Genomic DNA, 72089 nt, shown 5'->3' on the forward strand with positions numbered 1-72089 from the left:
AACGGGGATCAGAAGACGGCTAGGGAGTGTTATCTCTCAGACGTCAAGCCTACTGTGGCCACAACCGGCCAAGGTGAGGAACTCATCGACCTTGATGACTTCAAGGAGACCGCGCCTGCTGTCAAAGCAGCCGGCAAAAAGAGAAAGGCGGACCACCTAGTGGTCTCCAAAAAAGAGAAGCAATAGCAATCACTGATCGGGGAGCGTTCAGATGATCTCCGTCCCCAGCCGGCTGGTGAAAATATTGACATTAATCTAGATGACATCCGTCCGGAACGAATCGTAAAAGTGGAGATAGTCGCTTTTGCCAAGTTGGATGCTGATTTGCACCAACTGCTGAAGGAATTCAAAGAAATTTTTGCCTTTGAAGTGGAAGAGATGCTAGGCGTTAGCCCGGATCTTGCTGTCCACAAACTTTCCGTGGATCCAAAAAAGAAGCCGGTTAGGCAAAAGAAAAGGAACCACGACGAGGAAAGATCTCAGGCAGCAGCTGCTGAGGTTAAGAAGCTACTAGATGCCGGGTTCATTCGGCAATGCTACTACCCGGATTGGGGAGATTCCTTAGTCGGTCAGGCGACAAGTGCCTCTACTTCTTTCAGGCAATCAAGAAGAAGACCAGATTTGAATGGGGGGAAAATGCTGAGGCGACATTCTAGAAATTGAAAGAGCACATCCATTCATTGCCATGGCTAGTCAGCCCTCTTGCAGGAGAGGTTCTCTATATGTATTTGGCCGTCTCAGATCATGCCCTAAGTGTCGTTCTCCTAGCTGAGAGAGACGACATTCAGCTCCTGGTCTATTTCATTAGCCACGTTCTTCGAAATGTTGTGCTACGGTACCCCTCGGTTGAAAATTTTGGCCTCGCCTTGTTCATGGCAGTCAAGAAGTTGAAACTTTACTTCTTATCTCATCCGGTGGTGGTCTACACAGACCAACCCCTCAAGCGGTCAATGACAACCTTGGAGTCATCCGGCAGAATGCTCAAGTGGGCTATTGAAATACAAAGTATAGAATTCACCTTCGAGCCAAGAAAGGCAGTAAAGTGTCAGGCGTTCGCCGACTTCATTGTGGAAATGACAAGGCCGGCTCAGCCGGACAATGTTGATCAGGTCTGGAAGGTTTATGTAGACGGGAGCTCTACTATGAACAATTGTGGTGCAGGCGTAATTTGTAAGTCTCCGAAAGGGGACCAATATTAATATGCACTACGGTTCAAGTTCCAAGCCTCAAATAATGAGGCGGAGTATGAGGCCCTGCTAGCCGGTATCCGCATGTGTAAGGCGGCAGGAGCAAGGAAAGTTGACGCCTGCTCAGATTCTCAGTTGATCGTTAGCCAATACCATGGTGACTACGAGACCACCCATCCGGCTATGATCAAGTATCTACAAGCGGTCAAAGATGAGGCCGGGACACTTGACGAATTTCATCTAAGTCAGGTGCCCCGGTTAGAAAATAATCAGGCGGATGCACTATTTAAGTTGGCATCATCTGCCACTTGTGATGCGCCTAGGTCAGTCTTTTGGGAAGTCATGGAAAAAGTAAGTATTGAACATGATCCCATTGGAGTCCTTGACCGAAGCTCTACCTGGATGGATGTCATCCGGGCTTATCAGGTAGACGACACTTTGTTGGACGCCCCTTCAGAAGCGACTGCGTTGAAAAAGCGAGCCTCAAGTTTTGAGATATACAAGGGGGAACTCTTCAGGAAGGGTTACCTCCAGCCGCTGCTAAAGTGTGTTACCCCTGAAAAGGGGAAAGAAGTTCTAGAGGATCTGCACTCGGGCTTTTATGCATCACATATAGACAGCAAAACGCTAGAAAAAAGGGCCAGGTGGCAAGGCTACTGTTGGCCCACTCTTAAGGCAGACGCCATGGAAATAGTGAAGAAGTGTAACAAGTGTCAAAGATTTGGCCGGATCATACATCGACCGACCACTGACTTGACGGCTATCTACAACCCGGTTCCATTTGCAAAATGGGGCATGGACATTCTAGGTCCATATACGCCTGCCACAGGTGGGCGGAGGTACATCTTGGTGGCTGTAGATTACTTCACCAAATGGGTTGAGGCAGAGGCGGTCAAGGGCATTAAGACAAACGATGTCATCTCCTTCATCTGGAGAAACATCATCACCCGGTTTGGGGTACCCATGTCTATGGTCTTTGACAATGGCCCTCAGTTCGAAACGCCTACCCTCAAGAGCTGGTTCGGAGATCAAGGGATTTCACATTATTTTGCATCAGTCAGCCGCCCCTAAGCAAACGGCTAAGTTGAAGCCTTCAACAAGCTCATCTCAGACGACATTAAGAAGAAAATTGAAAGGGTTGGCAGTCTATGGGCGGATGAGTTGCCTCATGTCCTATGGGCCATCAGAACAACTAAAAAAGGGGCAACCGGTGAAATCCCGTCTCTCATGACTTACGGTACTGAAGTCGTCCTACCAATTGAACTTTATGAGCCAACACTTCGAATCATGCTCTATGATGAAGAGGCAAAATGGGAGGCCATGCGTCTAGCATTGGATTCACTCCCGGAGCGCAAGGACAACGCCGCCTTGCGTCATGAGATATACCGTTTGAGAATGACGAGGGCCTACAACAAAAGAGTACACAAACGGCCTCTCAAAGTGGGGACTTTATGTTACGGAAAATGGAGGCGACCGGTAGGGAAAATGAGCAAGGAAAGCTAACCCCTAATTGGGAGGGCCCCTACCGGATTTTTGAAGAAGTTAGAGGCGGCACCTACTGCCTGAAAACTCCAGACGGCTGGCAGCTAGCCAGACCATGGAATGTAGATAACTTGAAAAAGTATTACTTCTAAGGACTTGTAATTTTTGTAAATAGAGTATATTAATTAAAGAATGCTTTATTTCCATTATCTTATGTACAAAGTCCCATCTGTGCAATGCACAATCGGTCAACCGTCTGCTCTAAATTGAGTAGACGTAGGCTAAGTATCAAGCTTAGCTATTCATAAGGCCAATGGCCTGATATATTTTAAACCGCCTGCTCCAACATGAGCAGGCAACCGGCGACGCCCATTCGGGTGAATTTGTCAAAGAGAACATCTCTCATTTGGGTGTTACATTGTTCTATAAATCATAACTCAAGCGGCTTTAACTGACTGGCTAGGTTAAAGATAACTCACAGTCGTTTGAATGATTAATTGAAACCAAGAAACAACCGGTCATTGATTCAAAGCAACACATACGGTAATTTAAATCTTGGTCGAATGTAGCCGGTCTTTGCTCAAAAGCATTACAGCCGGTTACAAACTCGAATTACACAAGGACAAAACCTTAGCATGTAATCCATAGCGTGGTTATGATACATACGTCTGGCCAATGGCCGCCTGAATACCAATAAACGGCAATGGCGGATACCCCAAGAGTAATCTGCAGCCGGTCACAAGAATAATCTAGGTTGGCCCTAGCCAATACCGCTTGCTAATCCAACTTAGAATAATTCTATTTTAAATGTGGTCAAGGACCGCCTATCTATTCGTCTGGATGCTTGTATGGACGGCTGCCTGCTTAGAGTTGGATAATTTTAAGCAAACAACCATCCAAGGGCAGATAGAGCCAATGCATCCGGCATACCGCATGTATCAAATCAAATTGCAAAAAGAAGAAGATTTGAATGAGCAAAAATTGCAAAAATTAAAGCAAATAATTTCAAAGGCAAAACCGAATCAGTCAGCAAATATATTAAAAATAAAAGATTTTCAACCGGACCTATGTCCTGGGAAGGAGATACATCTTAAAATACACAGCTCGCAAGCCGGAAGTAGAAATAAAGAAAGGAACAAATAAAGTTGTTGCTGCTGCTGTTGCTGTTGCTGTGACGGCTGGTCCTGGCCGGAAGGAGGAGCCTCTTGAGTTTGCTAGGCTTAGGCTTCGCCAACCCTGCCCGACATTTGATCGGGAATGCCGGCCCACTCTTCAAAGGGCGCCGATTTCTCGATTCCAAGAACTTGGGCATCAAACACCTCAGTGGCGTATTTGTACCGTAGGTAAAAGAAGGCATAGTCGGTGTCTGGATGGATCATAGACCAAGCCATCTTCATGCGCTCTTCACAGTCGCGCTCGTTCTTGGTAACCAGTCGGTCCTGCTTAGTCGCCAGCTTTTCTTTATGGTCCGCCTGGGTCTGGGCTAACTCATTCTTCAGCCGGTTGACCTCTGCCCGCAGCTCCGTGTTCTCCTTGTCAGCATCTCCCAAGGCTTTGACGTCAGCCTGGAGGTTTTTGACTTGGAGTTCAAAGTCGGTTGCTTTCTTGTTAGCTGTATCAGCAGCAGCCGTGAGCTCCTTGATTAGCTTCTCCTGTTTCATCTCCTGACTTTTAGTTTAGATTTCATACATAAGGGAGTTATATTGGGTAACATCAATGAGTTCGGCTGCCCGTCTCTGGGCATCCCTTACCTCCTGTTGCTTTTTCCGCAAGGGGACTTTCATCCCATCTACCCTCAACATCACCTGCAAAGCCATCCGGAAAGGGAGTTAGTTTCCAATTAAGCTACAACTGGCAATGAATAAAATGGCACCAAAACACCCCAACCGGTGAATTACCTCAGCCAGCAGTGAGTTGATGCGGTCTATGTTGACCTGGTTTATACCCGGTACCGCCTCCTTCTCGGACCGGGTAAAGGTCCTTGGTATTCTCTTGGTGTAGTTTTGGAGATCCGGCCAACAAGAAGAGGCATCTGCATCAATAGATTTATCGGTTAAGTACTGAACATATGCAGCGCCTATATTCTACCGGCTGCCTAAAAAATCCCCTGACTGGGTAGCTTGGGACTTGACTCGCACAGGTCCAAGCGTCCAGGGGGGATCAAAGGTGAGAGCAGGTACCTTGATTTTCAGGCTGAGGGGTCACACCACCCCAAGCCGCATTGGAGCCGGATGCTACAGCAAGCATTCGGCTTGATGGAACTTTGGGCTCCCTGGTTCTGACCTCAACCGACCCTGAGCTCAAGCCTAGATCCTTCAGGCTTTTGCCTGCTCAGGTAGGCCTCTCAAGAGCAGGTGGACTTCCGGTAGAGACAGGGGCAGCCAGAACCCTCTGGCTTTTAGAAGCAGGATGGAAAGGCTCCCCTCCCGGCCTCTTCAGCATTTTTGATGTACACGTTTTAAACATTGATTTATCCCGACTTTACATCATATTCTTGCTTGGTTTTAGGCTCTTTAGAGCTGTTTCTCGCTAACAATCTCTTCTCTAGTGTGTTCGATGTGTTTTTGTAAGTTTTACAGGAATTTGGAGTCTCTTGGATGATTCGGACACGTTTCTATTGTATATGGAGATGTTAGTGAAGCAAGGATGGAGAGCCAAGCTAAGAACGAGTTATAAAGCATTTAACCCTGTTGTGCCCGGTTGGGCCATGCTTGCCCGGTTGCACCGGGCATAGAAGGGTTGCTGTGAGCTGCTAATTACGAAGAATTAAAGCAAGCTAAGCCATTTATCCCACGTTCCCAATTGGGCTATGTGTGCCCGGTTGGACCGGGCGCGTGGTGGTTGAAGCAGCTACGAAGATACGAAGCAGAGCAGGCAGCATTTGAAGAGTGTGCCTCGCGCCCGATCGGGCAGCCATTGCCCAGTTGGATCGGGCTCCAAGGAGAAGGTCACGACGGAAGCAGTGTAGCATTGAAGTTCCACCTGCCCGATCGGGCGGTGCTCGCCCGGTCAGACCGGGCAGGGTTATGCGCAAGTCGCTTTTCTTATTTTTGAGATTTTATTTCATTAAGGGTATAAATACCCCTTGTAATCATCATTAGAAAACAATTAGTTAATTCCTTAAGCTTTATTTCTCTCTCTAGAACCCTAGTTACTTTCTTTCAAGCATTTTAATTACTTCATTAGATTCGATTATTGTTCATCAACAATTTGAGTTATTTCAATTAAAGCATCATTGGTATTCATCTATTTCTCTTCCCTTTCAATTATTATTGTTTTTAATTATGTTTTCTCTATTGATTATTGTTTTAAGGTTTTCTAATATGTGTGAGTAGTTTTTATATTCCAAGATCTAGGGTAGCCCAATTGTGATTGATTCATGAATTAATTCTTTAAATTCTCTAGTGAAAATTGCAATTATTTATGCTAATTTGATTGTGATTATGCCCATACTAGATTAGAGATAATTAGTATTGTTATTATTCTATATTTTTAATCACAACGAGAGTTGGGTTTTAACGGATTTGAGTAAATCAATTTAGGGTTTGAGATTCATCACGAGAGTAGTTGAATTGATAATTGGGAAGCGAAGTACAGTGTTTAATGTCTCTAATTTGCATGATTCCATGAGAATAGGCTTGATTGTGGTTAGAGAAGCCATTGATATTCAAGAGAGGTCCTTGGTATTGATTAGGATTTGCTTTTTCCTCATGTTAATTGGATTTGTATGCTAGGGGTAGATAGATAATTGCATTGATCGTAATTGTGGTGATACTTGATCTTGGATGTTTTAGTTTATTGATTCATTATATTCTTTAGATTAGTTTAGTTCTTCATACATTAGTTTCTAGTACCATTCACCATTGATTTGATAGTTGCTTAGTGATTATTTGAGTCAAATTAATTCGGTGAACCTTAGTCTCTTGGGATTCGATCCTTACTTGCCTGTCTACATAGTAGTGGTCTCGTTAGGTTTATTTTTGTTAGGTACGCAACACGCCTATCAATTTGCCTAATGGAACGAGGAACATTCTTGCTCCCCGTCTGCAAAAGAAAACAACACAATCGATTACTATCAAAGATTAACTACAAACCATGCAAACGGTAAAAGAGCTCAGCCGGCGCTTACCCCATCATCTTTGGCCGCTAGTTGGGCCCTCTTTTTCTCTAATCGATCCTTCTGGATCTCAGCAACAGACTTAGCCGGTGTCTTTTCAAGAGGCACCATTTCTAATCCTTTCTCTACAAGGAAGAAAAATCAAAGGGTTAATATCCATTCAAGTATGATACAGAAGACATAAAGCGCCGGTTAACAATCAACATACGTCTGCTCCAAAATGTGTTAAGGCCAGAGGGAGAAAGGAACGCCTTGTCCTTAAGCCAGTCTGGATGAGGGACCTAGTGTTTGGGGACAATGACTTTTGCCCCATCATCCAGAGGTAAAAAAGTCTTTTTGAAGAGACCCGGCTCCATTATTTGATCCCAATCCTTCTCCGGTACTTTGGGAAGGGCACACTTCTTTCCAAAGAGAGCCAGGTGGGTGTTATAGCGACGCAGCCGATGGTTTAGTTGTAGCGAGGGGGAAGAAACCATATAAAACTTGCTCTTCCACCTACTCCACTTAGACGGCTTATCAAGCGTCATCATATATTCCGGATGGGTGGTCAATGTATACCACGCATTCCAGCCACCAAGGGCACGACTGAGGTAGTGCATATGTGCAAACGCCTCCCAGCTAGACGTTATGTCCTGCATCTCGTAGGCAGCGATGTATCCTAGTATATTCACCCAAGAGTTGGGTGTTAGCTGCCAAACGCCAAGGTCGTAACCCCTTAGAATGGCTTTTATTGTGTTGTGGAGGGGGAACCGGAGGCCAGCTTTGAATGCCACCTCATAGAGCCAAAGTAGTCATTGGCGTGGTCAAGGTCGTCATCCCAAACGACGGATGCCTCTACAGGCGGCACAACAATCTCCCATCCCTTACCAACCGGGCGCTTTTCCAAATATGTCGGAAGGGTGGCATTCAAAGTGACCACATCCTGGGCGATCATATGCGCCTATGTTGGATTGTTGATAGAGGGCCACTTATATGCCTCCTCATCCTCTTGAGGGGCATCCGGTTCCATGGTTGACTTAGTAGAGTCTGATTGTTGGACGGTCTCTTCGCCGTCTATACTCTCGGATTCCTCAAAGATCTCACCTCCGGGCGTGCTAGGTACGCCCGGCTGGTCATAAGGTACATCCTCATCTAGACCTTCGGCTGAGCCGTCTGACTGGTATTCGGGGTCTACAGCCGCCCGTCTCGTCCGAACCATTCTGTCCTGCACATGAACAAAGATGGTCGGACTCGCAGAAGAGTAAGGGTGGTCCAAACACCCCCAGACGGCATCCCCAGTCCTAGACTCAGCCGTGTCCGGTGACCGGCTGACAACTGTCCTAGGCCGTGCCGTGTGTGTGTTGGGTGAGTCCATTATTCTTTAACAAGCTATACAACCGGAAAAAGCGCAAAAAAGTTGCAAGGGGAAGAGACGATACCTTGAAGTTGTAAAATCTGAAGACGATTGACTCCTTGAAGTCAGCAACCGGAAATTTGATTTGTTGCTTGGTAATACCCCAGTCGGTAGCCCTGATGTACCCTCTTCAAAGAGCAACTGAATTGTTGAAGCAACCCAACCATTTCTCTAACATGTGGCTTGAAGATACCCCAGACAGTAGTGACCGGCTGTGGGTGTATTGAAAGCTAGGGAAAAAAGTACTCAGGCGGTTTTGAACAAAGTGGCTTGAAGATGCCTGAGAGCAAAGGGAAGAAACTTGACTATGGTCAGGTGGTATTTGAGAGTTTTGAGCAAAGAACACTCAGACTGAAGCCGGATGAGTGAAGAAAGAAGATGGTTGTGAGTGCAACAGCAGCCGGTATCAGAGCGTTCTCTCAAAATTCTCTGAAAAACTAAAAATTTGCAAAGTGCGAAAATGAGAGGAAGGGGGTCTCTACTTATAGAGAACCCTAGAAGGCGAACCGTCACTTCCCATTCAAAATCGAAATTCGAATTCAAAAAAAAAAAAAGAGGGAAGGAGACGAACCGTCACCTTCCCAGAATGTGACACCTGTCACAGGTGCCACATGGCAAGCCACGTCACACCTGTGAGGGGAAAATATTTGGGGTAAAAATACCCTGTCCACGTGGCCCAATGGTATGCTGACACGTGTCAGCCTGAGAGAGGCCCAAAGGGATCCAATCCTCTACTGACACGTGGCACCTTAACCCTAAAAGGGGAACTGATCCCCTTCCACTATAAATAGAGGAAAATCCTCATTTATTAGACATTGATAAATACAAACACAAAAACCGGGCAATATTAATTGCAGAATTCTCTCTGAATCAGAGAGAAAAACCTTTACATTCCGCACCTTAATACATCCGGAAACGTTCTAACTTGATAGTCGGAGGCGGAACTCCACCCAACTGGAGTTTCCTTGGTTTTGCAGGTATAGATGGTCGACGCGCATTATTGGAATTGTAACTCTCCCGAGGGACTCCAAAAACCCCGAAATAGTAGAAGATGAGTCTGTAAGCCAGCAAACGAGAAGCGAGAAAAGCATAATGCCAAACATCACTCGCGGAATAAACACCAAGCCCTATAAAAGCAAAAGGTAAGGTGGCAAGACGCCACTGCCAATCGCCAATTATTGTTATTATTGTGACATTTAATATTTAATTTCAGTTTAGTTCAACAAATTTATTTCGGTTCAGTTCAGCGCAGTGAATTTTAGTTAGCAAATTTCAGTCCAAAAGAACAGGGCCTAAGAGAACTCCAGCCTTAAAATGCCTCTAGCGAGATTGAACCTCTAACCTTTTTGAAGGTGTTGAAGAAAATATTGTTTTTTGCCAACAAGTTAAATACTCTATCTTATTCTAGAGTATTAGGGGGCTGCCTCTCAAGTTACCGGTTTCAAAAGACTAATTACCTTGCTAACGTAACAAAAACAAATAATAAGGAAGTTTTTTATAAGGAAATTAAACTATTTAGATTGCTTAAAGAAATCAGTAGATAAACATATGAAAAAAAATGCAAATGAACTCATTAATTAAAGGATAAAGTCAGGTCTACAATTAGACAAATTGAAGGAGAGGTTACCTTCATGTTCATATAATTGGAAAAAAAAAAAACGGACGAATATAGCTTCCTTCTTTCTCTGGGTTGATTGACTTATTATTGGACTTTGTTTGACTTCGTAGCCCATTGAATTAAGCATTACTGAACCTAGAATCTATTGTAGGTTAAGTTTGTACCCTTAAAGTCAATAAAAAAAGGGTATAACAATCCCTTATTTGCTCATTTTTTACCACTTTCCCTAAATTTTTGTTCCTTCTATATACCACTTCTATTTTCTTTCAAATGCTACACTTCTCATTACACGTTTAATAGTGCATTATTTTAATTATTAATATACTTCTTCCGTTTCTTTTTAGTTGCAACACTTTTCTATTTTGGAAATTGTTAATTAGTTGCAACACTTTCTATTTTTGACATTTCTTTCTCTTTATCTCTCTCCTACCCACATGGGCCCCTCTTATTTTTCTCTATATCTCTCTCATCTTCAAAAATTGCCTATAAGACCGTGAAAATAAAAGTGTTGTAACTAAAAAGAACGGAGGAAATATATTCTAATACTAATATGTAAAAATATAATTGATATTAATAAAATATAAATCGAGATGAATTTAACATAACTACCAGACTAAATTTTTCTTTAATAATAAAATCATCAAAACTAGTCAAACTAATTAAAATATAACATTGGTTCACCGGTTCTTTGATAACAAGACGACATTCCGGATTCTTTCAGCAGAACGCCCTCTAAAGCTGATGGATGACTTTATGTACTGAGAGTTTACTCAGGATGGCTAGTTTTCAACCAAGTCTGCCTACGCTATGTTAACCCGTCAAGTAGCGGCTTCGAGTATCAATGGGCAAGTTTTTGATTCATGGTGGAAGTTTTTCTAGGGTTTACCACTTCTTCCGAAGCTGAAGGTTTTTTGTTAGAAGATGATTTGCAATGCTTTGCCACTTTCGGATTGTCTCTATCAGCGTGGTTTACCTATTAATCCAACATTTGTGTTCTGTCATAAGGAACTAGAAACGCCGTCTCATCTTTTCGGGACTGTGCTTTCGTTAGTACCTTCTTGGTTTCTCGACCCTTAGGCTCGGTTGGTAGTACTTTGGGTTTTCCGCCGTTTGAGGTTTGGTTTATGGAGTTGATTTTGGGTTTTAGAAGGTCTAAGAATTGGAAAGGTTTAACTTCTTTGGTTTGCATTCTTTGGGCTATTTGGTTGGCTCGAAATCAAATCACTTTCACTCAGGCTCTTCACTCTCCAGCTTCGATTTTCCACATTTCGGAGGATTGGGTGATGCGTTGCGAGAAAGCTGGGGTATTTGTTGACCGACATTTTGTTCCGCATCAACCTCAATTTTCTTACTTGGTTCCTGTCTCTAGGTGCTTGTGTGGCACTACTAATTCTGAAGATAACACTGCATGGATAGGCTGGATTTTCCGGGGCATTAAGTCCTCAAAGGTTTTAAGGGGTGGTTCAAGAGCTTGTCGGTCTTCGTCTTCTCTTCAAGCGGAACATCAGGCGTGTTTATTGGCTCTTCAGGCTGTAAGTCGTCGGGGGTACCTCCGTCTTCTTATTTACACAGACATCACTACTCTTGTTTGCCTTTTCTGCCGCACTAGCTCGGATGATATCTCGTGCGCTACGCTTTTGCGGGATATTCGTACTGCTCTTTTACCTTTTTCAGCTTGTCATATCAGGAAGGTTCCTCGGAATTGGGTCTCCAACTCATTGGTTGGTTGCGGAAGCTCGTCGTCGTAGATTTCTGTTTTGGTCTTTCTAGTTTTCTTTTTATTGATGCTTTTGTTTTTGTAGGTCCTCTTGTCAAAAAATAAAATATAAAATAATGTAAAATTTAAAATATTGCATTTTAAAAACGGATAAAGTATTTAACTCTGTAGGCACGACCCGTGCCCATTACTAACACTATACAGTAAAAATCTAAAATGACCCGTGTCATATATCCACAAACACCATAAGACCATAGAGTAGGCCCAACAAAAAAAATCAGGTAGGTCCTCGAAGAAGCCTAATAGCCGTTTTAGTCATCGTCGTCGTCGCTAGAAACCTTGAGAAAAAGAGTGAAAATCTAGCATCGATCATGGCAATGAGATCCGCAGCAACCGGTGCTTCTCGCTCATCACTTCATCGCATCATGGACGGAGCTGCTCGTAGGTCTTCCCTTTTCGCTCGCTTCTCCAGCGATGGCCGCGTTCTCAGCGAAGAGGAGCGTGCTAAAGAGACCGTCTACATCCAGGTCTCTACTTTTTTTTTTTTTGTCTATTTTATTGTTTACTGTTTTCTTGTTTGGATTTTTTCACTATTTTGAGGGTTTGTGTTTGATTTTTGTTTTGACCTGTTTATTTGTAGAAAATGGAGAGGGAGAGGTTGGAGAAACTGAAAAAGAAGCAAGAGAAAGAGAAGGCTGAGAAAGAAAAGGAGGGTGCTGAGAAGGTATTTACCTGATATCGTTGTTCTATTCAATTTAGTTGTCGTGTTGAACCAGTAATGTGACGACTTAAGTTAGACCGACCAAGTATATAGTTTAGTTTTGGTATTGATTGATATTGATTTACTCCAATTTTTGAACGAAGTTTATGTTTTGTAATTTCGATCATGATATTCGTAAATTTACCCCCACCTTAAGTTTATTTCTATCATCATGATATACTTCTCTGCATAAGTCCCAATAAATAAATTTGCTAATATTTGTTGTTGGTGGATTATGTACTCTCACTCGGTATTTCGGTAAGAACTATGAAGTGTGTCAAACATAAATACTTTACTCAAGTTTTGTCGAGGCATTATTTGAGAAACTTTGAATGGTATGGGTCTATAATGGAATGTCTAAGTGTCATACTTGTATTGTTTCTGGAGTATTCAATAGGAGTATTTGAATTGAAATAAAGAGTCGGAGTTATATAGGTGGGGCCGTAGGGGTACATCTTTAAGTTTATGATTGTGTCATTTGTGGTGGACATGGCTTGTGAAGTTAAATCTTTGTTGCTTTCTGCATCTGTCTTACATGTTTTTATATGCGTAGTCTGTTAGAAATAATAAACGTAAGGAAGAAACAACTTGACTTGTGAAGTTAAATCTTTGTTGCTTTCTGCATCTTTGTTACATGTTTTTATATGCGTAGTCTGTTAAAAATAGTAAACTTAAGGAAGAAACAATTGTGGTGTTACATAACATATATCTGGTTTCTACTATTTTGGCAACAATATGCCTGTTCAAAAACACAAATGATTTCGCTTTCATTTTTTTATATTGTTTATTTTTGGGGCCTTATTTTTTTCTTTTTGTTGCAATTGTGAGGAGGGGGAGGGATATTGAGGTTAAAAAAAATGTTTTGTTGAAAGTTGAGATTATTATCAAATATATGGATTATAAGATTTGAACAGCTCTCTTTGGCATCGTTAACATTACATGAATGATGAAACCTGAGATTCTGGCCTATTCTAGTATAGCAAAAGCCAAAAAGTGCAAATATTGGCCTATTCTTGTAACTGACCCTATGTGATTGATACAAAAGTGAAGTAGCCATATAAGTTCTGATTTGCTTTTTATCTATGGTAACGGATCTCAAAATTTGAATAATGATCTTTTCCTCAACCAAAGCCTCTGTTCTTCCCCCAAAAGCATTGGGACCAGGATGCTTGTCAAAGAGAATTGGTGCTTATCTGCTATTGGGAAGTTAAAATATGAAGAACCGAGGAAACTTGAGGTTGTTTGGTTCCCAGTGAAAAGTGTGAGCTGTTGGAAATTTGTCTTATTATATCTAGGCTTGGAAGTATGGACGGAAGAGTTCTTCCGAGGAAATTGTATACAAACAAACTACCTATGAAAACTTACAAGGCTCTATAATACTGTAATTGATACTCGTATTAAATTAAAATAGATATTCCCCATCTCATACTCTTTTTCTTAGTGACTTCTTCTATTATAGTCTTGTAGATAGTTAAAAGGTTGCATGCTAGAGAAGGGTATTAAAAGGACAGATAATTTGATTTCCCAAAAAAAAAAGGAAAAATGTAAATGCTGTGCATCCTTGATGAAAGATATGTGCTGATATTGCCACAATAATCTTCTTTAGTTTTCAATGGAGCATCTGTCTTTTATATCCTTTGCTTGTTCAACCACAATGTTTATATTATTGTACTTATTATTCTCATTTTCTTGCAGAAAACTGAGGGAGATTCTCACTAAAACTAAAGCAGATTCGGAGTCTTGCAGTTTCTTTGATCGCTTCCTGGGAAATAAATGTATATTGTACTCAAGTGAATCTGTATGTCCTGTATAGCTTGCCTAGACATTGGGTACAATATCGTTCATGAACTTGTTGTATCAGTTGTTGTCCCTGGTTTGAGATTCTGTTATGTGCAATCTTACTTAGTTGAGAACCTGAGACTGTTATGTACTGTACAATCTTGTTTGATGAGTTCAGGCAAGTTGTCATCTTTGTTTGGTTATGGCACTACAATGCTGTGAGTCCCTGTGATTGGACTGATTGCTGTGAAAAGAATTTGCTCTTAGTAATTAAATTGTCATGTTGATGGTGTAATTAAACTAATAATATGACAACTACATCCGAACAAAGCTAGTTCGAGAACCTGTAGACAGTTTGAGTTTCAGGCTTCTCAGTCTACTATTGTTTTTGGGTAAAGTCCGGCCCATGATCACTTCTAGCTTGATTATATTGCCTGGCTTCCTTCTTTCTTTGGGTTGATTGACTTATTTTGGCTTTGTTTGACTTCGTAGCCCATTAAATTAAGCCTTACTGAACCTAGAATCTATTGTAGGTTAGACTTGTGCCCTTAGAGTCAATAAAAAAAAAGGGTCTAACAATCCCTTATTTGCTCATTGTTTACCACATTTTTTCTGAAAAGTTTAGTCCCTTCTATATACCTTTTCTATTTTTTTTTTAAATACTACACTTCTTATTAAACGATTAATAGTGCATTATTTTAATTATTAATATATTTTATTACTAATTTGTAAAAATTATAACAATTTGATTTTAAAAAAGTACAATTCGAGATAAATTTAACAAGATCCTACTTGACTACATTTTTCCTTAATAATAAAATCATCAAAACTAGTCAAACTAGAATATAAAAATAATGTAAAAGTTAAAGTGTTGTATTAAAAAAAAACAGAAAAGTATTTAGCTATGTAGGCATGAGTCATATGACTCGTGCCCATATTTTTTTTGTGTTTAGAGAGCCATAAGGGCAGGGGTGAGAGTCGATCCCGAAATCTTCTAAAATCGGAATGACCTACAACGACTCGTGTCCATTACTTGCACTATAGGGTAAAAATCTAGAATAACCCGTGTCATATATCCACAAACACCATAAAACCATGGGGTAAGTCCAACAAAAAAAGATTCAGGTAGGTTTTCGAAGCCGTTTTACTTTTTTAGTCGTCGTCGTCGCTCTCGCTCGAAGCCTTAAAAAAAAATAGTCTGAAAATCTACCATCGATCATGGCAATGAGATCCGCAGCAACTGTTGTTTCTCGCTCATCACTTCAACGCATCACTTCTTGTAGCTCTTCTCTTATCGATCGCTTCTCCAGCGATGGCCGCGTTCTTAGCGTAGAGGAGCGTGCCAAAGAGGAACGCCAGGTCTCTCTCCCTTTTTATAATTTTTTTTTTATTTTTTTGTCTATTTTTATTGTTTGTTGTTTTCGTGTAAATTATGATTTTTTTTGGTTTGTATTTTTTCAATATTTTGAGGGTTTTTGTTTGATTTTTGTTTTGACCTGTTTATTTGTAGAAAATGGAGAGGGAGCTGTAACACCCCGTATTTTCGAACCATTATTTTATGTGCATTTTGACCTATTAAACCTAATTTCTAATTTAAATCTCAATTTCGATAAATAAAGTTGTTTCGGGTGTTTTTGGAGTCCCTCGGGAGAGTTACAATACTGAGTATGCGCGCCTGACGTATGTACCTGCAAAACCACGAAACTCTGGTTAGGTGGAGTTTTGCCTCCGACGATCAAGTTAGTATGATTCCGGATAAGTGAATGTGCGGAAAGTAAGTAGGTATTTCTCACTGATTTAGAGAGATTCCGCTATTAATATTGCTCGAGATTCGTGTTGGTCATTGTGTATATCCAATAAAAGAGGATGCTTCCTCTATTTATAGCAAATGAGAATCTGCTCCCCCATTGGGGGTACAATGCCACGTGGCATCCTCTGATTGGATCCCTCTGGGCCTATATGAGGGTGACACGTGTCGGTCCCTCATTGTGCCACGTGGCAGGGGTAATTTTCCCCCTCACAGGTGTGACGTGGCTTGTCATGTGGCACCTGTGATACTTGTCACCATGCAGGAAGGCAACGGTTCGCCTCCTTCCCTCCATTTTTTTGAATTTTTGAAACTGTTGGAGGGGAGGGAAGGTGACGGTTCGCCTTATGAGATTTCCTATAAATAGGAACCTCCCTCCTCTCACTCCTCACTTTGCCAATATTTAGAGAGAAAATTCCTTGAGAGAGAGTTTCTGATCCCGACTGCTCTTTCTTGCAAACAACCTTCAATTCCAATACATCCGGTACCGGTTGAGTGGTGTCTTTTGCCCGCCTCACTAAGGTATCATTCTGACCTTGTCAGTTTCTTCATCTGGATTTCTGATAAAACTGCAGCCGGTCTTATGCCGTCTGGAGCTTCTCTAAGCAATTTCATGATGAATTGCATCCAATAGACCCTCAGCCGGTTTATGCCGTCAGGGGTATCTTCAAGCATTTTCATTGTGAATTACAGCCAATAGACCCTCAGTCGGTTTATACCGTCTAGGGTATCTTCAAGCAATCTCATTGTGAATTGCATTAAATAGGCCCTCAGCCAGTTTATGCCGTCTGGGGTATCTTCAATTAACTTCATGGTGAATTGCATTCAATAGACCCATAGCCGGTTTATGCCGTCTGGGGTATCTTCAATAAAAATTTTCTTTTGAATTGTTTTGCTGCACCTTAGCCGGTCTCACACCGTCTGGGGTATATGTGAGCAATTTCTTTCTAAACTGCTTTACTGACACCTCAGCCGGTCTCATACCGTCTGGGGTATTTTTGAGTCAGCCTGTGGTAGTTCCGTACAATTTTCTTCATAAGTTGCTTATAATAATCCTCAGCCGGTATTGCACCGCCTGGGGGGTCTTTGGGAAACTTTTCGTAAGAACTCCAGACCACTTATTCTGTACAATCAGTACTGCCACAACCGGTTTCTTCCGCCTGTGGTATCTTTGAGCAACATTGGTAATTAATCTTGCTTTCTTTTGCCAACTTGCAGTCTGTTCAAAGTGATACCGTCTGGGGTATCTTTGGTCAACAATTACCAACTTCTTTCACCATCCTCTTCTTCCAACTTCAAGGTAACGCCTCTGTTCTTTGCTTCTTTTTTAAATTTTCCTGGCTATATATATTGTTAGAATAATGGGTTCACCCAACACACACACGACACACCACGATTTAAAGGTCAGCCGGTCTCCTGGTACGGCTGAGTCTAGGACTGGGGGTGCCGCCTATGGGTACTGGGACTCTCCTTGTTCATCTCCAACACCGACTGTCTCTGTCTATGTGCAGGGCGCAATGGCTCGAACTAGGAAGACAACCGTTGATCCAGGATATAGAGGAGAAACCTCTGAAGGATTGCCGCCTGACTCTAATCAGGCTGAGATGACAAGGGGATCCCCGCATGGTACCCCCAGCACCCCCAGCGATGGGATACTGGGGTTTGATAAGGAAGGCGGTGAAGATGCCGCCTCTCCATCTAGGGTTGAGAAGGAAAACCCCTCAGAAGGCAAAAGCAATGGAGAGACCGCCTCTTCGTCCGGCTCAGAGCAAAGCAGCAGCAGCAGCAACCTCCTTACGCCGGATGTAGATAGCGAGGAGGAGGAGAGGCCCACATGGAATAATAAGGGCGATCCCTTCCTTATCGTCGTCTCTGCCAAAGATAGGGCCAGCATGGCCAGAAACTTAGGGGACTTCGTCAAAATGCGTCCTCTTGGAGCAGATTGGAAAATCATCTTGCCGCCTGAGATGGGCACCATAGTTTGGGAAGATAATCAGCTGAATGCAAACGGATACTTCGGCTGCTACGAGGCAACATTTCTAGCCGGTCTCCGCTTCCCTTTACACAACACCATCAAGGTCATCCTTTGAGGGTATGGTCTGGGCATTTGGCAGTTAACCCTTAATTCCTAGGTTAACATCTTGGGTTATATCTCCGCCTGCGAGATGCAGAACATCAACCCCGACTGGGAGGCCTTTTCCCATATGCACTATTTAAGTAGAAGCCCAGGCGGGTGGAGAGCCTGGTATACACTGACCACCTATCCCCAGTACCTGATGACCCTAGACAAACCGTCCAAGTGATCAGACTGGAAGAACCGGTTCTACCTGGTTTCTGCTCCCTCCAAGGAGGAAAACCGGGAGTAGAGGACATACAAACGGAAGCCAGACCTTCTGGGCCACAAATGTAAAAAACCTCGAATCCCGGATGGGGACTACGAGAGAATAATTGAGGCGGGGTTTTTTTGAATTAACCACAACCGCCCTCTCTAATGGAGAACTAATAAGTGTGCCCAAGAATTGGGTACCAAAGCACGAATTCCTTCGTGATAAGGCGTTCTTATCCGCCTGTAAGCTTATTACTCAGTTTAAGAAACGTAGGTCGCGCTATTGCTTGATCCTGTTTTGCCGTTTTTACATACTTTATGCTTTCTTAACTTTCTTCTAACCGGATGGGTTGTTTTTTGCAGTGCGAGCCTTAGCCATGTTGCCAGCAGACAAAACGCCGGCTAAGTCTGCAAAAGATATCCGCAAAGAAAATGCGGAAAAGAAACTAGCCGCCCAAGCGGCAAAAGATAAGGTATACTCCTACTTTCCTCCCTTCTCTTGTTTAACTTCCACTTGACTTCTTGCCGGCTGACTTTTTGTGTGTTTGTTATTTTAGGATGGGGGCAAGGCGCCCCGCTCCATTACAAAGCTAATCAGACCCCGATTGGGGGAGGCGCCGGCTACTCAAAATAAGGCGAGGAAGACCTCCTCCTAGACAGTTCCCAGTCGGCTGACGGTTGGGGGGAAAACTATAAAAAACACAGGCCTGGGGTTCGATCTTTCCTACAGGCAGCCAGATGTCCCAGAGGCATCTAAGGGGGCGACGCCGCCTAGGGCATCCGGCGCCTCAGTACCGACTAAGGGCAGTCATGACCCTCACCCTATATCACAATGTACAATAGATCCCTTCAACCCCTCTTTGCTTGGCAAGCCCATGCGGGTCAAGTCGCACTCCCAGCTCCAGCCAGAAGACTCTTCTGGCAGCCGACAGTCCGTAGGAGGGAAGTATGTTGCTTTCTCACCATCTCTTTCTGGTGCGGATCTCTCGCCTCACTGGCCGGATGTATAGCAGTACGCCCGGGCCATGCTGAAGGCTGTCTCTAGAGAGGAGAAGGAGGCGATCCCAGGGATTAATACCTTCAATGCTGTCCGGGTCATGGTCAACCTGGATGAGGTATGAATTCCTTCAACTGAATATTTCCATGATATTGTACCGTTTGACTCTTCTAACACCGTTTGGGTCTTTGCAGTCAATGCTTCGCGTGGAGGGGCTCAAGAAGGCTTACGCCCGCAAGCAACAGGAGGAAAGACGGGCTAAACGAGATGCGTCCAATGCTCATAACGTTGCCCAATATTCCATGATTATGCATTAATTAAAAACTAAAGGAATAATCATGCAATAGGTGGACTCCATTAAAACTCTTCAGAAATCCTTCAATGAAGCCCATACCAAGATTCACAACCTCCAGGCGGAGAAGGAAAATGCTGAAGCGGAGGTGAAGAAGGCGTCGAATTCGCTCAAACTCCTGTAACTAACCAGGAAAGAGAATTCTTCGCTGCTGACTGAAAACGTCCGCCTGAAGAAGGAGGCGGCTTCAGCCAGTCAAAACTTCCAAACCACCCTGGAAGTAGAACAGAGCCGGCTCATTGAGGAGAATGAGCAAGATTGCGCCAACCGTATGCATATGGCTTGGTCCCTGGTACATCCGGACACGGAATATGCCGTCTGGGAGCTTGCTTACAAGTACGCTTATCTTGCCATTGAGGCCCAAGAGTCGAACCAGCCGGCTCCGGAGCCTTATGAGGAGTTGGTGTAGAAGTAGATCAAAGCCATGCAGGCGTAGATCGGCTCAAACGGTGGGGATGAGCCCCAAACTGAAGCGCAAAGAGAGATCGCCCCCCTTCCCGCCTCAAAGGCCGCCTCCAAGGACCCAGCTCAGGCTTAAGCTTTTATATTATTCAACTTTTCCGGCCTACGTGCCGTGTATTTCATGTCACTTTCTCCGGACAAGGGTCCGGCTAACATTTGAACAAATTTAATTTTATATATACATATGCCGACTGGGTCGGTTTGCTTTGTCACTTCATTTTTTCAATTTTTGCAACTTTTGATTTTTGCAATTTTTAAATTTCTGCAATTCTTTAATTTTTGCATGAAACTCTTGGAGAATGCCGGATGCATATACTGTAATATGCCAGATGCATTGCCTTAGTGCCCCTGGATGGTTTCTTGCTTAAAGTTACCAACTCTAAGCAGGCAGCCGTCCATAAGCATGCCGGCCTAGGACCAGATGTATGCTCTTTAAACCTTTTCTAGGTATAAGACAAGGTTTTGGTCTTGTTTCTAACGTCATAGCCGAGTGTAGTGCTTTCTTGCAAAAGCCAGTTCTGCACCAAAGTATAGGTTGCCGCCTGTATTGCCTTAGGGCAATAGTCAGGCGGATGCTGAGGTCAACCAGGTCTGACCTTACACACGGAGGGGGGGGGGGGGGGGCTTGAGCCGGCTGGGGTGCTTTAAGGCAAAATCCGACTGCTGATCAAAGTCGATATCACCGTCTGTACTGCGCTGGGGCAATAATCGGTTGCAACCTATGATATAGTTTCCCGGCTGTATTTCCTTGGGGCAAAAGCCGGTTACCATTATTGAGATAACCTTGAAGTCAATCAGGGTTGAGCTTCAGCATAGAAGCGGGGGCCGGCTGTATTGCTTTTGGGCAAAAGTCGGCTGCTTAATAAGATCAAATTCACCGTCTGTATTGCCTTAGGGAAATAACAAGGTGTATCATGTTTGCAAAGGGTCATTTAAACGGTCAAGAATTTAACCTAATCGGTTAAAGCCGTTTGAGTTTTTGACGCATAGAACAATGTACCACCCGGAAGGGAGATGTTCTCTTCGACGAATTCACCCGGATGGGCGTCGTCGGATGCCTGCTCATGGTTAGAGCAGGCGGTTTAGAATATACTGGCCTTGGGCCTTTTAAATAGCTAAGTTAGGTACTTAGACCTAATGTCCGGTTGTGCATTGCATAGGGGACTTAGAAGGTGCCTGGTTGTGCATTGCACATGGGACTTAGAAGGTGCCCGGTTGTGCATTACACATGGGACTTAGAAGGTGCCCGGTTGTGCATTGCACATGGGACTTTATACAAAAAACAGAACTGAAAAAAAGTATTCTTTACATTCATATACTCTATTTACAAAAATATTTACAATCTCCTTAGAAGTAGTACTTTTTCAAGTTATCTACATTCCAGGTTCTGGCTAACTGCCTGCCATCTGGCGTTTCCAAGCGGTAGGTGCCGCCTCTCACTTCTTCAAAAATCCGGTAGGGGCCTTCCCAATTAGGAGTTAGCTTTCCTTGCTCATTTTCCCTACCGGTTGCTTTCATTTTTTGTAGCACAAAGTCCCCCACTTTGAGGGGTCGATTGTGTACTCTTTTATTGTAAGCCCTTGTCATTCTCAGACGGTATATCTCATGATGCAAGGCGGCATTGCCCCTGCGTTCCGGGAGTGAATCCAATGCAAGACGCATGGCCTCCCAATTAGCCTCTTCATCATAGAGCATGACTCGAAGTGTTGGCTCATAAAGTTCAATTGGCAGGACAGCTTCAGTGCCGTATGTCATGAGAAACGGGATTTCACCGGTTGCGCCCTTTTCGGTTGTTCTAATGGCCCAAAGGACGTGAGGTAACTCATCCGCCCAAAGGCCGTCAGCTCTTTCAATCTTCTTTTTTATGGCGTCTGAGATGAGCTTGTTAAAGGCTTCAACTTGGCTATTTGCTTAGGGCCGGCCAATGGATGCGAAACAATGTGAGATCCCCTAATCTCCCAACCAACTCTGGAGGGTAGACGTTTCAAACTGAGGACCGTTATCAAACACCATAGACATAGGAACCCCAAACCGGGTGATGATGTTCCTCCAAATGAAGGAGATGACATCCTTTGTCTTGATGCCTTTGACTGCCTCTGCCTCGACCCATTTGGTGAAGTAATCTACAGCCACCAGAATGTAACTTCTGCCGCCTTGGCAGGCGTATAAGGACCTAAGATGTCCATGCCCCATTTTGCAAATGGAACTGGGCTGTAGATAGCCGTCAGATCTGTTTCCGGACGGTGTATGAGCCGGCCAAACCTCTGGCACTTGTCACATTTCTTCACCAAATCCATGGTGTCTGCCTCAAGGGTGGGCAAGAAGTAGCCTTGCCGCGTGGCCCTCTTTGATAGAGTTCTTCCGCCTATATGTGATGCACAAATGCCCGCATGAAGGTCCTCTAGCACCTCTTTTCCCCTTTCTGGGGTAACACACTTCAGCAACGGCTGGAGGTAACCCTTTCTGTAGAGTTCCCCGTTGTACATTTCGAAGCTCAGAGCTCGCTTTTTAAGTGTTGTCGCTTCTGAAGGGGCATCCGGCAGAGCGCCGTCTACCAAATAATCCCGGATGGGGTCCATCCAGGTAGAGCTTCGGTCAAGAACTCCAATGGGATCATGTTCAATACTCCTTTTTTCCATGACCTCCCAGAAGACCGACCTAGGCGTATCACAAGTGGCGGATGAGGCCAGTTTGGACAAAGCATCCGCTTGATTGTTTTCAGACCGGGGCACCTGACTTAGATGGAATTCGTCAAATTTCCCCGCCTCATCTTTGACCGCCTGAAGGTATTTAATCATTGCCGGATGGGCGGCCTCGTAGTCACCATTGAATTGGCTAACGATCAGTTAAGAATCAGAACAGGCGTCAACTTTTCTTGCCCCTGCCGCCTTACACATGCGTATACCAGCTAGCAGGGCCTCATACTCAGCTTCGTTATCTGAAGCTTGAAACTTGAATCGTAGTGCATACTCATATGTGTCTCCTTCCGGAGACTTGCAAATTACGCCTGTACCACAACCGTTCAAGGTAGAACTTCCGTCTAGGAATAACTTCCAAACCTCATCGGTATTCTTCGGCTGTGCCGGCCTAGTCATATCAACAATGAAGTCGGCAAACGCCTGACCTTTCACTGCCCGCCTAGGTTCGAAAGTTATCTCCAGGCTTTGCATTTCAACAGCCCACTTGATCATTTTGCCGGATGACTCTATGGTAGTCATTGGGTGCTTGAGTGGCTGGTCAGTATAGACAATCACCGGATAAGCCAAGAAGTAGGGCTTCAACCGCTTGACTGCTTTGTAAAGAGACAACCCAAATTTTTCAATCATTGAGTACCGGAGCTCAACATTTCTGAGTATATGGCTGATGAAATACACCGGGAGCTGTTTTCCGTCTTTCTCAGCAAGAAGAACAACACTAAGGGAGCCGAGTGATCTGAGACGGCTAGGTACATGTAGAGAACCTCCTTAGGCAGGGGGCTCTCTAGCCTTGGCAAAGAATGCAAGTGTTGCTTTAACCTCTGAAATGCCGCCTCAGCCTATTCTCCCCATTCAAATCTAGACCTCTTCCTGATTGCTTGAAAGAAGTAAAGGCACTTGTCACCTGACCGACTGAGGAATCTTCCTAATGCCGCCAGGAAACCGGTTAGCTTCTGGGCCTCCTTGACAGTGCGGGGTGTCTTCATGTCAATTACCGCCTGTACCTTTTCCGGATTAGCCTCTATACCTCTTTGATCAATCAGAAATCCGAGAAACATTTCAGACTCAACACCAAAAACACACTTCTTGGGATTAAGCATGACCTTGTGCCGCTTGAGGGTGGTGAAGGTTTCTCGGAGGTCGGCTAGGTGATCCGCCTGTAGCTTGGATTTGACTATCATGTCATCAATATACGCCTCTACATTCCTTCCGATTTGATTGATGAAAACCGTGTTAATCATTCGTTGGAAGGTTGCAGGCGCATTCTTCAACCCAAACGGCATCACCGTGTAGCAGTACAACCCCTGATCAGTGACGAAGGTCGTCTTCTCCTGATCCTTCTTCCATAGGGGGGGTATGATGGAAGCCTAAGTAGGTGCCATGAAGCTCTTCAAAGCATGACAGGTTGTAAAGTCGACTAGGCTGTCGATCTTAGGAAGCGGATAGCTATCCTTCGGACATGCCTTGTTCAGATCTGTGTAATCTACACACATCCGCCAGGTACCATTCGGCTTCTTGACAAGGACAACATTTGCTACCCAATCCGGGAAGTGACATTGCCGAATGAACCCAACATCAGGAGCTTTTTGACCTCAGCGGCTGCCGCCTGAGACCTCTCTTTGCCATGATCCTTCTTCTTTTGCCTAACCGACTTCTTTTTGGGGTCAACGGCAAGCTTGTGGACGGCTAGATCCGGGCTGATGCCTGGCATCCCCTCCACTTCAAAGGCGAATAATACCTTTGAACTCTCTCAGAAGTTGGAGCAAGTCTACCCCTAACTTTTCAAAAACAACCGTCCTAACTTTGACGGTTCTGTCAGGGCGGCTGTCGTCCAGGACGACATCAATGCTCTCACCAGCCGGCTGGGGTCGGGAGTCATCCGGCCATTCCTCGGTCAGTGATTGCTATTTTTCTTTTTTGGCGGGGACCAATTGGTCCGCCTTTCTCTTTTTGCCGGCTGCTTTGGGAGCAGGTGCGACTTCCTTGTCATCGAGGTCAATGGGTTCCTCGTTATGACCGGCTGCCGTAGCCGTCGGTCTAACGTCTGAGAGGTAGCACTCCCTAGCCGTCTTCTGATCCCCGTTTAGGGCACCCACTGACCCGTCATTACTCTCAAACTTAATCAGCATAAGAGATGGGATGATGACTGCCTTGGACTCGTTGAGGGTGGGATGACCTAGAATAAGGTTGTAGGCGGTCAATTCCTCAACCAACAAAAATTTTACGACCATGTGTCGGCCTTCCCCCTTCTTTCCTAGCCGGATGGGTAGGTCAATCCTTCCCACCGGATGCACTACTCCTCCCCCGAAGCCGACTAGGGGGTGAGGAGCCTTGTGCATGCTGCTAGGCTTGTACTTGAGCTTCGTCAAGCACTGATAGCTGATCGGGTCAGACGAGCTCCCGGTATCAATTAAGATCCGGCCAACTCATTGGTCGGCAACCTTGCATTCGATGACAATGGGGTCATCGTGGGGCCTCTTGACCATACCCCGATCCTTCTCAGAGATGAAGACCTCAGGGAAGGTGTCTTTCGACGCCTAGCCTTCATCCTCTGGGTTGGACAGCTTCCGGTTGTTGTCCTTGGTGCCCCAAATGGTAGGACCCCCACTTGCGAAGCTGCCTGCTATGGTGAAGATGTGCTCTTCATCAATTTCAGAGCTTGTAGTTGGCTTCTTTGACGGTTGTCCACCGCTTGATTTGGGGTTGCCCTTGGATTTCACCAGGTAAGACTTCAGAGCCCCCTCATAAGCCAGACGGTCCAATAGCCGCCCGAGGCTATAACAACCATTGGTGTCATGGCCTACATCCTCATGGAACTCACAATACTTGCTCTTGTCTCTGTTCTTGACAAAGCTCTTCATTGCAGCCGGTTTTTCAAGGGTCAACCGGTCTTTAATCTCCATGAGGCCGAATGGAGGAGCAGTCCTTGTTGAACTCGTACTTGGAGATGTACGGCTCAAACTTTCTCTGTTTCTTCTGGGACGGCTGACCAGTGCGGCCTGCTGCCCAGACTTCTTTTCTTTTCTTTTCTTCCTTTTTGGCCGGCTAGGTTGGCCGGCTGTCTCTCTTTTCGGACCGCTTGGGTTCTGGCGGGTGCTTTACAGCACAGAGTTCAGTAACCTGTATATAGGCTTCAGTCTCCATCAGCGCCTCCTGGAGGGTAGCTACCCTCTTGCGGACCAGGTCAAATTTAAAAGTTGACCTATCCTTCAAACCCTTGAAGAAGTCTGTATATGGAACTTCGTCAAACAGCCCCTAAATCTGAATTCTCATCAGATTAAACCGCCTGACATAGGACCGAAGTCCCTCCTTGTCACCCTGCTGTATAGCCCCTAGGTCGAGACTTGTCTTTTTGGCAGAAATGTTCATGGAGAAGTTGGACGCGAACAGGTATGCAAGCGTCTTGAAGTTATTGATGCACCCGGCTGGCAGGTTGCCAAACCATCGTTGGGCTATGCCCTTCAATGTAGCCGGAAAGCATCTGCACCAAGCGGCATCATCCAACCCCTGTAGGTACATAAGGTTGGTGTATGCCATTAGGTGGTCTTCCGGGTTGGTGGTACCATCGTAGGTACCGACCAACACATTTTTAACCTTGGTCGGCTGTGTTGCCTCGGTTATTTCTCGGGAGAAAGCCGAAGGCTGTTCCCCAAGGTTTAGCAGCCGGAGCTGCCAGTCCATGGGCTGGACTTGATATGCCGCCTGACCCCCAAAAGGAGCCGACTGCATGAATGGGGATCCATATTGCGCGTATGGCTATTGGGGCACATACGGAGCCTGCTGGATAACATGAGGGGCAGTACGCGCGGACGTGCCGCGTGACTGACTCCCTTGATGCGTCTCCGAATGCTTCATGGAAGTGTTTTGGAAACTGTCTGGATAGGTCGACGTGGAGGCCGACTGAGACATGCTCTGACTTCTCTTCTCCTGGATGAACATCCGGGCGTCAGAGAAAGTCTTCTTTGACCCATTCGGCTGTGTATGCCGGATGGCCTTCCTTTGCCCTGATTTAGGGAAACGAAGTTTTGAGAGGTCGATCAGGGGCCCATCCGTCCCCTTGGGTTTGGGGTGTGGAGTAGGCACCTGGTCTTTGAGTTGCTTCTTCCCGGAGGGAGAAGACTTCTTTACCGACTAACCCCTACTTGAGCCAGTTGACTTCTTGATTATGTCTTTGATTTCCCCCTTGAAACTAGTCATGAGATTCATGAGTTCGTCTCTGGTGACGGGGGCTGTGCCCTCCGCCGCCTAGGGTTGCCCAGGGTGCTTGCCGCCTGGGTTGCTTTGTCCAGCTTTGTCTTGGCCCCGTTCCTTCTTTTCTTTGGAACGGGTGCGCCTGGAACGAAATGACCCGTTTGGGGCCATGTAGGTGTTGACTTCATAGTCGTCACCGCTGTCATGGTCCGTATGGACCTCATGGTCAGCCGTAGGCCGACTGCCTTCTGCATTCGGTACAGTGTCGGATGCCATCTCAATAGTACTCTCCCCATAGACGGCGCCAAATGTTTCAGGTGTTTTTGGAGTCCCTCGGGAGAGTTACAATACTAAGTATGCGCGCCTGACGTCTGTACCTGCAAAACCACAAAACTCCGGTTGGGTGGAGTTCCGCCTCCGACGATCAAGTTAGTATGATTCCGGATAAGTGAATGTGCGGAAAGTAAGTAGGTATTTCTCACTGATTCGGAGAGATTCCGCTATTAATATTGCTCGGGATTCGTGTTGGTCTTTGTGTATATCCAATAAATGAGGATGCTTCCTCTATTTATAGCAGATGGGAATCTGCTTCCCCATTGGGGGTACAATGCCACGTGGCATCCTCTGATTGGATCCCTCTAGGCATGTATAAGGGTGACACGTGTCAATCCCTCATTGGCCACGTGGCAGGGGTAATTTTTACCCCAAGCAAAAGTTGTATTGGGTGATTCCGTCAAATCATTTATCAAATTGATATAGTTTATAAACTATTCTTTAGTTTATATTTATAAAACTCATTATAATGTCCTTTTATTAATTAGGTCATTGTAAATATAATTGGTTTCACATCTTGCCCTTTTATATTTCTTTTCTGTAAAATATGAACTTAATATATATTTTTGTATCGTAATTTAAATTATTGTTTTCATTGTTACTATTGTAATTATTATTGAGATATCAATAATATAATACATATTATCGTTTTTAAACGTGTTTCAAATCACCTCCCGTTACATTCCTTTCCTAGTCTAGTTTCGGGCCAACTAGAATTTGTTTATGGGTCGGGTTTTGCCTTTAACACTTTCATGACTAAATAGATTAAGATAGGTTTGTTTATTAGCTTCCTTAATCCCATTCTTTAGTCTCAACTAATCATTCAATCAAGCCCATTAGTGCAGCTTAAGTTAGCCCATTTCTCCTCCCTCTTCACGGCAACCATAAGGCTTTACTACTGCCTAAATTCAATCTAAGTAACCCCCCATATTCACCCTCATTAATCCTAATAAAACCTAATAACTTGCTGCCCAAAACCCTTTCACTTCCCCTTCTTTCACATACAATAAAAAGCCAAAACTCATCAGTTTTTCTCCACCAAAAGATGCAGCAACTCACCCCTCTTCTCTCCATCTTTTTCGTGGGATTCAACGTGGAAATCAAAGGGAAAACAAAGCCTAACTTGCTGCTATAATCTCTGCAATTTCGTGCTCCATCTCTTCTCTAAAACAGCACAAAAACGAAGCAAGGGAGCAAGGCTGCTTGGGTGGATGATTGTTCGTGTGTTTGCTGCTGTTTGTGCTTGGTGTTGCTGCCCTTTTCTTTGGGTTTTGATGGCCTATACATCAAGGTAACTAGCTTTACTCCCTTGGGTTAGAACTATTGGGTTTTAGGGTTGAATTGATAGGTAGAAACATGGCTAGGATTAGGTTTATTTGTGATTTTCGTTCACTTTGTGGCTGCTATAATTTGTGAGATATAGAGCATGAATTAGTGATTTTAATCCATGTTTATGTGCCCAAACTTGATTGATATCAAAGCCTTGATGTTGTATGATCTTTGTATGATGTTTTTAATGAGTTTATGCATGGTTTTGAGGCTCAAAATGCACCATAGGTACTGCTGAAATGTTACATACCTGTCATGAGTTTTGTTGTGGTTGTGGGGCATGTTTACCTTGGCTTCTTGGGCTTATTCTTGCTGATTAATGTGTGGTGGCATACTAGGGTTAGTTAGGTATAAGTTCCATGTGTTAAACTTTGATTATGGGCATGTTTAGGACTTGTTTTTGGGCGAGGGAAACTGGAATCCGCCGACTGGAAGTACAGCGTGTTGGGCGTGAGTTTAAGGTCATTAATCTGATTATATTGATTGATTTTCTTGCCCAAAATAAATTAGTATCATGTTAGGGTATCACCCAATTAATTTGGCATGATTCCAAGCAAGTTTGATTAGTTTTAATAGCCTAAAACTAAGAAGAGGTGTTGCTGCCATGTCTGTTGTGAACTGTGTGGAATGAGTGAATTTAAGTGATGTATTGCCTAATTTTTATGCCTAATCTTGTGCCTATCTTGACCTATTACGTTTTTAGAGTGTATATTCTAATGGGCTAAGCTTAGTTTCATGTTTAAGGTGGGTTTTTTTGGGTGATTTGGTATGATTGGTACTGCTGTATAATTAGTGTAGGGGCTGCTGTAAATATGATTTTATTTGGGCATGTTCTCTCTTAAATTTTAAGTCTGAAATGGTTTTATATGATGCCTATTGAGTGTATGTATGTGCCCTAATTTTTATTTCGCATTTGAAGCATGTTTTGTTGGGTTTTTATGATGATTTTTGGACTTATATGTTGCTGCCTTGTTTTGGTTGCTTTATAAAATTGTAGTTTGGATTTTTGGTTTTATCAAATGAATTTATGGAATTTTTATTATAACTATTATATATTAGTTGAAATTATATTTTAAATAACTAACGTGTAAATTTTTGGGTATTATAAACCCCTAAAGTAAAATATTTTGATGTGTGTTTGAATATGTGTGAGTTGTAATTGTATTGTCGATAAGGATAAAGTCTTTAGCATTACTTTGCCAAGAGTTGTGAATGCACTTAATTGTTGAATTTTGATAATTAATTATATTCTCAAACTCAGACGATACCTTTTGTGGTTTATTCAGTTGAAATGTGTTTTGAAATGGAGTTTCAATTGAATTTAAGAAATATGATATTCTTATGCAGTTTGAATTGAGTGTAAGACCATTTAGGCTTCTCTGTAGATTTCTGAATGAAATATATTATATTGAGTATCTTAAATGATTTTGAATTGTGTGTGGGGACATAATCGGGTGTGCCGAGTTGCTTCCCATGGTTAATGAACATGCTAACTACCTTGATTGCGAGTCTTAGGTAGCTGAACCTGGGTTAGTTGTTGTCGTCCGAGGGTGTGTAAGACCTTATAGGCATCTACCCATAACTAGGAGTTGCCAATCTTAGACACGGTCTCTGTGAGATGACCGGGGGTTTGTCCCGACAAACCTTAGGAAGTGGATTGCAAGGCCACTAGATTTCCCTCCATGCTAGTTCTACTGTTTTGAATGAGTTTTGAGTTTGAAATATTGAAAATATGAAATTTTTACTTATTTTGAAGTTTATATAAATTATGACCGGAGTAAATTGTTTTAATATTGATTTCCCGTTTTAAGTTGATTATGAAATATTTCATAGTTTGTATGGTTGGTGGTTTTAAATGATTTCATTTGATTTTTCAGGTTGTTTGTGGTTGTGGTTTCTCTCTATTAAATTGAGTCTAAAATCTTCTATTTTTGATTTGAGTGAGAATGTCTAGTTACTCCCCACTAATTGTGGAACGTTGTTGTAATTTGCAGGTTCTATTTGTTTATTTGATCTATGTGACGATGGGTTGGGAATCGAGAGTTTAGAAACCAACTTTTGGGCTTGTATGCCTTTGTTGTTAGTTGTTTGTTTAAGTGCTTTGAATTTGGTTTAGTTTGATTTCAATTTGGCTGATAAAGGTTGTTTTGCCCTTGGCTTTTGAATGTAATTGATTTGCCTATGTTTAAGTTCATTTGTTATTGCCTTTTTCTTCACTTAGTTTGCGGTTAGGTTAAAACAACTTAATTTGGATGTTTGAATGACTTTAATTTAACTTTTAGACCTAGGTAAAGCTTGGCTTTGCCAATCGAAGTTAGGTAGTCTCCCGTTCAGGCGTAATTCCGCTAACGCTTTCAGTTCTAAAAGAACAGCGTGTTGTTGCAGAGCTGTGGGAGGAAAAAAGAAGGGTGCTAAGGATCGTGCTACATCCAGGTCTCTCTCCTTTTTATTGTTTTCTTGTTAATTTGGATTTTTTCTTGTTTGCATTTTTTCACTATTTTGGGGGTTTGTGTTTGATTTTTGTTCACCTGTTTATTTGAAGAAAATGTAGATGGTGATGCGGGAGGAACTGAAAAAAAAAGATAGAGAAAGAGAAGGCGGAGAAAGAAAAGGAGGGTGCTGAGAAGGTATTTCCCCGATATTTGTTTGTTATACTGCTTGATTTTATTTAGTTGTGCTGATAGTGTAATTTGAAGCAATAACGTGACACTTAATATAGACCAAACGAGTATATAGTTTAGTTTCAAATGAAGTTGATGTTTAGTTGATTTCGTTTATCTTCATTTATTTGTGTTTGACTGTTCTGCAAAAGTCCCATGAAATCTGTTAATATTTGTTGTTGGTGGATTATGTTACTCGCACTCAGTAAGAACTATGAAGTGTGTCAAACATAAATACTTTGCCCAAGTTCAGTTGCGGCTTAGAATGGTATGGGTCCATAATGAAATGTCTAAGTGTCATACTTGTATTCGTTCCTGGAGTATTCAATACGAGTACTTGAATTGAAATAGAGTCGGAGACATATAGGTGGGGCCGTAGGGGTACATCTTTAAGTTGATTGTGTCATTTGTGGTGGACATGGCTTGTGAAGTTTAATCTTTGTTGCTTTCTGCATTTGTTACATGTTTTTTTATGTGTAGTCTGATAGAAATAGTAAACATAAGGAAGAAACAACAGTGGTGTTACATAACATATATCTGTGTTTCTACTATTTTGGCAACGATATGCCTGCTCTAAAACACAAATGATGAAACAAGTTTCTCTTTCATCATCATCATCATCATCATCATCATTATTATTATTATTTTTTATATATTTTTTTTGTTTTTCATTTTTGGGGCCTTATTGTTTTCTTTTTGTTGCAATCGTGAGGAGGGGGAGGGATATTAAAATGCTTTGCTGAAAGTTGAGATTATTATTGAATTTATGGATTATAAGATTTGAACAGCTCCCTTTAGCATCATTTAACATTACATGAATGATGAAACCTGAGATTCTGGCTTATTCTAGTATAGAAAAAGCCAAAAAGTGCAAATATTGTCCTATTCTTGTAAGTTGTAACTGACCCTATGTGATTGATACAAAACTGAGTTAACCATATAAGTTCTGATGAGCTTTTTGTCTATGGTTAACAGAGCTCAAAATTAGAATAATGATCTTTTCCTCCCCCAAAGCTTCTGTTTTATCCCCAAAAACTTTGGGACCAGGATAATTATTAGAAATTCTCCATTGTATACAATTGGGACTGGATTTTTAGTGATCAATTAACAACAATAATAATAATTCTACCACTACTTGATATTGAATAAGTATACTCTGATCGTTATAAGTGGGGCTGAAATAATACAAATTGTAAAATTGTGAAAGAGAATTGGTGCTTATCTGCTATTGGGAGGCGATAATATGAAGAACCGAGGAAAATTGAGGTTATTTGGTTTCCAGTGAAAAGTGTGAGCTGTTGGAAATTTGTCTTTCCTTTACATCGAGTTGCTTTGCTCTTATTATATCTAAGGCTTGCAAGTATGGACGGAAGATGTCTTCCCAAGAAATTGTATACTAACAAACTAGCTACGAAAACTTACAAGGCTCAATAATAATTGATACTCTTATCAAATTAAATTAGATTTCTCCTATCTCATGCTCTCAATTGTAGATGGTTAAAAGGTTGCACTCTAGAGAAGGGTATTATAAAGACAGATAATTTGATTAAAAAAAGGAAAAATGTAAATGTTGGCATTCTTGATGAAAGACGTGTGCTGATATTTCCATTATCATCTCCTTTAGTTTTCAATGGATCATCTGTCTTTTGTATCCTTTGCTTGTTCAACCACGATGTTTATGTTGTATTCTCATTTTCTTATTCTCCTTTTCTTGCAGAAAACTGAGGGAGATTCTCACTAAAACTATAGCAGATTCAGAGTCTTGCAGTTTCTCTGATTGCTTCGTGGGAAATAAATGTATATTGTACTCAAGTGAATCTGTATGTCCTGTATAGCTTGCCTAGACATTGGGTACAATATTGTTCATGAACTTGTTGTATCAGTTGTCCCTGGTTTGAGATTCTGTTATATGCGATCTTACTTAGTTGAGAACCTGAGACTGTTATGTACTGTACAATCTTGTTTAATGAGTTCAGGCAAGTTGTCTTCTTTGTTTGGTTATGGGCTTATAGTGCAATGGTTTGAGTCCCTGTGACTGCTGAGAAAAGAATCTTGCTTTTAGTACTCCCCCGTCCAAAATGAATTGTCATGTTGATGGTGCAATTAAACTGTAATGTGACAACTACACCCGAACAAAGGTAGTTTGAGTTTCGGTCTTCTCAATCTACCACTTTTTTTATAACCAATACAACTGATGGTGATGAACGAGAAAATTCTCAGGAGAGTATAAAAGCTTGATGCGAATAAATGATCAGGAGTAGAGCTTATTGTGTGCATGTGAAATTGCAGGTCAATTTTATTATTAACTGCACAAGTCTTTGTTTCCCCTTTAGTATTAAGGGTATATCCGTATATGTCCAAAATCTAATCTAGTCCAGTCCAGTCTAGTTGGATCGAATTTGAAAAAGTTTAGTTTGGACTCTTGACTCAAAGTTTCAAATCCAAAATATTTTGGATTGGATCTAGACTCAACCACTTGGAGTCTTTCTTTTCTTCATGATTTAACTCTTGGTTTCATAGACGATCCACAAATCCAAATTCAACAAATCTCAGCATCACAAAATCAGCCTCGAATAAAAAGCACAAACCAGAATGAAAATAAACCAATTATATCCAGAGTATTTAGCAATTGAGATATCATGATGTATAGATTCCATCTTAGACTGCTGTAGTTTAAAATAAGAAAAAAGACTGCTATAGTTAAAATTACAAGTACATTCTAACTGTCATCTAACACTTTCCATCATGTAGTGCCTATGTTTACTTGTCCTTTCACTATCCTAAAAACCACTTCATTCATGGGTACTTCAACCCCAAAACTCTGCCCTCATATTTACTCCACTCACACACCACTACACCTGTATTCCCTTTAAAGTATAACTACCAAACAAATTCTACAACACACAACTTCCTTATATGTACAGAATCAGACATTCAGACTGTATCGGAAACCACCACTACCACCTTTGTTTCACTTCCATACATTTACATTGGGAACCTGAAAGTTTGATAGCCAAATGGGGAACCCTCTTGAGTAGTATTAGCAGCATTGAATGGGGGTGATGCACCCATTTGTTGATATGCTGTATGATGGTCCATGGCATTGCCTCCAGGTTGCGGAATCCAACTTTGTTCTACAGCAGGCCGTGCAGCAGATTTCTCATCAACGGTGGTAATATCATGGATGCTTGATCTTTTCCTTTCTTTCTTGCCAGAGTTTTGACGAAGGTAATACTTCTGCGCGTGGCTGGCCACTTGGGTTGGAGTTCTTGTCACCACCACATTCCTCGATATACTCCTCCAATCACCCTTACCATACTTCTCGAGCCCAATCAGGAAAAGCCTGTTTAGACAAACATTACAGAAAATCAATTATAATGGCATATAAGCAAACAACATAGGATTACCCAGCGCGCAGTACAAAGGATAACTGCGCTAACTGCTATGAACCCCAACCTGGTCAATAAGTAGATTAAACAACGGATATATGATTTGCTTTTCTTACCAACTAACTAAAATATCATTGAAATTAGGTGTCTGTCTTTGTAATCCAGCTAATCAAAACTAGGTTTGAAAGATATTTTAATTAAGCTTTCGTGCTAGATTACTACTCCTAATAAAACGACCTGTCAAACCCAGATAACTTGGACATAATTGATTAAATATAAATTCTACATTTCATACCCATCCTTATTACCATCCATTTCCAACCAAACTTCTACCAAATTGTGGTCACAAACTAACCCCGGTGTCCATACTACACCCGAGTATAAAATTATCCCTCTTGCATCATCAAGTCCTCCAATGCTCCACATTCGAGCATTCGATGAGGGTTTTCTTAAGTGAAAGGGCGTAACACATTACACCCGAGTGTACAACAAAATTAACAAAAATAACCAGTTAAAGCTAATTATCCAGCAAAGAGACACTAGCACATTATTTTGTTGTTATTAAAAAATAATAACAATTTGGGCATTTCGACAATTATTCACAAATATATCAGAATTCAAATTTATACCTCGTATCAAACATAACAACAAAAAAGCCAATTAAAATTTCCTAAGCAAATATTTCAAAAAGTTATAATTAATCCCAACCAAATTAAAACTAAACAACAACAACAACAACAACAACAACAACAACAATAATAATAACAATAATAACAATAATAACAATAATAACAATAATAATAATAATAATAATTACCTGTGTTCTTCTTCAGTCCAAGGAGTACCCTTCTTTCGCTCAACATCATTTTGTTTAGGCTTATTAGCATTACTGTTATTACCATCAGACGACCCAAAAGATATTTGATTCAATCGATTCGACGGCGACTCGGTACCAAACCAAGACGCAGCCAACTCGTCGGAGTAACTCGGAAGTTCAACAAGACCCGAATCGATCTGCTCGACGTCGTGAAGAAGAGCTTCATAGTGGTCTCTTACCTCCGTCGCTGACCTCCCCGGAACATGGTCGGCAATTTTCTGCCACCGCTCTTCCGTCGCTAAATCCCCGAATATTACTAGAGCTTCCTCGAACAACTTGTCCTCTGCTCTTGACCACTTCCCCAAATCACCTCTCATTCACCAAATTCAATTTGCCCTACAATTGGGGTGTTATCTTTTGAAATTGTAGCAAATTTAAAGAGGGTTTTGTATGATTTTGATGAATTGATGGGTAATTTCTAAATTTTTAGCTGATATTCTTGGTGATGTGATGAAATTGGGGGTTTAGGAATTGGTGGTAGTTGAAATGAAAATTGAAGAGGGTTATAAGTTAATTGATTAATTAAAGTAAGAGTAGGATTTTGTGAAATCTAGAATCTAGAATAAGTGATTGAGTTTGGATAAAATTGGGATTTTATTTATAGGAAGATGAAAAAAGAGAGAGAAAAAAAAAGAGGAAGAAGACAAAAGGGGTTCTCGGTGGCTTTAGAGTGAAGGGCTGCGGGGTTGAGCTGGTTATTAATTAAGGGATGTACTGGTTTTTCAACATTTTCAACACGTTTTTGGGTTTAACCTCTTCCTATTTTTGAATTTTGTTGGGTGGAAGACCGCCTAATTTTGGGATTTTTTTTTTTGGGTGTGTTTAAAATTTAAATTTTACATTTTACTGTATCATTTTATAAATATTGAATTTAAAAATTAAAGTAACTCTGATAATACTGACCAAATAACCCCATAACACTAACGAAGTAACCTTTTGATAGCTGGTCACACGTCACATATAAAAATTAGTGAATTAAAAACTAATTTCCTTTCTTTTTTTTTTCTTTTTGCCACAAAAAACTAATTCCCTTTATGAACATGTATTTCTTTCACAAATAAAAAAAAAGGTTTTAAAACAAATTCCTCTTGTATCGTCTATGTAGGATCAGTTTTGAGATTTTATTTTATTTTGGCTCATTATAATTCGCTACACCTTCAACGATTTAAATTAAAACCGCTAACAACATTAGCGATTATATGAGGTTTAACGATTTTCATTAAAGTAAAGAGATCGGTTAATATAATGGAGAAATGTCATCTCTTTGTACGTATAAATCTAGAATTCTTACGCTCTCACTTTACTGCTTTTGCATAAACTTTTGTTATTTACAAAGTAGGGAAAGTGATGACCGATTGTAGTACAGTCCTATCGAATGTTGTTTTTTTAAATCGCTAATTGTAGAAGTAGTTTTTAAACAAAAATCATTAATATACATCGATAGCGATTATATGCTGAACCAAATTTTTATTTTTAAAAAAAAGATAAAAAATAATCACCCAGCACTAATCCTAAGTTGACGGTACTTTAGGAATTTGTTTTAACTTCGACGTAATGGAGTAATTTATTTTTGTTTTAATGATATTGTGGTTTATATATAGTACTTAATTAAATTATTACGAGTATTATAAAGAACAATTTAATTTGCTAAATTATCGTGTCCAAAAATAAATAAACCTTGAAATAATGCTAGCTTGAAACTATTCCTCAAAAAGGTTAGTTGTGTCCACGTAGGATTTCATACTTCAAAGTAAAATATTTTTCTTATCTTCAATTTATAGTCTTAAAAAAACTATAGGACGCTTTATAAGGATCAAACTAGGGCTGAGCAAAACTATTAAAAGATTCAAATATCCAAAGATCCAATCTGTATCCGATCCGATACTTTAGAATATCTAATTTTATACTATTTTTGATATTAATTTGGGCTCAATTTGAAAGGTTTGCTTATATTTCTTTGATCATTTCATATTCAAGCCACATCGGATGAGCCATACTTATTCAATTATCGGGTACACAATTATGTGTTTTCTATAAGCCCCCACTTTGAGCGAAGCTGTAACACCCCCAAATCTCCCTCTATGGAAATACCAGTATAATACGTATAATTATACCGTAGAGATAGACTTAGGTGTATTACCGCCGCGTGATTACGAAAGGCTACTCAACTTACTAACCAAAACCAATACTTTGCGGCGGAAAGTTCAATACGTTCTTTATTAATAATAATAAAATAGTAACCATAGTCATGAGTACTCATAATTGAACAAAGACCAACATTCCTAATCTAGGTGAAGAACATTCCTGGGACTCCCATATGCATAATTCTTGACTCCACCTGAAATAAGTCAACACTGCTTACCATTATGGTAAACAGGACGAACGAAAACAAATAGGAAAGACGGATTAGCAAAATATGCTAAATACGATAAGTACAAGATAATGTAAACTCAATTTATTTGCAAACATACTTTTAAAACCAATTCCAATAATTAATCCAATGAATTCCAAAACTCATGTTTCAAAACCAATTCTCAATAATTCAATAATTCGATGAAACGATTTATAAAACCAATTCCAATAATTCAATATTTCAATAATCAATTCAATAAAACCAATTCCTCTTTTTAAAACCAATTCCTTAACCAAGTGTGCACACCTCCAAAGCTAGTCTCCTTATATTTCAAGGCTATTCTTGAGGAAAGACTCGGTCATAAAAGTCCAAAGTCTTATCTACCAAATCCGCATAGTGGGATTACTTCAATATGCTTATAAAGATTTAATAATAATAATTCAATAACTCCTTAAATAAAATCAACCTTAATAATAGGTTAAATCAAAACTCTTTTATATTTAATTCAACATGTCTTCAAAATCAACCTTTTAATAAATACTTGAGAATTAAATCTCTTATAAATAACTTTTCAAAATCAATAACTCTTCCTTTGAAAAACCTTTTTAAAAGCTCTGTAAAACAATCCAAGATACTTTTTTTTTTAAAACCAAATTCCTTTAAACATAATAAATAATTTCAAACCATGCAAAACATGATACTAAAATCAATCCTTTAATTTATTTATCAAAACCAATTATTTAAACATGCTTTTATTTTTTAAACTATAATTTAATTCAATTCAATTTAAATTCAATCATCATAAAAATCACTCAAACATGGTTATTCAATCCAATCAATTTCAAAGGTATCTAGCCACCTAAATGTACCTAGATTCCGAATATCAATCAACACTTTGCACTTTCAACGTTCAATCACGAATACACCTTGCAATTACTATAACCTTATGACCATAAGGTTATCACAATATCTTTAGACATAAACCCAAATCTAATGTGCATGGACTATAAAACTCTTTTAAAAATAATACTTTATAAAATTATAACTTTGAAATAGGTATTTATATTTTAGAAAACTAACCATGAAGAAAATAAAGGAATAGGATTAAAGAGAATTGAATTTGCGTTGGAAAGAATATAATAGACACAACTTGTAGAGATCATAACTCCTTTGATATAACTCCTAATTGGGTGATTCTTGAGCCTAAACTCAAGGATTCTTTGATAGGAACAATGTTTTGTGAAATAGAAAAACCCAAATACTGACCAGAAGTGCCCGAAAATTATCTCCAAAGATATACAGGCAGATTTTCTTTTAGAAAAGAGGAGAAGAAAAGTAGGAAAAGGTTAAGGGAAAAGAAGAGTAAAAGAGAAGAAGAGAATTGAGTTTTTGGTGTGAAGAATATGAGAGGTATGAGGGGGTAATTATAGGCTAGCTCATGCATGAATTATGGTAGGAGAATGTAGGAAGAATTATGGTAAAAAAAATTAAGGAATTACTTGGAGAAGAGAATGAAAGAAATATGGAAAGTTTTGATTTTTTTTTTTTTTTTTTTTTTTTTTTTTTTTTTTTTTGTTGACAAGAGCAAATGTATTCATAAAATCAGAGTTTACAACCTACAGAACAAGAAATTAAACTTAAAATATGGCTTTTAACACTAAAGCCGTTACAACAACTTTTGAGACTAAAGACGAAAATAAACTTGAATTGGCCGGATAAGTCGCAGATTAGGGACTCCTTACAAACCAAGGAGCAAAAATATACTACATTCCAAGAAGAGAGCAACGGAGGGGATCGAAACTGTTTGACCATGGCTAGCACATCCTTACCTGGCGGGATCAACTCATCATCCAGTAAGGTCATCAAACGGGTCACTTGAACTAGTGACCTTCCAATCAATAGCTTTCCTTGTTGGAAAGAAAGCTTTGACAAAGTTGAGGCTCGAGAAACCCCAAAAAAAGTTTGGGCGCCTGCTTCAGATAATAAGAATCAGGAGTAATGACCAAAAAAATCATTACATCCGAGGAAAAATCGAGAAACCAAACTCATACCACTCCAACAACGTACACACTTCACCTAAGCCAAGGCCAACTTCTTGTTCAAACCCCCAACAACCGCACCTGTAACCTCTCTTACCACAATAAACACCCCACTGTCCTTAACAAAGGGGCTTAACTCCCACTGCACAAAACCATCCGAAATACTATAGCCAAAACAACTGAATAGCCCATAAAACAACCAAAGGGGGCTAAAACATACCGTAACAAAAAATAAGGCAAGTAAACTCTGATAAATACTAAGAACAAACATACTTAAGATAGGGAACAAACCAGAGGAGAGCACCGTCCAACCCGACAACCCGAAACCACTTACACTAGGAACCTCAAAACCTTAGCCCTAACTTCACCGTTTCCGTCACTAACTACTCTTGACGGCGGCGTTAGACCTAGCCCTCCAGTGCAAGGACCCACGAAACCCTAACCCTAACTTTACCGTTTCCGTCACGGTCAAAACTACTTATGACCTTTATGACGGCGGCGTTAGGCCTAGTCCTTAGGCCTTGTTTCACCGGCGGAGAGACCCTTTGAACGAACACAAACCTTCCACACAAAGGTGGGCAACGACGATGGAGGTGGACAATCTAAACACTCCCCTCAGAACCTTCAAACTTAGAAAAGGCTCTCACAAACACTTCCAAAGGATTAAAATCCCCAAGAAGAAAGAGGATAACGGAGTGAGGAAACCTCCAAATCCAAGAAGGGGAAAATAAAATAAAGGGGAAGAGGAATAGAAACCAATAGAAGAAGAAGACAGAGGAGGGGAAAAGATGACGCAGAGGCTGCGGCGGCCGGAGCTCCGGCGGCTTTCTGAGTTTGGAGCCACCTCAGAGCAGAACGAGGAGTTTAGGAAACGAAAAACAGAGTACCCTCGCTTGCCGGCGCTTGGCAGATTAAAAGCAGGGGAAGGGAGGAAACTCGCCGGAGAAACGGCTGCGGTGCCGGATCTCCGGCGAGCACCTAGATTTCCGGCAGGTGTTTTCTTTTGAGGAGGAGAGAAAACAGAGACTTTTGAGGAGGAGAGAGAACCTGACTTTAAGTTTTGATATTAAGGTGATTAAGAATAATAGATAAGGAAAGTGTGTTGTCATGAAAAATAATATGGAAAAAGAGATTACTTGGGGAATAATAAAGAAAGATATAAGGTAGGAAAATAAGATGATCAAATATTTAGAAGATGGAGAAATAAAATTAAGGAAAATAAGAGATTTTAAGAAGATAATTAAAAATACAATTTTCCAAAATAAATCACCCAAAATTTGACCATGTGGGCCAAAAATATTGAGCTTCCATAGCTCAAATATTCGGATCCTATTAGTATATTTTAGGGAGTTATTTTGCTAGATTTAAGGAATTAAAAGTAATCGTGTAAATAATATTTATTGTATAAAATAATTAATTAAAAAGATACCAATTATTTACTAAATAAATTAACCTAGAAAATAAGATTTTTCACAGTAGGAAAATCCGAAAATCTTAATCAATAGTTAGGAATTTTTCGGACCTTATTAATTAAATAATAAAATATAGTTTTTGCTTTAATTAAGTTATCCGAAATATATAAATAATCCGGTTTTTAAAATAAAATAAATGGATAATAAATCTTATCCAAAATCCAAAATAATTATTGAGTTTTAAAATGTATTTGGCGTCAAAATTCAAATATCATTTTGGATCCAAAATTCAAATAGTAAAATAAGTTACCAAGATACCCCTTTTAGAAAATATTAATTAATTAGAAAATATGTTTCAATAAAACGGGGTATTACAGAAGCTTTTAATGAAAGGCAAAAATCAAAGTAGTCAAGTCTGAACAGAGGATAATTTGAAAAGTTCGATGACTCCAAACTATCCTTAGCACATGTCGACATTCGCAAATACTTGTGTCCTTAAGAGACATTGTTGTAGTCGTTGTTAAAATAGTTCCGGCAAAGTTCGATTTTATTACACAAACACTAGCTTGATGTTAAAAAGGAAATGCTTCAAACTTAACACAGACGGTTCATGGATGAATTTGGACAATGCTGGTGGGGGAGGTGTCATAAGGTGTGCAAAAGGGCTCTGGCAGGAAGGCTTTTCTATTAATTTTAATGCCATGTCTGCTGCTTCATCTGAACTCCTTGCTATTAGGGAAGGTCTACTTACTGCACGGAAGAGGAGAATTCAGTTCCTTGATCTTGAAACTGATGCGGATGCTCTGACTAAAATGCTGAAAAACCCGTATTCTTTCAAGGATCATGATCAAGGTAACATCATCAAGAATGTGGCTTCTATCCTAGATCGATATTGGAATGTCACTATATTTCATGCCAAAAGGACTGTCAATTTAGTGGATGACAGATTAGCCACCATTGGGAGAACAAAGGTGAAGAAAGGAGAAAAAGAAATATAAAGTATCCTAGAGACCTTTGATTTGGTGGAGTTCTTGAAATATTGACATGATTTGTGTGCCCCGTGACCTAATTAGAACATGGACTATGACATCTTTAGATTTTTCAAAAAAAGAAAAAAAAAAAAATTGAAATGGAGTTGGATTAGACTTGGATCAAGTGATAAGTATATATGTGTGTGTCATACACTAGGATTCATTTGTAACATTGACTTAGAATTGAGTTTGTGTGATATGAACATGAGCTTGAGTGTATGGACATTGAATTGGCGAGAGAGAGAGAGAGATGCTTAGACTTGAGTGGCGTTGGACTAGGGTTGGACTTGAGTGACTTGGTTTTAGACTACTAAACTTGACTTGGATTTGGACTAAGACGATGGCCCCAAGACTTTAGATTGAACATATATTGGGTTGGATTTTAAGAATTGGAAAACTAATTTTGTTTTTATAAGGACCCCTTTTTGTTTTTGAAAACGTGGGTTGTCTACTCTGGCTTGGAACTTCCTAGATCTCAAACACCAAACCCTATTTAAGATTAGACAATAGGACTTCTTTTTTACATTTGAGGGTAGATATAAGGAATATACATTTTTTTCAATATCGTGTGTAATTGTAAGTTAACAATTGCAACATTGTTTTTGTTTGGATTAATAAATTTACCATCACTTTTATTTTATGTTGAACAACGAAAAGTATCATTGATAAATAGGCATACGACATTTTTAATAACTATCATCGATCTCTTGACATAAAAGGACATCAACACAAACGTCATTGACAACCCTACTCACGAAGATCTACAAGACCGGGATTGGAAACTTAAGACAAACTTTGTTTTGAAATTCTGAATCTTTAACTTATAGTATGCTCAATCTTAGAGAGGCAAAAGTCATTTTAACGGTACTGAAAGAAGTGACTAATTAAATCAATATAGCTAAAGAAAAAAAAAATAAAATCAAAAGAGGTATTTTCAAACAATAATGGTACTATGTAATTAATACTACCTCCGTTTTTTTTACTTGACACGTTTTAACTTTAACGCTATTCACACACTCCCCCTTTAACCACGTTTTGTGCTTTATACGTAAGGAAAAATATAGTCATGTGAGATTTTGTTAGATTCGTCACAATATATATTTTCAAAATATCAACTTTTTATAATTTTTGCTTATCGGTAATTAAAGATATTAATGGAAGAATTTGTACACTGACAAACGTGACTAAAGAAACGTATCAACTAAAAAGAAAATAGAGGAAATATACCATATACTCATGTCCTAACGGTTTTTCAAACATGAAAATCAAGGTATGAGGAAAAGATATAGGAGAAAAGAGGAGTCGTGAACAAAAAAATGGCACTAGCTACATCCACTTGGATGTGTATAATCATATTTTCTAGTGAATGTTTAATGATGATACAACTAACATTTTATTAAGAGGTTGTATTTCATTTTGATGTGATCAATATTAAGAGTCTATTTTTATTTAAAAGTTGTACTTTTTGACAATAATATTCTTTTTTGATGATTTATCATCATTTTTTTTCTTTTTTGTACTTGATAGAGTATAAAACATATTCATGGACTTCAACCATCAGCTTAAACTTTTGGTTAAGTTGGTCCTTTAACATGGTATCGGAGCTAGCGTGATATAAAGGTCACAGGTTCAAATCTCATCGACCCCTCACTGGACATCATTCTTGAGCCTGATTGCAAGCTGATACAATAATGGTACTATGTAATCTCAGCTTAAACTTTTGGTTGAGTTGGTGTTTTAAAAGTGGTTGGGAATTATTGATGAGAGAGAGAGAAAAAAAAAGTATTGAGAATTGATGTCAAAAGTACAAAAAAAAAAAAAAGGATGACAAATCATCAAAAAGTACAATCTTTAATTGGAAATAGGCTCTTAATTTTTTTTATTTTTTTTAAAGCAAGCTAAGCATATCATTAATTAGACGAAATGCAATCCATGAATACATACGGAGTAACATTTTGGGGACAATGATTCTCCCATATTTGTTCCACTCCTAAAGGGATAAGCTTAGCTAGAGAATGGGCAACACAATTCCCGTCACGTTTCACATCTGACCAAGTAACAGACTTAAAGAAAGTGCAAAAATAAAGAATATCACCTAAAACCGTATGCAACTCAATAGAGTTAACGACATTCTTGGACAAACGATCAATTACCAGCTTGCAATCAGGCTCAAGAATGATGTCCTGCATCCCATATTTTCTTCCAATTTTCAATGCGAGGAGCAATGCCTTCGCTTCAGCCACTTCAGGAGGCCAGAAAGCCTTCGTTCTGCGAGTGACAGTCCATAAAATCCTCCCCTCGTGGTTCCTGGCAGCCACACCCAAGCCAACCCAGCCTTCATCCGCAAGAGACGCATCAGTGTTCAGCTTCACAACATTTTTAGGAGGAGCGTGCTAAGAGTTTGGGCTTCGAACAGGGCAGGAAGTAGCAGTAGATGCGAGTGGCATAATTACCATATATTCCTCAACATACGTACCTTGCAAATCTTTGGGTGAAAATTGCATTTGGGGTGGATTTGTTTTCGAAAATTTTGAGGTTTCTTTCCCCCCAAATGCACCAGGTTAGAAACATCCCATGTTGAAACACTTTTTATCAAGAGTTTTCCAAATTTCCACCAAATCGCAAATAGAGTCAGCAACCTCCCATTAGATCATTTGCTCGCATTGGAAGTCCACCCAAAGTTCCCTTACACGATTACAGCCCATAAGCGCATGTTCAGTAGTTTCGACATCTGTTCCACACCATGGGCAGGATGCATCAGTAATCAAATGCCTTTGAAGAAGGAGGCTTCGGGTTGGTAAAGTGCCTTTGCGAAGCCTCCAAAAGAATTGCCAAACCTTAGGAATTACTTCAGCTTTCCAAATCTCCACCCAGGCATGGTGAAATTTGTCTAAGTCACATCCTTTCCCAAGTAAATAAGCTGATTTAACCGTGTAATCACCTCCTTTAGAAAACGCCCAACACAACTCATCATCTTGCCTCTTCTCACTTAGAGGAATCGCAAGAATGTAGTGCCTATCTCGGTCATTAAATGCCTCCTCAATCAAGTCTGTACGCCACTCCATGCTGTCAATATCAATGATGTCTTCCACCTTTCGCAAATCATCTCGTACAACACTGGAAAGGAAGCGGCCACCATCATCAGCCACCCAGGGATCGTGCCAAATGTTCACATTCTTGCCATTCCTTATCCGCCAAATTATGCCTTCTTTGATAAGAGCTTTTGATGACCAAATGCTCCTCCAAGAATAGCTACCAGCAAGCCCCAATGACGAATCAAGAAACTCACAATTGGGGTAGTACTTAGCCTTCATAACTCGGCCAAGAAGGGAGTCGGGAACCTTAGTAAGTCTCTAAGCTTATCAACCCAATAGAGCATCATTAAACACATTCAAATCATGGAAGCCCATACCCCCTAAGCACTTCAAAGTACACATCAATTCCCAATTTTTCCAGTGATTTTTCCTTTTTCCCTCAGATGAACCCCAAAAAATCCTTGCCATTATCGAGTGAATGCGCTAAATGATTGAGACTGGGAAATTATAAACTCCCATCAAGTATGTGGAAATTGCTTGGATAACAAATTTTAGAAGAATTTCCTTTCTGGCTCTCGAAAGCAACTTCTCCTTCCAATGTAGGAGTTTCTTCCAAATCCTATCAATGACTGCTTCAAAAATTCTTTTCTTTGATCTGCCAATGATAGTAGGGATACCAAGGTACTTTCTGTGTCTGTCCACCTGTCGCATTTTTAAGATGTTCATCAAATCTTCCCGTTGCTCTAAACTTACTCCCGAACTGAAAGACACTTCCGACTTCTCATAATTAATTTTCTACCCGGATGTCTGTTCATACTGGTTAAAAATATCAACTACAATTTGACAATCCTGTTTAGTAGCCTTTATAAAGAGTAAGCTGTCATCTGCAAAAAGAAGATGAGAAATTTCCGGCCCGTTGCGGCTAGCCTTAGCCCCTTGAAGACTCTTTTCCCGTACCTTATTCTACATCATACTAAAAAACACATTAGCCACTAGAATAAAAAGATATGGGGAGAGGGGGTCTCCCTACCGGAGACCTCTGGTAGGGGTAACCGAATCATAGATACCTCCATTTATGACGAAGGAGTAAAAAACAGTCGTGACACACCCCATTACTAAATTCACCCACCTTCTGTCAAACCCCATAGTTTGCAATAATTTCCGCAGAAAGCCCCACTCTATCTTGTCATAAGCCTTTCTTATATTGAGCTTCATAGCCACAGTTCCTTTTCGCCCTTTACTTCTATTGTTCATAGTATGAAATAATTCTAGAGCAATCAGAGCATTATCAATAATCAATCGGCCCGGGACAAAGGCACTTTGATTTTCCGACACAATACCAGGAAGAATATTTTTTAGCCTAATCACAATCGACTTAGACACCAACTTATATAAAACATTACAAAGAGCAATAGGGCGATACTCGGCCGTAATAGTAGGTTTTTGCACCTTCGAAATTAGCACAATATTAGTATTATTAACATGACTCGGAGAAGAAGAACCATGCAAAATACTACTAACAAAACTAGTAATCTCATCACCGATAATGTGCCAAAAATGTTGGTAAAAAATTGCATGCATAACATCCGGATGAGAGCTTTGCAAGGGTGTATTTGTTTTAGGGCTTCGAGAACCTCCGTCTTCGTGAATGGCCTCATGAGTTCCCTGTTATCTTCTTCTGAAATTCGAGCAGTCACAGAGCCAAGAACCTCATCTATCATGCTATCATCGGGATGAGAAGAGGAAAACAAGGATTCAAAATGTTTCTGGATGATCAGTTCAATTTTCTCTTCGTCGTCACACCATCACCATTGAAAATTCAAGCAATGTAATTCTTCTTTTTCCGTTGAGAGGCTTTGTGGTGGAAGTATTTCGTGTTCTTATCTCCATCATGTATTTCAATCACACGACTTCGAATGAACCAATAAGCTTCAAGCTTCTCATTGAGATCATCTAAAGTCTTCTCAAGCCTCGAACACTCCTCAATAAGTAAATCTCTGTTACTCACTGTGAGAAACGTTTTTGTTTCTCACAGTGGCAGTTTCGTAAATAAAATGTACCATCATGACTAAAGTGGTACAATTTTATCATCCATTTCGTAAATAAAATGTACCATTGTGGCTAAAGTGGTACATTTTATTTACGAAACTGCCACTGCGAGAAACAAAAACGTTTCTCACAGTAAGTAATGGGGGCTCCCTCCTCCTCAATACTATCAACCGAAACACTCCTCAATTGTGCATCATGAAGTGCTTTTTTTGCCTTGGAGATTTGCTTCTCTAATTTGTGGAATTTATCACTACTCCACTTCCCCAATCCCCTTGAAACTTCTGCAATGCGCCTAATAGTTGGCTCACCCGAGGACTCATCCCAAGCTCGCTTCACAGTTTGTTCACAAGAGTCGTCCAAGAGCCAACTTGTCTTGAATTTGAAACCTCTCTTTTTCTTCTTTTTTGAGTTACCTTGCTTCCTTTGCATCAAAAGAATAGGCACATGGTCAGAATTACTGCGACATAGATGTTTCAAAGCAAAGTTCTTGAATAAGTTACACCAAGGAGTGGTAGCCATGTAACGATCCAGACGTTCTCGTACTCGATTTTGAACCGAAATGCCCTTCTCCCAGTATACCAAGAGCCTTCAAGCCCCAAATCACACAACTCACAGTCCCCCATAGCTTCTCGAAATTCACAATTTCCCTTCTCACCTTATCCGCCCCTCCTTCGATTTCCTCATAGGTAAGGATCTCGTTAAAATCACCTCCAAATAAAATTGGGAGATTAGTCTCAGTACATAAGTGACGAATTAGTGACCATGTCTTATGCTTTTCTTCTTCTTTAGGCCACTCGTACACCCCGACAAACCTCCAAGTACCCTCCTTACCCTTCACTTCTCCACTGATGTGGTTTTGGGAGAAAGAAGTGAGTTGAAAGTCAACACTCTCCTTCCAGAAAAATCCCAAACCACCAGCCTTACCCCTACTCGACACTCCAAACACATTTGTGAAGCCTAGGAGCTCTTCAAGACCCTCCACTTCCTTCTTATTAATCATCGTCTCCGATACAAAAATCATATCGGGGGCAAAACTATTGCTCCATTTTCGAAGCTGTCGAACTGACCAGGAGTTGCCCAATCCCCGACTCTTAATTTTGATTACCCTAAAATAAAATACAGGCTCTTAATAAAAAGACGAAGGGAGGAAAAGACGGAGGGAATATATATATATATATATATATATATGTATATATATATATATATGTATATATATATATATATATGTATATATATATATATATATGTATATATATATATGTATATATATATATGTATATATATATACATATGTATATATATATACATATACATATACATATATATAACGATTAAAACAAATTACAAACCCTCAAACTCAAACAGCTTTCACTCTCTCTCTCCTCAATCTAAAAGTTAGTAAGTTTCTTTCTCCTCAAAAGCGCCAGAAGCAGCTCTGAACTTTCTCCTCCATTGAAACAACTTCTTTCGCTAATTATTTGTAGTATAGTTAATCTAGGGTTTTACCATTGCTAAAATTGTGCTATTGGCTTGTTTATTTAGGGTTTTCAGATGTAATCGCCTTCAATTGATTGTTCGAATGTTATTATTCGATTACTCATTACTGCTCGATTTTCTTCTGCTCGAATTGCTTACAATTGGTTTCTGACCTTTTGGTTGAAGACAAACCCTTGGTTGTCTGAGTACTCATTGTTTTAGTTCATTGCTTTCTCGTATGAAGTACTCGCTATAGTTTAGTGTTTGTTATTAGTTTTTTTGTACGGGTTTACAGTGATGAAGCTTAGTGTGGACTAGAGTTTATGACCTTCGGTTTGAAGACAAACCCCTTTGTATTATCTTAGCGGATATATATTAGATTAGATATATATCAGCTTTCCTAACCTTTTAGATATTAGATTAGATATATATCAGCTTTTGTATAGTTATTGTTTGTTTTTGTATTGATTGCCTGTATGTGTATGAATGCTTGTGGGTTGATTAGAGTTGATGATGATACTTTATATTATCTTAGTGGATTTCAGTGAGATCATTGATTTATGATCTGATTGTTACACACACTGAAGCTCTTATCACTACAGTAGTTGTGTTTGCTTTGTGTATTTCATTATTGTGTATGTATGTATGTTGCTATGACGATATTGGAACACGAGAGTGTTCTTTGGGCAGTGGACAGGATCTATTGGTCTTGTTGTGAGCCTTTTTTTTTATTAACGACTTCTCCTTCCACCGAGCATTAGACACGAATCTTTCATTTGGTTTTAGATACTCCCTCGTTGCTCCACTTTTCATTTTCGGCCGTATTAGAGTATTGAAATAGATTAAGTAATTAAAATCGGATGGAATATTTAAATTTTATGTTTTGAATTCTTATTTTGATAGCTTAGATTGGTCTTTTGTGAAAAAACGTGGAAATAATGTAACACATGATTTGTATAAGTGTTTGTGAGTAGTTGGTGTGGCTAAATTTAGAACATAGGAAAAAAAAAACTTTAGAACATAAGTAGATTAAATTTAGAACATAGGAAAAAAGAAATTAGAACATAGGTAAAAGAATATTTAGAACTTAGGAAAAAAAAACTTTAGAACATAGGTAGTAAAAATTTAGAACATAGGAAAAAAAAAACTTTAGAACATAAGTAGACTAGATTAAGAACATAGGCAAAAAAATTTAGAACATAGGTAAAAGAATATTTAGAACTTAGGAAAAAAAAACTTTAGAACATAGGTAGAAAAATATTAGAACATAGGTAAAAAAAAATTTAGAACATAGGTGTAGAATATACGAACAACTTTAGAACATAGGAAAAATTTCGAACATAAGAAAATGATTTGCAACATAGTAAAAATTTAGAACATAGAAAATTAGAACATTGGGAAAAAAAATTAGATCATAGGAAAAATAATTGGAAATTTAGAATATTGGGGAAAAAAATAAGAGCATATAAAATAAGTTTATAACATAGGGTGAAAAAATTTAGAACATAAGATAAAGTTTAGAACATAGATAGAAAAAATTTAGAACGTACAAAAAAAAAATTAGAAAATAGGTAGAAAAAATTTAGAGCGTAGGATAAAATTTAGAGCATACAGAAAAAATTTAGAACATAGGAAATAAATTTAGAACATAGACAAAAAAATTTGAATGTAGGATATATATTTAGAACATGGACAAAAAAATTTAGAACATAAACAATAAAATGTAGAACATAGGAAAATAGTTTAGAACATACATATATTTAGAGCTTAGATTGAAAATTTTAGAGCTTAAGCAATAAATTCTAGAACATATGCAAATAATATTTAGAACATATGATAAAACCTATTAGCTCAATTGGAAGAGCACTATGCAAATGCATAGAGGATGTAGGTTCAATTCCAACATTGGTTATCTTTATAAATAACTTTAAAAACTTCAAATGTTTTTTTTTTAAAAAAAAAATCCAATAAAACAAATTAAATTAGCACTAAGTTATATGAGCAGAAAATAAGTAGACTAAATTTAGAACGTAGGAAAAAAAAAACTTTAGAACATAAGTAGACTAAATTTAGAACTTAGGAAAAAAAATTTAGAACATATGTAAAAGAATATTTAGAACGTAGGGAAGAAAAAGAAAAAAACTTTAGAACATAGGTAGTAAAAATTTAGAACATAGGAAAAAAAAAACTTTAGAACATAAATAGACTGAATTTAGAACATAGGCAAAAGAATTTAGAACATAGGTAAAAGAATATTAAGAACATAGGAAAAAGAATATTTAGAACATAGGAAAAAAAAACTTTAGAACATAGGTTGAAAAAATTTAGAACATAGGAAAAAAACTTTAGAACATAAGTAGACTAAATTTAGAACATTGGGAAAAAAAAATTAGAACATAAATAGACCAAATTTAGAACATAGGAGTGGGCAAAAAAAAATTAGAACATAAAAGAAGAATTACATAAATGCCATTACTAAATTATCATTTTAGATTGTTGGATCAAAACTAATAAACGGCTGAGATTAGTTCTTATCTAAGATTGAGTTTTTATATAGAGGAGGGTTCTTATATATATATATATATATATATATATATATATATATATATATATATATATATATATATATATATATACCTTTACTTATTTGGGCTAATAAACCAATTTGAAAATTGATTTTTAGACTCACTTATGTACTCCCTATGTCTTTATTATTTCTTCCTACTTGAATTTTTGTCTTTTAAATAACGGAAATTTCACCATATACCACTGAGTTTAAGCATAATTCACCGTATACCACCAAAAACTTTCTAATACACCATATACCACTCAGTTATTGTATATTAACACAAAATGCCCTTTTTGCTAACTGTCGTTAGTCTGCTGTTTGGGGGACTTTACTAATTCACCATATACCATTAATTTATAAGTAATTTCACCATATACCATGTAGTTTAAGGTTAATTCACAGTATACCACTTTTTTAAAACGGTAACATTTTTTGAAAAAAAATAGCCGTTGCACATTGATAACGGCTATTTTGTCTATATAAAAGCTGGGCGTGAGGGATTCATGTTTCAGGTCACTCTTCTAAACACATTTGCAAAGATGTCCACACACTCGAAATCATCGTCGTCCGGTTTTGTAAGAGTGCCTAACAAAGCGTGTTCTTGTGGTAGGAAGTTTGCAATACGAAGTTCTGAATCGGCAAAAAATCCGCAACGGTTGTACTATAAGTGTGATGAGTGTGACACATTTAGATGGTGCAAGGGCAATGTCGAGCAAAATGTCCAATCGGGTTATGAAAATAAAAGTAGGGGAGGGATAGACACCCAATACTATGGAGATGAGAGGTTGTTGAAGCAAGAGTTGAAGGACCTCAAGCGAAGAGTAGTAAGGCAGCAAAATATAGTTGATGTAGCAATAAAAATAGGAGTACTTATGTTTTTGTTAATTGTATTTTTAGCCTTGAAATGATTAATGTAAACAAAGTGCATTAGTTATATGTAGCCTTGAAATGATTATTGTAATCAAAGTGCATTATCATTCCAAAAATTATGGCCACATAATTGTGCATTAACACTTAAGGTCAAATAGTAATCCCTAAAAAACAACCAAGTACTTAACAGTTTGTTGAGCAAAAAACCAGAAACTTAATAAATTTTTTTAAAAATTATCCTCAAACAAAGTTGACACATCATGCATGGCAGCTTCAAGGTTGCTGACTGTCAGCCTTTCTCTTCCTCCCCTTCCTTTGGCTTGCTGTGAAGAGGTTGCTGCATCTTGTGCCTTTTTTGCTGCTTCCTTCCTTGCCTTACAGGTTAAGGCATTGTGTCCCGATACGGAGTTCTGTCAGCTCATTAGGGTCCATGTCAATTGCTTTGTCAAACCTGGAACCCATTCTTTTCATGCACCAATTCCTGACAGCTGGTTTAGTTTTTGAAAAAAAAAACAAAAAAAAAAAAAACAAATACAGCACAAACAAATTCACAGATATCAGAACAAGAAATAAAGTACCAACTGAACTCATGAAATAAAGTGTCAGTTAATACCTTCCAGTAAAGTGAACACAGGCATGTCTCTGTTGTCCTTTGTAAATGAGTTGAATGACTCAACAAAGTTTGTTGTGTTATGATCACAACAAACAACTCTGTCAAACTTGTGCCTAGTCCACTGCTCTTCAATATTTGTCATGTACTCAAATGCTGCTGCATCATACTTCTTTATCTTTGACATTGCTTTGTCATACACATACTCATTATAGGCATTGGCTGCAATCCAAAATAGCTTATGGAACTCTGTCCCACTCCATCCAGCAGTCTTGCAATTTGAGTACAGATGCTGACAACAGACTCTCCTTGTTGCCCTTGGGAACACTTCAAAAAGGGCTGGTTCAACACCCTTCAGGGAAGATTAAACACTTGGTTAGTGGTCATTCACATAAGAGAAGCAAAGTTGAATTACAAAAAAAAGCAAGACACTAACCCTCATCCTGTCACTTATAAAAGTCCAATATTCCTTCTGGCAACCATTCTGGGCAAATAAGTGTCTTAGGTTTCTGAAGAAATAAGACCAGCTTTTTATGCTCTCTGTATCCACCAATCCATAAGCTATTACAAAAATTTCATTGTTACCATCAATGCCTACTGCAGTGAGCATAATTCCTTTATAATACCCACTTAGATGTGCACCATCATCCCTATAATGGGTTTGCAACCACTCAAGAACCCTTTCACCTGAGCTGCAAAAGAGAAGAAACATGCCTTGAATTTGGTACCATTAACCCCATTGTCAGTCCATGTGATCAGAGCATATGAGCCAGGATTTGTGGCTTTAATCATCTCTGCATATTTTGGTAAAATTGCATAAGACTCTACAAAACCACCATGAATTTGCTCCCTGGCTAAACACTTCACTTTATAAAACAATCTGAGCTTCACTTGGATCTTAAACCTTTCCAGGCACATTCTTTGTAATGATTCAACTGGAGTCTCTGGGTTTGCCTCTAAGTCTTGCCTCAACTGTCTACAGAGCCATGCTGAATAGACCATGGGGTTCTCTTCCAGCCTCCCACAAGTTCTATGTTCACCTTCTAGCTTCTTAATAGCCCAGCTCACCTTATCAACAAGAACTGCTGCATGAATCCTCCAATTGCAATCACTGATCAGACACCTAGCTGTATATCTGTAATTATCAGCATAGTCAACTGACACTGCAAAGCCTTCTTGTACGCAAAAATCTCTGAATACCTCATGAAATTGTGTTTTGTTTTCAAAGATTAACCAAGGTTCTAGCTGAATTGACCCAAATGGTAAGTTAGCCCAAACCTTGCCATTTCTGTACATCTTGTCCAGAGCATAAGATCCATCTAGGTAATCTTAAAATATCTTCTCTGGTATGTTATCAGCTAGGTCATCCTCTTCCACAATGTAGTCATCATCAAGGTTCAAGTCCATCTCCACATCACCCTCATCTTCAGAAAATTCATAGTCATCATCATCACTATCATCAAATGGCCATGGATCAGACTCACTGTCAGTTTCTTTAACAGGCATAGGTTTTTTGCTCCTAGTATTGATTTCCCTCCCTCCTCTTTTGTTTTTCCCAACCTCAACACCATACTTCTTTGCTGTGCTTCTAGGCACCCTCCATTCAGCTGGTTTAACCCTTGTTTGTTCTTTAGGCTTTGCTGCAGAACTAGAAGCACCTCTAGTTTGGGTTGGTTGCCTTGATGCAGCTGTATTTGGTTGAGGTGGTGGTGGTGGGGGTGGGGGTGGTGTAGGTTGCCTGGGTGGGGGTGGTGGTGTAGGTTTCCTGGGTGGGGGTGGTGGTGTAGGTTGCCTGGGTGGGGGGGGGGGGAAGCATGGTGTGTTGGTGTTGTTGGTGGAGAAGGGTGCTCTTGAGAAACATTTGGTGGAGATGGAGGCTGAGTTGGTTGAGTAGATTGTGAAGGTTGGGTTTTTTTCTTCCTTGGAGTTACTTTTTTCCTTCTAGGATTTTTTTTGGGTGGTGATGGTGTCTTACTTTTTTCATTTGAGGGTTGACATGGTTCATTTTGTGAAGGTTGAGGCTGAGAATCTCCTGGAAATGACTCATCAGCTGCTGTAGTGTGGAATACCCTCACATATTCAAGCACATCATCTTCTGCATTCACAACAGGGACCTCTACAACAACAGTATATGGTACTTGAGCATTAAGCTCCTCCTCAACTTCTTCAGCCTCTGCATTTTTCCTTCTCTCTTCCTCCTTCTGCCTAATTTGGTCAACCCTATTCTTCACAATTCTAGCCCAACTAGCTTCTGCAGACTGAAAGACAACAGATGGATTTTGTGTCTCTTCTATGAACACTTCAATTTCATCCTTCCCTTCATTCCACTCCCACATTTTCAACATTGCCCCACCATCCACTAACTCCAACTTACGATTAGTTCTAGGTTTACTCACAAACAAAGTGAAGTACTTAGGGAGGAAAACATTCTGCTTCACTAAATCCTCAAACATATACTCAAATAACTCCATCAAATTTGTCTTATCAGTATCATCTACCCTAACATCAAAAGTACCACTTGGCGAACGAACTAACAGCCAAAGTGCACTCATCCTATTCATGAATAATACACAACAAAAATTAACAACACACACCAACACATCATACAAAACACATCATACTTAACAACAAACTTACTTATAAATCGCATGCAACACATCATTCACACATAATAACATAACAACCACACTCACATAATCAATGTCGAACAAACCCTAACCCTAACTCAATTTCACAATAAACAGAAAAATCAGGCCTCGAAAAACAAATTGAAAAGGATAATTTTACCTTTAGAAAGCTTGATCGAGCCCAGGTGCGAATTACGACCGAAATTCAGTCAAGAACAACTTCCTCTCTCTCAAACTTCACCAAGTTCGTTCTTTTTCCAATCACAAGCCCCAAATTGAAAACATACTGGCAATGTCGACCTTGGATCGATGAAAGTTTGAAGCTTTTTGATTGATTTTGGGGTTCGATTTTAATGGAGAAGAACAGAGAGAAGCTTCAATGGAAAGGGGAAATGGGGGGTCAATTTTTTCAAACTAGAAAAATTATGTTTGGGGGAGTCAACCCTATCAATGGCGCCAGTTAGATGTATAAGGGCATAATGGTAAAGTCCCCCAAACGGCAGACTAACGGCAGTTAGCAAAAAGGGCATTTTGTGTTAATATACAGTAACTGAGTGGTATATGGTGTATTAGAAAGTTTTTGGTGGTATACGGTGAATTATGCTTAAACTCAGTGGTATATGGTGAAATTTCCATTTAAATAAATTTTAAATGCAAAAACATATAGAGATTGAGGGGTGTTATGGCATTGACTTGATTACAATCTACTGTATATTACTTCGTTTTATATTGCTCTAAAATATATTGTTAGCACAAAAATTAAAGTTAACGAGAGAAAGTGTGTAAATGAAATACTACCTCCGTTAACAGTTAGTTGCAACGATTTAACATAAAGTAGAGAGGAAAAATGTCCCATCGTTGTAACTAACTGTTAACGGAGGTAGTAGTAAGATGAAATAGATAAGAATGCAGGTGAGTTTGAGAAAAAGGTGAATTGAGTAAGAGGGTGGCGAAAAAATGTAAGTATTATGGGGTAAAATGCTAAAGAAGTTAAAAGAGTTTGCCAAAATTGAGCATATGTAAGAAAAAAATTGATAAGGTTCGATAATAAAGATTGAGTCTTACAAAAGTTGCATAAAGTAATATAGAGTAGACTTGGCAAAGCTGACCTGATCTATACCCAATCATCCGAACCGAAATAATCGACTCGAGACCCGATCTAGACCCAATACAATGACTTGAAACATACCCGAAATTTGAAATGATTCGACCCGATCCGAAGTGGAGTTAACCTGTTTTTAACCCGATACTTGAAGTGACCGAACCGGAATTTACCCAATTTGCAGTTACCCCAAACGCAAAATAATCTAACTTGATTTTAACATGAACTTGACCTGACATACTAGATTTGAAATTAACCTGAACCATACTGGCCTGAGCTTGACCTAGAATCTCAAACCAAATTGAGCTTGTCTAGAAATTCCGACCCAAAATGACCTAACTCAAACTTGACTCAAGTCTCAACCTATTACTTGACCTGATCCAATTATATATTGGCTCAAACATACCTAAAATCCGAAATGACCTGAAGTGATTGTACACCAGATACTTAATGATTTGACTCAAATGACTTGATTGTCAAGTCGAGTGTAAAATGTTTAATGTAGAGGTAAGCAGTAGGGGTGAGCAAAAAATCACGGTACCCTAAATCGGAACCGGAACCTGTTAGGAACCACAGGTTCCGGAATCGGAAACTGTAGAAGAGGTTCCGGTTCCGGGTAACAAAATGGAGAACCTGTTGCAACAGGTTTCAGGTTTTCAATTTTTTGGAACCGGAACCTATAGGGTACCCTGTAAACCTGATAAAAGTATCATTTATTTTCAAATTATACACCAATTCTAACTTTTTTTTTTAATAATAAATATTAAAATTACAATTATAAATATATGTATTAACCTAGTTCAAAACTCGTGATATGCACGACTTTATAGTACAATAGTATTTCATTGTATTCTTTTATTAAAAAAAACCTACAAAATTGAATCATTGTAAGTAAAAAAAATAACATAAATAAAATGTACAATAAACATCATGATATTTTATAGTACAAGTAATGTGAAATGGAAGGAGTAACAATATTTTAGTTTTCTTAATATAAAAGTTTACCCTTATTCTCAATTAAAAGGTACTCACTATTCATGTTATTCTTGTCAATAACAAAATAAAAGGGAAAAATTGCTAAAAATAATACAATCTTTCGTCCATTCTTTTTTTAATAATACAACCTTTTAATTATTTTTAAGTAATACAACCTTTAAGGGGTGTTAATTTTAAATAAGACAAAATTGGATTTTTAGTGGATTTTGAGGGTAGGAAAGGGGAGGGGATGAGTTTTTGGTGGTGGGGATAAGGAAGGAGGGAATATCCCCTCCCCTTCTACCACCTCAAAACTCACCGAATATCCGATTTTATCTTGTTTAAAATTAACACCCCCTAAAATTTATAATATTTATAAATAATCAAAAGGTTGTATTATTAAAAAAGAACGGGTCCAAGGTTGTATTATTTTTGACAATAATTCCAAAAAAAAAATTGATAATTTTCTAAGGAGTAGTTTATAGTGTTAAGTAACTATTTTTTTTTTATTCTTTATCGCTATATTAGTTAAATTATTATTGTTGTGCTTCATTCCCTTTCCTAAATATAAGGGCAAAACTTAACAAACTTATTTCAATAATAAAAAAAAAAGTAACAAATTTTTTGGCGTGAAATTTTTTAATGTGGTGATGACACGTGTACTTTGGGGATAATTATGGGGATTACTTTAGTATATAAGTATAGATTTGTTAGACAAATACTATTAGTTTGTTTTATTTGCGAGTTGTAAACATTATAAATTAGTGACCAACTAGTTTTTTTTATTAAAAAAATCTTCAAAAAATTAGTAAGTACGGAGTATATTACAAGACAATGTACCGTGAATCGGAAACGAAACCTACAATTTTCAGTTCCAATTTCCAATTTTCGGGAGGTTCTGGTTTCAATTCCCATCATGAGGAATCTGTTACAACAGATTTTGATTTCGATTTCAGGAATTTTAACAGGTAACTTGCAAGCAGTCGTCTGACGTATGAATGTATGAAACGTAATGTCGTGGACTAAAAATGAGCAAGGCCGTCACATAAAAGAAGCCCAATTAACATCCAAAGTTAAAAATAGTAGCACGGCAACGTTGACCAATACATTTTTTTTATATAAACGCTTTAAATGTCGGCAATAGCGGCCTCTAAGAAATCGACGCCTAAAACTACGGTGAAAATGACGACATAAGTGTCAACATCAAAGCGCCGGCTTTTAGTCTTCAATATTTGTCGGTTTATCCATTTTCTCACTCTGCAAAAGTCTCGTTACGATGATGATCAAAGCTACTACCGTAATAGATTCTCTTTCCTAGCTCCTACGTGTCATTCTAGGCATCTGACGCGTGGCCTCCACTTACACACATTCATCCACTTATACTTACACTTGACGTTTTTGGTTTTGGTTTTGGTTTTGGTTTTGGATAAGATTGACCTAGTCACTTGCTAGTGTAAGTTTGGTTTGGTCATTTGGATTATTAAAGTACTTCAAAGTTTCAAACGTGCATACCTTGAAAAGAATTAAATTATTGAAAAATGAATGAATAAAAAATACGAGTAATAATAAATAGAATTGGTGAGATCATTGTTGTTTTTAGATTATCATGCATATTTCATTCGTTTCAAAATAAATTAATAATCCGGACGTTGTATTAGGTTGTTATTTTAATCAAATATTGTAATTATTCTCTTTTTTGCATTTTATTACTTGCTCCATTGTTGTGGACACTGAGTTTTTGAGAAATAGTAAAAAATACTTTGAATTATTTTATGATGAAAGTGAAGTTGGTTGATCGAAGAATAAAAAAAATAAAATTGTAAAAGCAAAAGTGAATATTAGTGGGGAGGAGATTCAATATGAAAAACATTAAAATATTATATGAGGACTACTAGTGGAAAAGGAAATTGTAAATGCTATTAAAGTTTTTTTTAAAGAAATGGAGCAAGTATTAAAATACAGTTGTAAAAGAAAAGTGAAGCAAGTAATAAAATAAGGAGGGAGTATGTATTTAATATTGGAAAATGTTATACATACCCAGATATACATAGTGATTTGGGTAAAAATATCCAAGGCCACGTGGCCCAATAAGATGGTGACACGTGTCACCCTTAAAGAGGTTCAAAATGAACCTCTCATCTGTTGACACATGCATCTACAATGATTGGGGAAAAGGCGGCCTTCAAGGCCCAATTCCCGAGACAGCCCACCATTCCTAGGTTTCTGTAACCTAGGATAACGACACAAACGCCAAGACCCTATAAATAGGGAGATATTTCCACTTGGGAGTACATTCACAAATATTCACTAAAAACAGAGCAATCATTAGTTGCAAATATTCTCCACTTGAGAGAGCACTCTTGATCTCGAAATCCGAGAAGATACTTTACTTTCCGCACTTTTTACATCATCCGAACACGTTCTAACTTGATCGTCGGAGGAGAAACTCCACCCAACCGGAGTTTCCGTTGTTTTGTAGGTATAGGTGCTCGGAATCCAGTCTTGGTGTTGTAACTCTCCCGAGGGACACAGAAAACCCCAAAACATTTGGCGCCGTCTGTGGGGAGAGTACTTCTAAGATGGGTTCACAAGATCTTGTACCGCCTCCTAATGAGAAACGGCCTACAACCGACTTTGAGGTTTGTACAGACCAAGACAGTGGTGACGACATCGATGTCGAAACCCAGACGGGTCACTTAGAATCAGGCGCACCCGTCCCATGGAAACAAGGGAACGGGGCGAAGATCAAGCTGGTCAAAGAGAGCCAATTGAACAGGCATCTGAACAACCCCAGGCGATAGAAGGTGCAGCCTCAGTTACTAGAAATAAACTCATTAAATTCATGACAAGTTTCAAAGGAGAAATCAAGGACCTAATCAACAAGAAGACGACTAGCTCAAGCAGGGGTCAGTCGGCCAAGATGAAAAAGCCAGTCAAGGACCAAGTGCCTACTCCGCATCCCAAACCAAAGGATGAGAACCGGCCCTTGATTAATCTGTCTAAGATCCGATTCCCTGAAACAAGGAAGAGGAAGGCCATCCGACATCTTCAGCCGGATGGATCAAAGAAGACTTATTCTGATGCTCGGATGTTAATCCAACAGAAGAAAAGTCAACAACTGTCTAACTCGGCCTCAACGTTGACTTATCCAGATAGCTTACATAATACCTCAATGAGGTATTCGCAATCAAACCGAGAGGGTCAGTCAGGCGGCCTGTCCGTCCACTCTGGCCCTCAGATAATCCATTCGGCTCTGTATGTGCCTCAGAAGCCATACATGCCGTAAAGGTAACAATAAATGCAACCGGCTCTCTTCGGGGGTCAGGCGGCACAGAATGTCCAACCTTTGGACTGGCAGCTTCGTCTGCTCAAACTTGGGGAATAACCTTCTACGTTCTCCAAGGAGATAACCGAGGTGGCCCAGCTGGCCAAGGTTAAGAATGTGTTGGTAGGTACTTATGATGGTACCACCAACCCTGAAGATCACTTGATGGCCTACACCAACCTCATGTACTTACAGGGGTTAGATGATTCCACCTGGTGTCGATGCTTCCCAGCTACATTGAAGGGCATTGCCCAACGATGGTTTGATAACATGCCAGCTAGCTGCATCAATAGCTTCAAGACGCTTGCGTGCTTGTTTGCTTTTAACTTCTCCATGAACATCCCTGCTAAGAAAACAAGTCTAAACTTGGGTGCCATACAACATGGAGATAGAGAAGGGCTAAGGTCCTACGTCAGGCGGTTCAATCTGATGAGAATTCAGATTCAAGGGCTGTCTGATGAAGTGGCTTACACAGACTTTTTCAAAGGTCTGAAAGACGGATCAGGCTTTAAGTTCGATCTCGTCAGGAAGAGGGTTGCTACCCTCTAAGAAGCCCTGATGGAGGCGGAAGCCTATATACAAGAGATTGAGCTTTGTACCATCAGTAAGCAGTCAAACCTTAAAAAGTCTGACAAAAAAGAGAGTCGGTCTGCTCAGCTGGATAAAAAAGAAGAGATCAAGAAGAAAAAAGAAGTCTGGGTGGCAGATGACTCTGAGCAGCCATCCTAGAAAAAGAAGAAGGAAAAAGAGTTTAAACCGTATGTTCCCAAGTACAAGTTTAGCAAGGACTGCTACTCCATCCTCATGGAGATCAAAGAATGGGTGACTATTGACAAATCGGCTGCAATGAAGGGTTTCGTAAAAAATCAGAACAAGAACAAATACTGTCATTTCCATGAGGACATAGGCCATGACACCAACGAATATTATAGCCTCAAACGGTTGTTGGACCATCTGGCTGATAAAGGGGTGATGAAGTCCTACATCCTGAAGTCCAAGGTGACCCAAAAAACAAACAATGGACAGCCGTCCAAAAAGGCAGCCCAACTTGCTATTAGCTCAGACACTGATGAAGAGCCAATCTATAGAATAGCAAGCGGCTTTGCTGGAGGGGATCCAACCATCCGGGGCATCAAGGACTATATCAGGCGGTTGGATATCAACTCAGTTGATGAGGGCCAGGTGTCAAAAGACATCTTTCCTGAGGTCATTATCACTAAGAAAGACAGGGGCAAGGTCAGGCGGCCGCATGATGACCCCATAGTCATTAAATGCAAGGTGGCCAACTAAAGAGTAGGCCGGATCCTTATCGACACCAGGAGCTCGTCTGACCTTATCAACTACAAGTGCTTGGCAAAGCTCAAGTACAAGCCTAGCAGTAAGCACAAAGTTTCTCACCCCTTAGTTGGTTTTGGGGGTGGAGTAGTGCATCTGGTGGGGAAGATTGACCTACCCATCCGGCTAGGGGAGAAGGGGGAAGGACGCCACATGGTCATCAAGTTTCTTGGTTGTTGAAGAGTTGACTGCCTATAATCTGATATTGGGTCGTCCAACCCTCAACGAATCCAAGGCTGATATTATCCCATCCCTCATGCTCCTAACTTTTGAGAGGGATGATAGGTCTGTAGGCTCGCTGAATGGAGATCAGAAGACGGCGCGGGAGTGTTATCTCTTAGACGTCAAGCCTACTGTAGCCGTATCTGGCCAAGGCGAAGAACCCATAGGCCTTGAACTCAAGGAAGCTGCGCCTGCTCCAAAAGCAGCCGGCAAAAAGAGGAAGGCGGACCAGTTGATGACCGTTAAAAAAGAGAAGCAATAGCAAAGAACGGTCAGATGATCTCCGTCCCCAGCCGGCTGGTGAACATATTGACATCGTTTTGGACGATACATGTCTGGAGCGAACTGTTAAGGTTGGGACGGTTGCATTTGCGTAGTTGGGTGCAGACTTGCACCATATGCTGAAAGAATTCAAGGACATTTTTGCCTTTGAAGTGGAGGAGATGCCAGGCATCAGCGCGGATCTCGCTGTCCACAAGCTCGCCGTAGATCCAAAAAAGAAACTTGTTAGGCAAAAGAAAAGAAATCACGGCGAGGAGAGATCTCAGGGGGTAGCCTCCAAGGTAAAGAAGTTGTTGGATGCCGGGTTCATTCAACAATGTTACTTCCCGGATTGGGTTGCAAATGTTGTTCTAGTAAAAAAGCTGAATGGTACCTGACGCATGTGTGTTGACTACACAGACCTGAATAAGGCATGCCCGAAGGATAGTTATCCCCTTCCTAAGATCGACAGTCTGGTCGACTTTACAGCCGGTCATGCCTTGATGAGCTTTATGGACTCCTATTCAGGCTTTCATCAGATACCCTTGTAGAAAAAAGATCAAGAGAAGACGACATTCGTCATTGATCAAGGGTTATTTTGTTACACATTGATGTCGTTTGGGCTGAAAAATGCGCCTGCTACTTTCCAAATAATGATTAACATAGTCTTCATTAATCAAATTGGGAGGAATGTAGAGGGTACATTGATGACACGATAGTCAAATCCAAGCTACAGACGGTTCACCTTGCTGACCTTCGAGAAACATTCACCACCCTTAGGCGGAACAAGGTCATGCTTAATCCCAAGAAGCGTGTCTTTGGTGTTGAGTCTAGGAAGTTTCTCGAATTTATTATTGATCAAAGGGGGATAGAGGCCAATCTAGAGAAGGTACAGGCGGTAACTGACAAGAAGTCACCCCGCACTATCAAAGAAGTACAAAAATTAACCGGTTGTCTGGCGGCATTGGAGAAATTCCTCAGCCAGTCAGGCGACAAGTGCCTCTATTTTTTCCAAGCAATAAAAAAGAAGACTAGATTTGAATAGAGGGAGGATGCTGAGGCGGCATTTCAGAAGTTGAAAAAACACTTGCACTCATTGCCAAGGCTTGTCAGCCCTCTGCCACAAGAGGTGCTTTACATGTATTTGGTCGTCTTAGACCATGCCCTCTGTAATCCCCCGTATTTTAAATATTTTATAAATGAAATATTATTTTATTTATAATATTTATTTGTATTTTTCCAGAATTTAAGTTTCAAATTATTAATTTGGGTCAAAAATTATTTTAGGCTAAATTAATTTATGAACCTATATCCTACAATCCAGTATCATTAAAATAAATCCTAACCCATTTATTTATTTAATTGGCACATTATTTTCATGAGGCCCAATTCTACCCTACAATTCTCTCCTATAAATACCCCATGAATTCCCAAATTTCCCCCCACACAAAAAGGTTAGTCTTATTTTCTTCCTCCCTCTTGTTTTCTCTTCTTTTGTTAATTCAACCCAAGATTAAATCTTTATCAATTTTTGTTATTTAATTGTTATTATTATGGTTTGATTACGTATATGAATTATAAAAGATTATAAATTTATAAGTTTTCTTATGTATAAATTATGCATCAAAATTTCAGATTTATTTAGTTAAGAAATTAGGGTTTAAAACTTGATTTTCATGGTTTTAGGGCTTAAAAACTTGTTGCTAAAGTTATTCAATTTAAGCATGATTATATTGTGATTCTACTATGATTATGATGATGTTTAAATCAAATTCAATATTTCAATTTTTCGTAGTTAATTTATGATTTCCGTTCTTAATTTCTCTTAATCACGTTTTAATCACGTTTTGACTCTGACTCGTCTGATTTTTGCAAAAAAATAGTGTTTCTCGTGTGTAAATGACAGTTTTCTGGTAGTTTTTGATTTTTAGCGAAGGTTTAATGTTTAAATAAATTTTCAGATTTTTATAAAGCTTTAAACTTGTTGTAATTTTATGAATAAGTAAGTATTTTAATGTTTTTATGTAGGAAATTTTAAGAATAATATATAAGCTTTTAATTCTAGCAAAAAGGAAGGTTTTAAAGTGTTGTTTAATTGAATTTTGAAGGTTTAATTGAGTTTTTATGAAACTAGTTGAATTCTAATTATATATTTTAAGTTTAGATTGTTGTATTCATACATTCTACTATTAAATTAAATTTTCAGATTTTTAATCTGGTTTTAAAGGTGTTAAATCATGGTTTTATGATGGATTTTTAGGTTTTTAACATACTAACCTACTACATGATGATTATTTCAAGTAGAGATGTTTATGAGGTTGTTTTATAATCTTAAACTAAATTTCCAGATTATAATCCTTACTTTAAAGTTGCTGGAATTTTATGTTATAAGCTTTATTTTCATGATTTTAACACATAAACTTATACTTGAACTATTGAATTATTAATGACTATTGTGAGTAATTTAAAAGCATTATTTCAATGGTTTAAAGGGTTTTAAAGTAAGTTAATATTGCTGTAAATTATATTGCTTGGGTATTGATTGAACCATTATTGTTTGGTTTAGGAGAGGACTTTGTAGAAGGCAATTTCTAGTTTCTAAAGTGGCCAACCAACTCGTGTACTCAAGGTACGTACAGGGATACGAAAACCTTGACTTTAGAAGCATGTTTAAGGACTTGGCAAACCTTAGAATCATGTTAGAAAACTTGTAGATTGGTTGGAATTGTATGGTAGTAAGTTTGATTGGTGATTAATGTGGTGATTGGTTTTGTTTCATGTATGAGGAATGCGTATTAATTTATCTTGTAAGTATTATTCATGCATTAACATGCAAGATGAGCTTAGAGGCAAAGGTACGTGAATATGTGGAATGAATTATTTTAATACTCGTTCATGTTTATTGAAATTGAATGAGTAAAGGAAGAATTAAAGTCTTATAAGACGAGGTCGAGGATTTGAGGTGCCTTATGCACTTAAGGTGTTTATACACCGAGGTAGTTAAATGATTCAATACTAAATATTGTTTGTCACTAATAAATCAAGAATTGAATTGGAAATTTGAATTGCTTGAGTGATTAATGTTTGATTGATTGTATTATTTTGCATTAAAGTCATCACCAAGTTTAAACTGGTAAATCACGTAAAGTGCAAGAAGGATGAGCAATAAAACTCTGGATTTGTGCACATATAGAGTAATGACAAACAGGGGTTGGGGTACACGGGGTATTAGCCGTGTACTTTTCAGAGGCCGTCTGATCTACGAGTCTCTTGTTTTCAAATACTTTTAAAATTATAATGAGTTAGATGAGATCTCATACTAGCTATGGCCACGGAGTCGCGCCCGTCTGCCATTGGATGTTTATTAATGTTTCCGAAAGGAGGCATAGGGTTTTCTTTTATTAATGTTCCGAAATGGAGCATAGGGGGACAACCTGGTCTATTGCTTAATCCAATCAATGAATGAAATGAATTATTTATTATTAATTAGTGAAGTCTTAGTAATGTTAACCATTGATTCATGTGTTCGAGTCAATGAATATATTGTGTGTGTGCAGATTGATTTTTAGTAACATGCTTGGGCTCTTTGCTATATTTCGTAGCTTGTATGTACTCAGCGTTGCTGATTGCGTGCTTTTGTGTGTCGTTTCTTGGTCATGACCTTCGCCTTTCAATGACCCTGTAATGATCAAATTTTTACACTTGTAATATTGGGGAGCAGACTAATCACAGGTTTTACGTAATTAGAACTTGCATCAAGGTGAAGGGATTTTGAGTGGAGTGTTGGTTAATCTCATAGTTTATTACATTTCATAAGATTGGATTTAATTAAACTTTGGTTTGATTTATTTACTACTTTTATTGGGTTTTGAATAAGGGCCTTAATGGTTCCAACTTGTAAGACTAAATTTGGTTTTGATTTTTGGTTTTGAAACTTATTGATAACTGAGTTAGTTTTTCCGCTGCTAAATTCTGAACTAGCCTTAAAGTTTGAACACGTGGCGGTAGCACGTCAGTAATTCTCTTGCAAATTGTTAAAGGTATCTACAGATTTTTAAAGAGAGAATTATTGGGGTGTTACACCCTCAGTGCTATTCTCCTAGCTGAGAGAGACGACATGCAACTCCTGGTCTATTTCATTATCCACGTTCTCCGAAATGCTGAACTATGGTACCCCATGGTTGAAAAATTTGGCCTTGCTCTTTTCATGGCAGTCAAGAAGATGAAACCTTACTTCTTGGCACATCCGGTTGTGATCTACACAAATCAAGCCCTCAAGCGGCCAATGACAACTTTGGAGTCATCCGGCAGGGTGCTCAAATGGGCTATTGAAATTCAAAGTCTTGAAATTTTGAACCAAGGAAGGCAATGAAGGGCCAGGCGTTTGCCGACTTCATTGTCGAAATGACACGCCCGGCTGAGTCGGAGAATCTTGACCAGGTTTGGAAAGTGTATGTAGACGGGAGCTCTATTATGAACGGCTGTGGTGTAGGGATTATATGCTAGTCGCTTGAAGGGGACATGTATAAATATGCACTACGGTTCAAGTTTCAAGCCTCAAATAATGAGGCGGAATTTGAAGCCCTACTAGCCGGTATTCGGATGTGTAAGGCGGCAGGGGCAAGGAAAGTTGATGCTTGCTCTGATTCATAAATGATTATTAGCCAATACCATGGTGACTATGAGGCTACCCATCCGGCTATGATCAAATACTTGCATTCGGTCAAAGAAGAGGCTAGGATACTTGATGAATTTCATCTAAGTCAAGTGCCCAGGTCAGAGAACAATCAGGCGGATGCTCTCTCTAAGCTGACATCATCCGCCTCCTGTGATACACCTAGGTCAGTCTTTTGGGAAGTTATGGAAAAAATAAGTATTGAACAAGATCCCATTGGAATTCTAGACCGAAGCTCCACTTGGATGGATGGCATCCGGGCTTATCTAGCAGACGACATTCTGCTAGATGTATACTTAGAAGTGGCTGCAATGAAAAAACGTGTCACAAGCTTTGAGATTCATAAGGGAAAACTCTTCAAGAAGGGTTATCTCTAACCGCTATTGAAATGTGTCACCCCAGAAAGGGGGAAAGAGGTTCTAGAGGATTTACACTCGGGTTTTTGTGCATCACATATAGGCGACATGACTATAGCAAAAAGGGCCAGGCGCAAGGCTACTTTTGGCCCACTCTTGAGGCAGATGCCATGGAAATGGTGAAGAAGTGTGACAAGTGTCAAAAATTTGGCAAACTCATACACCGTCCGGCTATTGATCTAACGGCTATTCACAGCCCAGTGCCATTCGCCAAATGGGGCATGGACATCCTGGGTCCATATACGCCTGCTATAGGCGGACGGAGGTATAATATAGTCGCTGTTGATTACTTCACCAAATGGGTAGAAGCAGAGGCGATTAAAGGCATAAAGACAAAGGATGTCATCTCCTTCATTAGGAGGAATATTATCACCCGGTTTGGGGTACCTATGTCTATGGTCTTTGACAATGGCCCTCATTTTGAGACGCCTACCCTCAAGAACTGGTTGGGAGATCAAGGGATCTCACATTGCTTTGCATCACTTGGCCGTCCCCAAGCAAACAGCCTGGTTGAAGCCTTCAACAAGCTGATACCAGACGGTATTAAGAAGAAAATTGAAAGGGCTGGCGATCTATGGGCAGATGAGTTGCCTCATGTCCTATGGGCCATCTAAACAACTGAAAAAGGGGCAACTGGTGAAACCCCGTTTCTTATGACATACGGTGTAGAAGCCGTCTTGCCTATTGAGCATTATGAGCCAACTCTTCGAGTCATGCTCTATGACGAAGAGGCTAATTAGGAAGCCATGCAGCTAGCATTAGACTCACTCCCAGAGCGCAGGGGCATTGCCACCTTACGTCATGAGATCTACCATCTGAGAATGACAAGTGCCTACAAGAAAAGAGTACACAATTGGCCCTTAAAAGTGGGGTACTTTGTGTTACGGAAATGGAGGCAACTGGTAGGGCCAATGAGGAAGGAAAGTTGACTCCCAATTGGGAAGGCCCCTACCAGATCTATGAAGAAGTAAGAGACGGTACCTACCGCCTGGAAACTCCAGACGGCAAGCAGCTAGCCAGAACTTGGAATGTAGACAACTTAAAAAAGTACTACTTCTAAGACTTTAAAATTTTTGTAAATAAAGTTTATCAATGAAAAGTTGTTCTTTATTTTCAATCATATTTACTGTTTTCTATATAAAATACCGTCTATGCAATGTACACACGGAACTTGTTCAAATTTTAACTCTGCTTCAACATGAGTAGATATAAGCTAAGTCCAAAAACTTAGCAGCTAATGAGGCCAATGGCCGGATGACATTGATACGGCCAATGGCCGGATAATACTACAAACCATCGTCTGCTCCAACATGAGTGGGCATCCAGCGATGCCCATCCGGGAAAATTCGTCGCAGAGAGCATCTCCCATTTGGATGGTACATTGCTCTAACAACTTAAAAAACGAACGACCCTATCGACTGTCAGGATAAAGATAATTCTCAGCCGTTCGAATGATCAAGTGAGACCTAGTTATCATAGGTCACCGCCTGTAATGTAACAAACAGTGACTAGTAACGATCTTGGTTGGATATATCCTGTTGTTGCTCAAAAGCACTACAAACGGGTAAATTGGAAGATATAAGCTAAGTCAGAACCTTAACAGCTAAAACATTGCTCGTTTAAGGCAACTACACACGGCCAATGGCCGCCTGCCACTAAATGATAACCCGTCTGCTCCATCCAAAGCAAGACATCCGGCGAAGACTAATTGACCCCATGAGGATTAACTCACAGCCTGCTGACCTGAATAACTAAAAATGGAATCTAGACGGCTCATAGACAAACACCGCATGTCTCATAGACACCAGCCAATATCCATCTTGAAAGGAATGGTGTCCTTCCAAAAAGTGTATTATTCCGATAGAGGGTTCAGAATTATTAAAGAGCTAATTCTTCAGTAAGGTCAAGTGATCGGAATGCCTAGGTGGAGGCCGCTTCCAATCAGTAATATCGAGGTACAATTGATATTACAGCTCAATCTTAACTGAACCCTTCGGGTCGAACCCAATCGAATCTCTGATCCGAGACGTCGAATTAATCCGAAAGGATTTAATGAGTCGACAGAGTTTTACGAATACAGACGTCGGAAATCGAGCCTAGGGCGTTGATACCGATCGTCGCAAAATCACAAGCAACAAGTATGAGCGTAGCCGTAGCTAGGCTAGGCTAGCTCATAGCAAGCCTAGGCGCGCCATGTGTGTGCTAGGCGCACAATGGTGTGCTAGGCATCATCACAGCCTAGGCGCACCCTGAAAGCCCATCGCAAAGCTAGCAGCATGCTAGCATGGGTGCCTAGGTGCGCATAGCAGCTATCGCAAGCCACACAGGCACCAGGCAGCCCATAGCAGCTAGCAAGCATGCTAGCGTGGTGCCTGGGTGCATATGGCGCCTATCGCAGGCAATGGCCGCACCAGGTGCACCATGGCAAGCACTAGGTGCTGTGTGCGTGCGTGCCTGGCTTGGCAGCACCATCGGAAACACCAAGTGCTGGCATGGTTGGCTGCCTGGCAGTGGCGCGCCATGTGCGTATGCTTGTGTGCTAGCCTTCGCATGGCAGCACCAAGCATCGCAACACATGCGAGAGGCTGCGCGCTAGCTTGATGCTAGGCCTCGCACAAGCAGCCTCGCACCACAGGCGCATTGATGCGTGTGGGCTGGCAATGCGTGAGGTGCAGCGAGGGACGCGAGTATGTGCGTGGTGCGTGGCGCATGGCTGGTGCGTGATGCATGTGCGACCAGCCAGTGCGTAGCATGCAAGGCCAGCGCCAACGATGCCCAGCTAGCACTGGCTGTGCCAGCGATGCGATGCGAGAGAAAGTGTGCGTGGTGCGATAGGCAGTGCTAGGCTGCCAGCGGCAGCAACGCCTAGCACTGGCTAGCACCAGCGCCTAGCATGGCTTGGCACCAGGCATGCGAGGCTGCTGGGCAGCACCATGCTAGCTGGCTGGGCTGGCCAGCGCCATGCTAGCTGGCGTGCTAGCTGACAGCAGCCCAACATGCCCCTTGTATGTGGCGGTTTGAGGGAGTGGGGACCAATTGGCTTAGAGCATGCCTTGGGGATCAAGGCAATGGTCCCCCCCCAAGGTTCATGGTCCTCACCTAACCTTCTCTCTCCATTTGACACTTGTTGCATTGTGATTAGTTTTGTTTAATAATTTATTTTAGAAATAAATTAATTAGCAAAATGCATTCTCCCACATTGGTGGAGGATGAAAAATCAAGGGATCATTTCCCTATAAATACCAAGCTTGGTATTTGGATTTGATACAACCTTGAGTGGAATTAAAAAGGCAACTCTTTAAAGGGGTAAACCTTTGATTCGTAAAACTCATAGTTATTTTGTCCGGGTCTTGACTAACCTTCAAGACTTAGGACCCTCGGGTCGGGTCGAGGGTACGATCCGTCGGAGATCTCGTCTTTTCGGGATTTTGAAGTAAGAGCTACTTGGGAGCGAAGCATGCGTCAAAGGTATAATTCTTGTCCTTAATCTTGTTTGATTAAGTTTATTATGCTTGTTTAATTGCTTTAATTGAGGGGCGGGTCTTGGTGGGTTTCCTTCTGCGTAGTGTCGGGTCACTACGAAACCCTACAGCGGTATCGGAGCCACGCTCCTTTTAATTTTTGCAATTATTGTTTAATTAAGGTGTTTTAAAGAATTTAATTTTCTGGTTCATGTTCATCTAATTAGATTAGATGCTCGTTTTAATTAATTTTTAAAACTCGATTTTATTATCGATTTGGCTGTCGAACCCATATTTTGGCTCAATAATAGTGATTTTTGGGTGGAATCGACATTCTGGAACTGTTTCAAACTTTTCAGGATTGTCTAGAAGCCAAATTCTAACCAGAAACCCAATTTTTCTGGGGTTTTTCGTTTTTCAACGAAAGTTTTAATTCTTTTTAAGCCTTGATTAATGCAAACATTACAAGGTTAGATTAAATGCATATTTGCATCACTAATCTACTGGTTTTAAATATCCTTGAGCATAATAATGGAGTGTTTATTAGTGCTTAAGTTGATATACCAAGTTATCACATAAACTTGTTTTTCACAATTTTGCAAATAAATTGCAATAAGGTGTGAAAACTTGTTGTGATTTTGTATTTTAAGTTCCCAAGTAATGTTAAAGTTCTAATCTTTAAGTGTATAAATGATTGAAACCCTAACCCTAAATTCCATGTTGAACAAAGTTTGGATTTTTTCATTTTTTGGTTGATTAAAATCCATTAAGTTC

At 39.8% G+C, this 72089-nt stretch overlaps 3 protein-coding genes and 1 long non-coding RNA gene across 4 annotated transcripts; 2 read left to right on the forward strand and 2 right to left on the reverse strand.

The window, feature by feature from the left end:
* The first annotated feature begins 11738 nt into the window (after positions 1 to 11738).
* Positions 11739 to 14328, forward strand: LOC110697486. The gene is made up of 3 exons (XM_021874858.1): positions 11739 to 12041; positions 12155 to 12238; positions 13970 to 14328. Exons 1-3 carry the CDS (start codon positions 11886 to 11888, stop codon positions 13991 to 13993), a joined length of 264 nt encoding a protein of 87 aa, XP_021730550.1. The 5' UTR covers positions 11739 to 11885; the 3' UTR covers positions 13994 to 14328.
* A 13768-nt stretch (positions 14329 to 28096) lies between these two features.
* On the forward strand, positions 28097 to 33208 carry LOC110697488. Its single transcript, XR_002506488.1, has 4 exons — positions 28097 to 28508; positions 30829 to 30979; positions 31098 to 31173; positions 32924 to 33208. It is a non-coding gene; the product is annotated as an uncharacterized LOC110697488 (long non-coding RNA).
* A 617-nt stretch (positions 33209 to 33825) lies between these two features.
* On the reverse strand, positions 33826 to 36281 carry LOC110697487 (transcription factor SRM1-like). Its single transcript, XM_021874859.1, has 2 exons — positions 35413 to 36281; positions 33826 to 34549 (listed from the first exon to the last, which is right to left on the reverse strand). Exons 1-2 carry the CDS (start codon positions 35787 to 35789, stop codon positions 34192 to 34194), a joined length of 735 nt encoding a protein of 244 aa, XP_021730551.1. The 5' UTR covers positions 35790 to 36281; the 3' UTR covers positions 33826 to 34191.
* A 16627-nt stretch (positions 36282 to 52908) lies between these two features.
* LOC110697464 lies at positions 52909 to 54212 on the reverse strand. The gene is made up of 3 exons (XM_021874831.1): positions 53645 to 54212; positions 53353 to 53603; positions 52909 to 53268 (listed from the first exon to the last, which is right to left on the reverse strand). The coding sequence occupies exons 1-3, from the start codon at positions 54210 to 54212 to the stop codon at positions 52909 to 52911; spliced, it is 1179 nt and encodes a 392-aa protein (XP_021730523.1).
* Positions 54213 to 72089: the final 17877 nt, after the last annotated feature.

The sequence above is a fragment of the Chenopodium quinoa genome, unplaced genomic scaffold, assembly GCF_001683475.1.
Source record: "Chenopodium quinoa cultivar QQ74 unplaced genomic scaffold, ASM168347v1, whole genome shotgun sequence".
NCBI lineage: Eukaryota > Viridiplantae > Streptophyta > Magnoliopsida > Caryophyllales > Amaranthaceae > Chenopodium > Chenopodium quinoa.

What these genes read in the sequence shown, in the direction of transcription:
- LOC110697486 (XM_021874858.1), top strand. Translation starts at nt 11,886, where the DNA reads ATGGCAATGAGATCCGCAGCAACCGGTGCTTCTCGCTCATCACTTCAT. An exon ending in AAGAGACCGTCTACATCCAG is followed by an intron (nt 12,042 to 12,154) that starts GTCTCTACTTTT and finishes GTTTATTTGTAG; the next exon opens with AAAATGGAGAGGGAGAGGTT. An exon ending in AAAAGGAGGGTGCTGAGAAG is followed by an intron (nt 12,239 to 13,969) that starts GTATTTACCTGA and finishes ATTTTCTTGCAG; the next exon opens with AAAACTGAGGGAGATTCTCA.
- LOC110697487 (XM_021874859.1), bottom strand. Translation starts at nt 35,789, where the DNA reads ATGAGAGGTGATTTGGGGAAGTGGTCAAGAGCAGAGGACAAGTTGTTC. An exon ending in TGGACTGAAGAAGAACACAG is followed by an intron (nt 34,550 to 35,412) that starts GTAATTATTATT and finishes TTGTCTAAACAG; the next exon opens with GCTTTTCCTGATTGGGCTCG.
- LOC110697464 (XM_021874831.1), bottom strand. Translation starts at nt 54,212, where the DNA reads ATGTACAGAAATGGCAAGGTTTGGGCTAACTTACCATTTGGGTCAATT. An exon ending in GACTGACAATGGGGTTAATG is followed by an intron (nt 53,604 to 53,644) that starts GTACCAAATTCA and finishes TTTGCAGCTCAG; the next exon opens with GTGAAAGGGTTCTTGAGTGG. An exon ending in TTATAAGTGACAGGATGAGG is followed by an intron (nt 53,269 to 53,352) that starts GTTAGTGTCTTG and finishes TCTTCCCTGAAG; the next exon opens with GGTGTTGAACCAGCCCTTTT.